The 58,173-nt window shown below is 42.9% G+C and overlaps 3 protein-coding genes across 3 annotated transcripts; 1 reads left to right on the top strand and 2 right to left on the bottom strand.

Annotated features, from left to right (window-relative positions):
- Positions 1–10,485: 10,485 nt before the first annotated feature.
- LOC121543056 (serine protease hepsin-like) lies at positions 10,486–27,915 on the bottom strand. Its single transcript, XM_041852750.2, has 13 exons — positions 27,572–27,915; positions 26,982–27,107; positions 22,049–22,171; positions 21,546–21,587; positions 21,308–21,446; positions 20,632–20,751; positions 18,243–18,283; positions 17,838–18,003; positions 17,540–17,736; positions 16,580–16,675; positions 12,487–12,629; positions 12,077–12,241; positions 10,486–11,960 (listed from the first exon to the last, which is right to left on the bottom strand). Exons 2-13 carry the CDS (start codon positions 26,998–27,000, stop codon positions 11,907–11,909), a joined length of 1,305 nt encoding a protein of 434 aa, XP_041708684.1. The 5' UTR covers positions 27,001–27,107; positions 27,572–27,915; the 3' UTR covers positions 10,486–11,906.
- A 2,760-nt stretch (positions 27,916–30,675) lies between these two features.
- Positions 30,676–35,611, top strand: LOC123483248 (B-cell receptor CD22-like). Its single transcript, XM_045212817.1, has 3 exons — positions 30,676–30,742; positions 34,847–35,110; positions 35,319–35,611. The coding sequence occupies exons 2-3, from the start codon at positions 35,005–35,007 to the stop codon at positions 35,609–35,611; spliced, it is 399 nt and encodes a 132-aa protein (XP_045068752.1). The 5' UTR covers positions 30,676–30,742; positions 34,847–35,004.
- A 20,091-nt stretch (positions 35,612–55,702) lies between these two features.
- Positions 55,703–57,427, bottom strand: LOC121543852 (piggyBac transposable element-derived protein 3-like). Its single transcript, XM_041853991.2, has 2 exons — positions 57,231–57,427; positions 55,703–56,699 (listed from the first exon to the last, which is right to left on the bottom strand). Exons 1-2 carry the CDS (start codon positions 57,362–57,364, stop codon positions 55,703–55,705), a joined length of 1,131 nt encoding a protein of 376 aa, XP_041709925.2. The 5' UTR covers positions 57,365–57,427.
- Between the last annotated feature and the right edge of the window lie 746 nt (positions 57,428–58,173).

Raw genomic sequence — 58,173 nt, 5'->3', positions numbered from 1 at the left:
AAGCAAAAACAGGTTTTTAGATTTTTTTCAAATGAATTAAAAATAAACTACTGAAATATTACATTTACATAAGTATTCAGACCCTTTCCTCAGTACTTGGTTGAAGCGCCTTTGGCAGCGATTACAGCCTTGAGTCTTCTTGGGTATGACACTACAAGCTTGGCACACCTGTATTTGGGGAGTTTCTCCCATTCTTCTCTACAGATCCTTTCAAGCTCTGTCAGGTTGGATGGGGAGCGTCGCTGCACAGCTATTTTCAGGTCTCTCCAGAGATGTTCGATCGGGTTCAAGTCCGGACTCTGGCTGGGCCACTCAGGGACATTCAGAGACTTGTCCCGAAGTCACTCCTGCGTTGTTTTGGCTGTGTGCTTAGGGTCGTTGTCCTGTTGGAAGGTGAACCTTCGCCCCAGTCTAAGGTCCTTAGCGCTCTGGAGAAGGTTATCATCAAAGATCTCTCTATACTTTGCTCCGTTCATCTTTCCCTCGATCCGGACTAGTCTCCCAGTCCCTTCCGCTGAAAAACATCCCCACAGCATGATGCTGCCACCACCATGCTTCACCATAGGGATGGTGCCAGGTTTCCTGCAGACGTGATGCTTGGCATTCAGGCCAAAGAGTTCAATCTTGGTTTCATCAGACCAGAGAATCTTCTTTCTCATGGTCTGGGAGTCCTTTAGGTGCCTTTTGGCAAACTCCAAGCAGGCTATCATGTGCCTTTTCCTGAGGAGTGGCTTCCGTCTGGCCACTCTACCATAAAGGCCTGATTGGTGGAGTGCTGCAGAGATGGTTGTCCTTCTGGAAGGTTCTCCCATTTCTACAGAGGAACTCTGGAGCTCTGTCAGAGTGACTATCGGGGTTCCCTTCTCCCCCGATTGCTCAGTTTGGCCGGGTGGCCTGCTCTAGGAAGAGTGATGGTGGTTCCAAACTTCTTCCATTTAAGAATGCTGGAGGCCACTGTGTTCTTGGGGACCTTCAATGCTGCAGAAATGTTTTGGTACCCTTCCCCAGATCTGTGCCTCGACACAAGCCTGTCTTGGAGCTCTACGGACAATTCCTTCGACCTCATGGCTTGGTTTTTGCTCTGACATGCACTGTCAACTGTGGGACCTTATATAGACAGGTGTGTGCCTTTCCAAATCATGTCCAATCAATTGAATTTACCACAGGTGGACTCCAATCAAGTTGTAGAAACATCTCAAGGATGATCAATGGAAACAGGATGCACCTGAGCTCAATTTCGAGTCTCATAGCAAAGGGTCTGAATACTTATGTAAATAAGGTATTTCTGTATTTCTAAAAACCTGTTTTCGCTTTGTCATTATGGGATATTGTGAAAAAAATTAATATATATATATATATATTGTGTGTAGATTGATGAGAAAAAACATGTATTTAATCAATTTTAGAATAAGGCTGTAACATAACACAATGTGGAAAATGTGAAGGGGTCTGAATACTTTCCGAATGCACTGTACACACACTGCTCCCAACATTTAAAACGTAAGGCACCAAACAGAATTGAAGGAGCACCAGATTTATTTTTATTTTTGATATAGTTTAGGCTTACATTAGGCCTATATGAATCCTACCTTTTGAAGCACATACTGTATCATGAGTAGCAGACCCTTTTCCTTTCTTCCTGTGCCAATATAATTTGGCTAAACCTATTGTCAAGTTACCAGGTTGTTAGCTAGCTAGGTAACATTACTGAACGACGTTGTTTGTTATCAAACCAATAATTAGTGACCGGGGATTAGTTTAAAAAGGCCCACGACATGGTTTGTGAAATTATATAAAATATGCGCGAATGCCGATAGAAAAATAAAAAACGTATCCGGTAATATGGGTCATATTTTCTTAACCGTTCAGGCTAGAGACAAGCCGTTTTCTTTGCGGTAAAGCTGCCTGTCGCGAAGCAGTGCTCCATTTTCCCTCTCTGACACTCAGAGGCTGCACGACAGTGAATTTGCAAAGAATACAGGTCTGTGCTCTAGGTTATAACAGGCGATGAAATTATACAATGTATCAAACATTGCTCGCTTTGTGCGCAGCTCCAATGTAACAAATGTACAAATCTAACAACAGAAACCTCATCAGGTTGTGGGTCTGCATCCCCGCTGCTGATTACAGCTGCCATGCGTGAAACGCGCATGAAAGTGAAGTGGATATTATTGGACCTGCAAATACAAGAGACTAGTGGCTGTTGCTTAAATTCAACTGAATTTATAAACAATACGGACTTTATAAACATTTTATAACAGGGGCCAGCCAGTAGGTTCTTTATATCGGTAGGCTCAAAAAGTCGATAGTGTCATATGAAACAGTACTACAGTATTCTAAAATGTTGGTTTAATAAGTATCATGACGTTTCGGTACCGTGATATTACCGTGGACCAGTATACCTTGCAACACTACTTTGCTGCTATAACAGCCTCCACTCTTCCGGGAAGGCTTTCTACTAGATGTTGGAACATTGCTGCAGGGACTTACTTCCATTCAGCCACAAGGGCATTAGTGAGGTCGGGCACTGATGTTGGACGATTAGGCCTGGCTCACAGTCCAATTCATCCCAAAGCTGTTCGATGGGGTTGAGGTCAGGGCTCTGTGCAGGCCAGTCAAGTTCTTCCACACCGATCTGGACAAATAATTTCTGTATGGACCTCACTTTGTGCACAGCGGCATTGTCATGCTGAAACAGGAAAGGGCCTTCCCTAAACTGTTGCCGCAAAATTGGAAGCACAGAATAATCTAGAATTGAATTGTATGCTGTAGCGTTAAGATTTCCCTTCACTGGAACTAAGGAGCCTGAACCTTGAAAAACAGCTCCAGACCACTATTCCTCCTCCACCAAACTTTTACAGTTGGCAATATGCATTGGGGCAGATTTGTCCGTCGGACTGCCAGATAGTGAAGCGTGATTCATCACTCCAGAGAACGTGTTTCCGCTGCTCCAGAGTCCAATGGCGGCGAGCTTTACACCATTCCAGCCGACGCTTGGCATTGCACATGGTGATGTTAGGCTTGTGTGCGGCTGCTCGGCCATGGAGACCCATTTCATGAAGCTCCTGACAAACAGTTATTGTGCTGAAGTTGCTTTCAGAGGCAGTTGCAACCGAGGACAGACGATTTTTACGCGGTACGCGCTTCAGCACTCGGTGATGCCGTTCTGTGAGCTTGTGTGACTTACCACTTCGCGGCTGAGCCGTTGTTGCTCCTAGACGTTTCCACTTCACAATAACAGCACTTACAGTTGACCAGGGCAGCTCTAGCAGTGCAGAAATTTGCCGAACCGACTTGTTGGAAAGGTGGCATCCTATGACGGTGCCATGTTGAAAGTCACTGAGCTCTTCAGTAAAACCATTCTACTGCCAATGTTTGTCGATGGAGATTTCATGGCTGTGTGCTCGATTTTATACACCTGTGGCTGAAATAGCAGAATACACTAATTTAAAGGGTTGTCCACATTCTTTTGTATATATAGTGTACCTTGTCCATATGGCTCTATTGTTATAAATAAATGAGAACTGGATACAAAATCACAAACAGAGAAAGTGGAGAAAAACAACTCTCCCTCCCAAGCCAGTTTTGGAGTAAAGAGAAGCATGACAACCGTCAGATTGAGATCATGCTCACCTCACAGAGAGGGAGGTGACTTGAATACAATATAATGCTTTAGAATATTCCATCTCTATTCCCAACTCACAATGACTGCTATCATAGCTTAGAGATCAGAACTCACTACTGGTGATGTCAATGGCACTCTGTCTGTCTGTCTGTCTGTCTGCGAAAACAAATACAATAAAATTGTATTTGTCACATGCTTTGTAAAAAACAGGTGTAGACTAAGTTTGTCTGCCTGCCTGCCTGCCTGCCTGCCTGCCTGTCTGTCTGTCTGTCTGTCTGTCTGTCTGTCTGTCTGTGTGACCATGTGCTTCTCATTTGGGGTGGTGTGGAACGTAAATGAATACACAAAGCCCTGAAAAAGGCTAACACAGTGAACTGAACCACAGAGTCAAGAACCTAAGGCTCACACCTCTATGGTGGCTCCTCAGAGGGGACACGACTGAACCTCGGCACAGTATCGGCATGGTGATGTGTTGCTATCTGGGACTATTTATATCCCCCCGGCAACGGCGGAGGAATATGTATCCAGTTCTTCACGAGTGATAATAAAATAATGTGAGTGGCTATATCCTAGTTAGAGGGACCATCAGTGACACATGAAGACCTGACATGAGACTGAGGTGGTTAGCACCATGAAGGACTGATAAAACTGTGAGGTAAAGTCCGTTCTGTGGCGTTCAAGTCTGTGTGTGTATTGGGGCCAACATGCGTGTGTACTTTACAAGCACAAAAGCATTCCCTGAAACCAGAATAGTTTAAGACATTTATTACTGATGATAAGTGAAAAACAAACACAACTTTAACACAACTTTTACAACTGACCATATAGTGCAAAGGAGGAAAAAGCTGTAGAACAAAAACACATCTATCACTTATTGATAGGAAGACTGCATACCTGCATACCCAGTGGTGTAAAATACTTTAAAGTACTACCTACATAGTTTTTTTGGGATATCTGTACTTTACTATTTATGTATATTTTTTACAACTTATACTTTTACTTCACTAGATTCCTAAAGAAAATCATGTACTTTTTACTTTTTACTACATACATTTTCCCTGACACCCAAAAGTACGCATTACATTTTGAATGCTTAACAGGACAGGAAAATGGCCCAAGTCACGCATTTATCAAGAGAGCATCCCTGGTCATCACTACTGCCTCTGATCTGGCGGACTCACTAAACACAAATGCTTTGTTTGTAAATTATGTCTGAGTGTTGGAGGGTGCTCTTGGCAAGCCATAAATTAAAACAAGAAAATGGTGCTGTCTGGTTTGAAATGATTTATACTTTTACTTTTGATACTTAAGTACATTTTAGCAATTACATTTACTTTTGATACTTAAGTATATTTATAACCAAATACTTTTAGACTTTTACTCAAGTAGTATTTTACTGGGTGACTCACCTTTACTTGAGTTATTTTCTATTAAGGTATCTTTACCTTAATCAGGTAACTGATGCAAGCAGTAGAATCAGATTTAAAGAAACAGGGAAAAATACACCTTATGGAACAACGGGGACTGTGAAGAGACACACACAAGGGTATAGACACATGCATACGCACACATTGTGATATTGTTGTATGATGGTATTAAACATTTTGTATTGTAGATAGGTAGTGGTATAATAATGTCATATGATGTACTGTTTTATATTTTGTTTTATATGTAATGTAAGTGCTTTAATATGTTTGGACCCCAGGAAGAGTAGCTGCTGCTTTGGCAGCAGCTAATGGGGATCCCTAATAAATACAAATACAAATACAAGTACAATTGGGTACTTTTACACCACTGTGCATACCTCAGCTACAAAGTCACAGTGAAAGGGTTGTCGTAGGCTCACACAAGAGACAGGCAGGGTGGGCTATCCAAAGGTTATATGGTAAAGCAAACACACAGGTACAACACAAACATAAGACATTCCCTCCACAAAACCCCTGCTCTCTTCTTTGCACAACAACCCTGAAACACATGTTCACAGTCCTTTAAAAACATATTGAGAAAGTGACACATTTTTTGTTGTTTTGGATCTGTACGCTAGCACTTTGGATTTGAAATTATAGAATGACTATAAGGTTGAAGTGCAGAGTGTCAGCTTTAATTTGAGGGTATTTTCATCCATATCTGATGAACAGTTTAGAAATTACAGCACTTTTTGTACATAGTTCCCCCATTTTAAGGGACCAAAAGTATTAGGACAAATTCACTTATATGTGTATTAAAGTAGTAAGAAGTAAAGTATTTGGTCCCATATTCATAGCACGCAATGACTACATCAAGCTTGTGACTCTTCAAATTTGTTGGATGCATTTGCTGTTTGTTTTGGTTGTGTTTCAGATAATTTTCTGCCCAAAACATATGAATGGTAAATAATGTATTGTGTCTGTAACTTGTGTGTCTGTAACTTTCTCACTCATCATTATTCACGATTCATTCAGCATCATCCGTAATCATGGTAGCATCCACATTAATGTAGAAGTGTTTAGAAACATATTATATTCTTATTTACAATAAAAGTGACTCCAAAATGACACAATACACTATTTACCATGAATTTCTATTGGGCACAAAATAATCTGAAACACAACCAAAACAAACAGCAAATGCCTCCAACAGATTTGTAGAGTCACAAGCTTGATGTAGTCATTGCGTGCTATGAATATGGGACCAAATACTTAACCTTCTACTACTTTAATACATATATAAGTGAATTTGTCCAAATGGGGGGACTATGTACAAAAAGTGCTGTCATTTCAAAAACGGTTCACCCAATATGGATGAAAATACCCTCAAATTAAAGCTGACAGTCTGCACTTTAACCTCATTGTCATTGTATCATTTCAAATCCAAAGTGCTGGAGTACAGAGCCAAAACAACAACAAAAATGTTCACTGTCCCAATACATTTGGAGCTCACTGTATTCATATAATATGTCTGCATCATCACTGACACAACTCTGATGCATAGCTTTGACTTAAATAAAAGCATGGTATGTAAGCATGCATGCACTGACACAAGCACGCTCGTGCAGGCACACTCAAAACGTACACTACTCTTACTTGTTAGGAGGCATATTTGTCACTAAACAAACCATCTAAGGGTCTGTGAGCATTTGACCATATCCACTAAAGCCACTAAAGATGGGGAGCATGCATAAAAATATATAAATACATCTCAATGGAATGTATGTAATTCTAAACAATATACCAATGCATATTGTGGGATCTGGAGTGACGCCAGTTGTGTCCATGTTAGAGTCATACCAGAGCATAGCAGGCCAGCTGAGTCAACATTGCACCACCTCTGCTGTTCCTCCACTGGAACACTTTCTTTAGACAGCTACTCAGATGTCCTGCTCTCTACTGTTTATGCAGTGAAAACAGGTGTTAGCTGGCTGCCAGTATAACGGTAAAACAATTAATGGAGCTATAAAACGCAGTATCAAAAAGGAACATAAACTTCAGTATTCTGGTGTAGAGGAAAAGTCATAGACACAAAATTACAGTACATTATCAAATGCTTTAGTATTATCCCAGCTTCATTGAACTTCAGTTCATGGCTGCTCCCTGCTGGACAAATATTAGAACTGCGGATGAACAAACCAAGGCAGAAAATATCAAAAAGCTTAGGAGAGAGAATATGATAGATGGTCTTTGGTTAGAAGTATTTGGTCTTTGGTAAGTTCTCAAAATGCAATATTTAGTTTAACTTCCTATGTATAGCTACATTCAATAAGACTAAAGACACAGAAAAATGATGCCAGTATCAGATACTGCATACTGCTAGATAAGCAAATAATAGAGCAGTAAAACAAAATAGAAATTACAAACAACATTCGGCATATGCTAAAACCCCCCACAAAGGGTCACCTTTAAGAAGTTGAATAAGTAAATCCAACAGTATTGAAAGCTGTGTGTTTAATCCTTTGTCACCATTGTGGTAACGTCATCCTCACGGTCTTTTCCCCCTGTTGACACAAACACAGAAAAGAGAAGAGAACCATTTGAACGTCGCCGGGCAGGGCATCATTCTCTGATCCATCCTCTGTTAGGGCTGAAGTAGAGAGGTACTTACTGAAATAGCGCTGGAACCTCTCAGATCTCCTGAGCACAGTGTATGACAGGCCAAATACGATGAGGATCCCAAAGAAACCACCAATGACACAGCCAATGAGGGTGGCAAAGTAACTGCTGTCCTCTGAAAATGTATCCAAAAGAGGACATACAGACAGACAAACAGGATAGACAGACAGACAAACAGACAGGATAGACAGATAGACAGAGGAGAGACAGGATAGATAGACAGACAGACAGAGACAGATAGACAGACAGACAAAGAGATCAGGGTTAGCTAATGATGACAATGTCCAATACCATATGCTCAGGGAAGGTATATTTAGAGAGGTGTATTTACCGTACACCCAGAGGTATCCATCCACTAGTGGTCGCCCTGAGCTCTCACATACCACACGTGTGTTGTTGTCAGAGTGGGACGTCCTGCTGATAAGCCACATTGCAAACAGCTCCTTACCTGTGTTATTACAATACCCTTTTATTGACTGAGAGGAGAGAAAGAGAGAGAGAGAGGGGGAGAGAAAGAAATATATAGAGAGGAGAGGGGTGGGGAGAGAGAGAGAGAGAGAGAGGGAGAGAGAGAGAGAGAGAGAGAGAGAGAGAGAGAGAGAGAGATGATATCTTATCTTATCTGGTGATGCATAAAGACTCCAATTAGCAAGTGATAGAGGCAATGAAAGTAATTGTTTTGCACTCCAACAGGCCTGTTGAATGGAGCTACTGTACTCAGTGATTTCAGCTGTACCAATGGTCATGCCAATTAGGTAAACTGCGTCATCCTGGCCTGTACAGAGAATACCTGTAACCTGGATGGTTGGTATAATATAAGCTAAGGCTGTGCCACTCACCTGGGCAGCCAGGTAGTCAGTGTGGTTTCCTGGGCAGATGAGGGTTCTGTTTCCATGGCTACCATAGAGGGTGAAGTTGAGTTGTCTAGGAGGAGGGGTCACACCACACTGGAAGGCAGCAGGCTTGCCAGCAGGCACTGTTAAGTTATTTGGGCGCGTAGTGTAGTTGTTCTGGGCTGGGGAATGGATGGATGAGGGGATATGAGGGAGAAATGGGTACAGTGAATGAGAGAAATGGGACGGGAGAAGGGATAGTAAGGAGAGAAATGCAACATAATCAGTCATAGCCTGTGACACAGCCTTGTCCTCCACATTTGCCTAGGAGGCAAACCTGTATTGTAATATCATAACACAATTATCTAGGTTTGGATGGCTGCTCTCGAGCCCAACCAATCTTGGCTAAAATAAAAACAATATGGTAGCTTTTTTTATTTTATTTTTTTATTTCACCTTTATTTAACCAGGTAAGCCAGTTGAGAACAAGTTCTCATTTACAACTGCGACCTGGCCAAGATAAAGCAAAGCAGTAGCTACCTTTACATGTATGATTGGCAAGACAGAACCAAAGGTCAACCAAGTCAGTCCTACCTGAGGATTGAAGAAGATGAAGCAGAGCCAACAGGAACACAGACAGACCAAGCCCTGGTCCCGTCATCCCACATACAGACATTATTCTTCTCTTCATAAACTAAACAACTTTCTACCAACCCCTCCATGTCCTGAGACTCTAGCTGCTGCCAATGATTCCAGCCTGAAAACGCAGAGAGAGAGAGAGAGAGAGGACATACGACTCTCCTTGAGCTACGACCTAAACAAATGAACAAACAACTTTCTCTATGGTGAAAAACAAATGAAGAAACTCCCTGGACTGATTTGCAAGAAAGATTCCTGGGAAGGAAAATAATGTGAACAGGTTGAGCAGGGCTGGGCCGCATTTAGCATAGAAAGCAATGAGGTTCTTTCACATCCTCCTCCAGGTGATCCTGCCAATTCCTTTCTCTCTCTCTTTCTCATTCTCTCTCTCTCTCTCTCTCTCTCTCTCTCTCTCTCTCTCTCTCTCTCTCTCTCTCTCTCTCTCGCTCTCTCTGTGTGTGTGTGTGTCTCTCTCATTCCTTCTGAGAGCACTCCTGTGATTTGAGTAAAGACATTTCACTTCCAAAGCAGACACCCAATATTGTCCTATTATTTTCCAAGGGAAGGTTGAAAAACAACGAGCATTGTCAGGTAGGTGTTACAAATTTGAGACTGTGGGTCTCGCTGTGTGTCTCACTATACCACACACTATAAAGGTCACATTCAAGTAATGCTAAAGCCTATAGGTTGAAAAGCTGTTATGTACTTTAGGTACCCTTTAGGTTTAGTATCAACAGATGTATTTGCATGGCCAGTGGACATAAGTCTATAGCACATTTGCGTCTGGGAAAATACACAGGCTAATGGGTTTGCCTGGCAGGGGTCATGCAGGGCAGTCATGCAGTTATCCAATGATTCAATGATACGTTAGATCACATTAACTGTAGAACTGATCATATAGTGAGACATCTATAGTATCACCTTTCAGGATGACTGAATAGTTCAGTTCCTGTAAACTAGGAATGTTTAGATTCCATAAAACCAGTTCCACAACTGTGTCCAGATACAAAGTGTTATGTGTTACGGAAATGACAGGCTTTGACTGAGGCTTTAGCCGCAAAATATAATACTGGTACAGATGTAGGATCTTAATTTGATCACCCAAGGAAATTAAAAACTTTAAAAAGTCTTCTGGAGTTTGTAATTTCCACTTTGAAATTTCAGATTTGATTTTCCCTAACGGAATAATAATAATCCACATAATAATTCACATTTCCTGTTGCTGCAGGATTATTTTCCTTTTGTAGCAAACTGGCTCAAATTATGATCCTATACCTGTAGATGACATTTGACATACATCATCCAGTTTGTTAAATTAAATCTTTATTTCAATGCAATATTCAATAGAACAATTTACATTTACAGAAGGAACAGAGTTTAAATCAGTAACAATAACATCCTTACAAAGATTTTATAATTTCTTCACAGAAAATATATATACATTTCATCTGCATAGAGACTAGACTTCAAACAATATAAAACGGGGAAATGAAAGCATAAAGACCATCAAATAAGCTTGATAAACTACATCACAATAAACTACAGAAAATTGAATCATGATGATCAACAGACAATACCGGCAATTGTGCAGAGTTTTTCTAGTGTTGCTGTGTAGCTAATTCTCTACCAATAAAGTAGTTGTGGTTCTCAGCAGGTAATAGGCCCTTAACTGACAACACACAACTGAGTTTGATCTCTGTAGTGTAATGCATCATCCTGTGATGAATATGTAATATGACTTGGTGTTGTTAACAGTAATTCCTTAGTAACTTGTGAAGCTGAAATGGTTAATAAGAACATGATTCTGGTTGTTATTGCATATTTGAGATTGAAATCCATGGATCACTTACAAATAAACATCCATTTTCAAAAAATCAGCTACTAATATTTACAATAAAGCCAAACAAATAAAACACTGATTTAACTATGAATATCTCCTACGTTCTATAGCTACATTTCTAATCTACATACATGTGATAGAAATATATTTTACATTTCACCTGTTTACTTGTCCCTAAATTCATGTCCCGACCAAAAACAAAACAAAGAAACATCATGTATCATTATAGAACTTTACAGTCACTCTGAACTGCAATCTGTGGTACAAACAAAGGATAGTGAGACAATTCCAAGAGCTGAATATCTGACACCAATGTTTTTTTTGTAGGTCTCAGGGAATTTCAGCTACATGCTGTCTATGTTAAAATCTCTTCAGTAACTTTGGCATTATTTGTTTATGGGAATAATATAAAGGAGAAACTTCATGGCAAAACTAGCCTGAATGTTTTTTAATGTCTGTTTGAGCATTACATTTTTATACACAGGCTTGTTGTGTATTATACGTTTGTTGCACCTGAAAAGAGTCAAACTGTAAGGAAACCCTGAATACAAAAATGTACCCTTTGATGACATACAAATAATCCCCATATGACAGTACAACCTGTACATTGGCTGGCAGAGTGGTGATTTTCTATGACTTTGTCATGCATGTCCCATAAGTCTTTTCATTTGACGCTTTTTACATTTCACAAGACCATACACCTATTGGTTATTCTTTGGTCAAGCTACCACTTCAAGGGTTTCCTCAGGTAATCTAGCTGAATTTACCTATACATCAGATATTTGCTCAATGTTCCCCAAATAGGATGGGGATTGTTAACAGGTGAAGTGCAGTAAATCTGAAGGGATAAGATTTTGGTAATTTCTGATCCCTTAAAGGTATGGTTAGTGCTCCCATGTACGCGCCATTTTGTGCACTCCTGGTGAATTGTGATACGTCTGTGAAGATAAGACAGGAAAAGAAGATTATACTTCCACCTGTGTGCATCTGTGTACGTATGTGTGTGTGTGTGCATGCGTACGTGCATGTGTGTATGTCTGCATACTGTCCTCACCCTCATGGCTGAGGAGATCCAGGGTAGGAAGCGGGACACTCTGGTGTAGACGCCAGGCTTCTTGGCCATGGCACAGCCTGTTCCCCAGCTCACCACCCCCAGCAGGCGGTAACGGCTGGCCTTGGACAGGCAGTCCTCAGCCACAAACGGGCCCCCGCTGTCCCCCTGAGATTACAATATCATTCTCACTTGGGTGAATGGATTATCTAAATATTAAAAATGTCTCATGTAAAAGCTAGAATCTGGATAGAGAGCAATGGTACAACCTTACTCATATCCGGCACATTTATATGTCAATAGATGACGTTTGTAAGTGGAAGACAGAATATGGATGGAAGGTGTAATTTCTTGTTCAAGTTTATTAATTGACTGTCAGGGCAGGGGAATTAGATGTCACTATAGCTGGTTACCTGGCAGGCATCGGTACCACCCTTCTCAAAGCCAGCACAGAACATGCTGGTGGTGATCTGGTTGTCATAGTAATCAGGGGCGTTACAGACAGCGTCGTTGATGATCGGCACGTTAGCCTCCTGAAGAACGTCAGCAAGAGTCCCTAAGAGAGAAAGAGAGAGAGAGATAGAGAGAGAACGAGAGAGAGGGATAGAAAGAAAGCGAGGGAGAGAGAAAGAGAGAGATAGAGAGAGCGAGAGAGAGAGAGAGAGAGAGAGAGAGAGAGAGAGAGAGAGAGAGAGAGAGAGAGAGAAGCTGTTAATCCCTCCATACACATTAATGATGGAGTGATCTGACCACCATATCTGACCAAAAGATTGTTGATTCCTGGTCAATAGTGCTTGGCACATCTACACACTATGACACTGTCCCTGTTTACATATTCAAAGGTCATACAGAGAGAGAGCGGAGGGAGAGAAAGAAAGAGATAGGGAGAGGCTGTCTTGTCCAATGACAACAAGGATACACCTACTCTGTCTCTCTGTGGTTCCAGATTATGTTTTAAACCCAGCTCCTACAGTATCTGTCTCTGGGACCAGATTATGTTTTAAGCCCAGCTCCTACAGTATCTGTCTATGGGACCCGATTATGTTTTAAGCCCAGCTCCTACAGTATCTGTCTCTGGGACCAGATTATGTTTTAAACCCAGCTCCTACAGTATCTGTCTCTGGGACCAGATTATGTTTCAAGCCCAGCTCCTACAGTATCTGTCTCTGGGACCAGATTATGTTTTAAACCCAGCTCTTACAGTATCTGTCTCTGGGACCAGATTATGTTTTAAACCCAGCTCCTACAGTATCTGGCTCTGGAACCAGGTGATGTTTTAAGCCCAGCTCCTACAGTATCTGTCTCTGGAACCAGGTGATGTTTTAAGCCCATCTCCTACAGTATCTGTCTCTGGAACCAGGTAATGTTTTAAACCCAGTTCCTACCTCTCCCGAGTGGCGCAGTGGTCTAAGGCACTGCATCGCATTGCTAGCTGTGCCACTAGAGATCCTGGTTCAAATCCAGGCTCTGTTGTAGCTGGCTGTGACCGGGAGACCCATGGGGCGGCGCACAATTGGTCCAGGGTAGGGGAGGGACTGGCCGGCAGGGATGTAGCTCAGTTGGTAGAGCATGGTGTTTGCAATGCCAGGGTTGTGGGTTCGATTCCCACTGGGGGAATAAAAAATAATGTATGCACTAACTGTAAGTTGCTCTGGATAAGAGCGTCTGCTAAATGACTAAAATGTAATGTACAGTCTCTGGAACCAGGTGTTGTTTTAAGCCCAGCTCCTACAGTATCAGTCTCTGGGACCAGGTGATGTTTTAAGCCCAGCTCCTACAGTATCTGTCTCTGGAACCAGGTGATGTTTTAAGCCCAGCTCCTACAGTATCTGTCTCTGGGACCAGATTATATTTTAAACCCAGCTCCTACAGTATCTGTCTCTGGGACCAGATTATGTTTTAAGGCCAGCTCCTACAGTATCTGTCTCTGGGACCAGATTGTGTTTTAAACCCATCTCCTACAGTATCTGTCTCTGGGACCAGATTATGTTTTAAACCCAGCTCCTAAAGTATCTGTTTCTGGGACCAGATTATGTTTTAAGGCCAGCTCCAACAGTATCTGTCTCTGGGACCAGATTATGTTTTAAACCCAGCTCCTACAGTATCTGTCTCTGGGACCAGATTATGTTTTAAACCCAGCTCCAACAGTATCAGTCTAAGGTTCCAGATTATGTTTTAAACCCAGCTCCTACAGTATCTGGCTCTGGGTCCCGATTATGTTTTAAACCCAGCTCCTACAGTATCTGTATCTGGGACCAGATTATGTTTTAAACCCAGCTCCTACAGTATCTGTCTCTGGGACCAGGTTATGTTTTAAGGCCAGCTCCTACAGTGTCTGTCTCTGGGACCAGATTATATTTTAAGCCCAGCTCCTACAGTATCTGTCTCTGGGACCAGATTATATTTTAAGCCCAGCTCCTACAGTATCTGTCTCTGGGACCAGATTATGTTTTAAACCCAGCTCCTACAGTATCTGTATCTGGGACCAGATTATGTTTTAAACCCAGCTCCTACAGTATCTGTCTCTGGGACCAGGTTATGTTTTAAGGCCAGCTCCTACAGTGTCTGTCTCTGGGACCAGATTATATTTTAAGCCCAGCTCCTACAGTATCTGTCTCTGGGACCAGATTATATTTTAAGCCCAGCTCCTACAGTATCTGTCTCTGGGACCAGATTATGTTTTAAACCCAGCTCCTACAGTATCTGTTTCTGGGACCAGATTATGTTTTAAACCCAGCTCCTACAGTATCTGTCTCTGGGACCAGGTTATGTTTTAAGGCCAGCTCCTACAGTGTCTGTCTCTGGGACCAGATTATATTTTAAGCCCAGCTCCTACAGTATCTGTCTAAGGTTCCAGATTATGTTTTAAACTCAGCTCCTACAGTATCTGTCTCTGGGACCAGATTATGTTTTAAACCCAGCTCCTACAGTATCTGTCTCTGGGACCAGATTGTGTTTTAAACCCAGCTCCTACAGTATCTGGCTCTGGGTCCCGATTATGTTTTAAACCCAGCTCCTACAGTATCTGTCTGAGGGACCAGATTATGTTTTAAACCCAGCTCCTACAGTATCTGTATCTGGGACCAGATTATGTTTTAAACCCAGCTCCTACAGTATCTGTATCTGGGACCAGATTATGTTTTAAACCCAGCTCCTACAGTATCTGTCTCTGGGACCAGGTTATGTTTTAAGGCCAGCTCCTACAGTGTCTGTCTCTGGGACCAGATTATATTTTAAGCCCAGCTCCTACAGTATCTGTCTCTGGGACCCTATTATGTTTTAAGGCCAGCTCCAACAGTATCTGTCTCTGGGACCAGATTATGTTTTAAACCCAGCTCCTACAGTATCTGTCTCTGGGACCCGATTATGTTTTAAGGCCAGCTCCAACAGTATCTGTCTCTGGGACCAGATTATGTTTTAAACCCAGCTCCTAAAGTATCTGTTTCTGGGACCCGATTATATTTTAAACCCAGCTCCTACAGTATCTGTCTCTGGGACCAGATTATGTTTTAAACCCAGCTCCTACAGTATCTGTATCTGGGACCAGATTATGTTTTAAACCCAGCTCCTACAGTATCTGTCTCTGGGACCAGGTTATGTTTTAAGGCCAGCTCCTACAGTGTCTGTCTGTGGGACCAGATTATATTTTAAGCCCAGCTCCTACAGTATCTGTCTCTGGGACCAGATTGTGTTTTAAACCCATCTCCTACAGTATCTGTCTCTGGGACCAGATTATGTTTTAAACCCAGCTCCTACAGTATCTGTCTCTGGGACCAGATTATGTTTTAAGCCCAGCTCCTACAGTATCTGTCTCTGGACCAGATTGTGTTTTAAACCCAGCTCCTACAGTATTTGGCTCTGGGTCCCGATTATGTTTTAAACCCAGCTCCTACAGTATCTGTCTCTAGGACCAGATTATGTTTTAAACCCAGCTCCTACAGTATCTGTCTGAGGGACCAGATTATGTTTTAAACCCAGCTCCTACAGTATCTGTATCTGGGACCAGATTATGTTTTAAACACAGCTCCTACAGTATCTGTCTCTGGGACCAGGTTATGTTTTAAGGCCAGCTCCTACAGTGTCTGTCTCTGGGACCAGATTATATTTTAAGCCCAGCTCCAACAGTATCTGTCTCTGGGACCAGATTGTGTTTTAAACCCATCTCCTACAGTATCTGTCTCTGGGACCAGATTATGTTTTAAACCCAGCTCCTAAAGTATCTGTTTCTGGGACCCGATTATGTTTTAAGGCCAGCTCCAACAGTATCTGTTTCTGGGACCAGATTATGTTTTAAGGCCAGCTCCAACAGTATCTGTCTCTGGGACCAGATTATGTTTTAAACCCAGCTCCTACAGTATCTGTTTTTGGGACCAGATTATGTTTTAAACCTAGCTCCTACAGTATCAGTCTCTGGGACCAGGTGATGTTTTAAGGCCAGCTCCTACAGTATCTGGCTTTGGGACCAGATGTAAGTTTAAGGATGTAGAAGGTTACACAGTCACTCACCATAGTAACCTACATTTCCCCAGCCTGTCACTGTCCCCATCTGGCCGTCAATCAGGCGCTGGCCATAGTGGGGTAAGCACACTGGCTGGATGTAGTCTACAGAAAACAGAGGGTGAAGAGGAGGGAGAGAGAGATGAGATGAGATTGTAATTAATTGTATACTTGCAGAGAAATTGAGATTACTTGATGGCTTGTGTGTTGTATTCACTACGGACAATGTTAATCTTGTCCGGCTAATGTTGCATGTTCTCAATTTCCACACCAGTGTGTTATTTTATCATGTGAATAGTTGCAACTCTGTCCAACCACTAGATGTCAGACAAGGCCCAATACATCTGGCCTTGATAAACAACAGGAAGTTCACTGTAGTGCCTGCATAACAACTACATCCTAGAGCAGGGTTTCCCAAACTCGGGGGTGCACATTTTGTTTTTTGCCCTAGCACTACACAGCTGATTCAAATAATCAACTAATCATCAAGCTTTGATAATTTGAATCAGCCGTGTAGTGTTAAGGCAAAATCCAAAACGCTGTCGTAGAGAGTTTTCTCTCTCACATTATAACAATGTAATGTTTTTCTATGAACGTCCAGAGATTCCAGGAAAGGAAAAATTACAGTGAAACAGAGGCCAAACTATTCTGTCCGGTTCTGATATCATTGTTTTTTGTCCAGGCGACTGCAGGCAGGCAGTAAAGAGGGCCTTTGTTTGGAAGTCTGACTGGAAACCTGAACCCTGAGGAAGGGAATTACCATAGTGACTCGTCCCTCATTCTCTATCTCGCTTTATCGCTTTATCACTTCTCTCTACCCCCCCCCCCCCCTCTCTCTCTCTGTCTCTCTCTCTTTCTCTCCCTCTTCTACCTATAAGCACACTGTGGCTTCATCTGATGTACCTTGAAAAAGACCAACAAATCATCACAGTATAATAAGCTATAACAATATGGGCCCCCAATGTTTACCTGTGAAGTGAAGAGGCTGGGCCAGAGCCAGAACAGCGATGTCTCTGCTGTTGTCGTCTATGTTGGGGTCTACGAAGGGCAGGTAGCTGCTGTGGTACACCACAGTCTTTACCTCAAGAACCCTAACATTCTTATGGGTGAGCTTGTTGTAGATGGAGCCCAGTAACACCCTCCATCGAGACACCTGACGGTTCCTCCTGAGAGAGGACAAACAGAATCAATGAGAAGAAGTGTGTGTGTGTGAGAGAGAGAGAGAGAGAGATGGAGAGAGAGATGGAGAGAAAGATTCAGGGCGTACTCTGGGAAGCAGTGGGCTGCGCTGACGATCCAGCGGTCTGAGATGATGGAGCCTCCACACTGGTGCACCCCGTCATATTGCAGACTGACCTGCCACGGCCAGCTACCCTGCCTAGCATCCACACCACCCACTATACGGTCCTCTGTCAGACTACGCCTGCCACAGTCTAGACAGAGAGAAAGAGAGGGGAGGGAGAGATAGGGAGGAGAGAGAGATATGGATGGGGAGGGAGGAGGAGGAGAGAGTGGAAGGAAGAGAGAGAGATCGGGAGGGATGAGTAAAGAGAGATGCAGGAGAGAGAGAGAGTTAAGCCATCCTGTACAACTCTCAGGTTGCTTTTCATCACTTTGTGTAAAAAGTGTGTCATGGTGTCAGGACCAAACCAAAGCTCTCAGCAGTACCTACCTTGACAAAGCAGACTTAGAACCTGGCCACTTTCACAGCCACTGAAAAACAACAACAGCAACAACAGTCAGACACATCAGGCTGGAACCCTGAATTCCTGCTCTTCTCTCCTTTTCAGCCAGCTCTAGTTTAATAAACAAGGCCTTAAGATAATCATCTAGGACAGGGGTGTCAAACTCATTTTAGCTCAGGGGCCACATGGAGGAAAATCTATTCCCAAGTGGGCCGGACCGGAAAAATCATGGTATATATAACTTAAAAACAACAACTTCAGATTGTTTTCTTTGTTTTAATACGATCAACATACAACATAAAGCTGGAGCCTGAGGACAGTGTGTCCAAAATAGTACAAGCACAACATCACTATCAATCATAAAACACGTCAAGTTTATTTGAAAATTCTAAAAAAAAAGAACACACAAACACACAATGCCTCAGTGATTAACAGAACTGTTTCACAGATCACAGAACTATATCAGGGTGTCATTTCTCAGGCAGAAATGTAGATAAAAATAATGAAATCCTGTTCCCCAAACAAGTGCAAGAACCACAGAGTCAAGAATAGGTTAAATATACAAATAAAATAAAATCAATTAAAAACAATAGCACATCAACATAAAAACATATAAACATAAATCTGAAAGCGTTGCTCAAACTCCCGTAACAGTCCCGTTATTTTATCTTTGAACCGCTTCATGTCTGCCACATGTTGGGTCACGCACACATTTTTCAGACAGGGGAAGTGAGCTGCATCACCACCGGCAAGTTGCGTCTCCCACAATGACAGCTTCAACTTGAAAGAACGTATGCTGTCATAATACTGCGTGACAACTTTGTTGCGCCCTTGCAGCTGTTTGTTCAAGTTATTCAGGTGCTCTGTAACATCCACCATAAATGCAAGGTCCGGCATCCATTCTGCGGAATGAAATTCTAACACTGGTTTGCCCTTTTCTTCCATGAACTGTTCAATTTCTTCTCGTAAATCAAAGAAACGCCTCAGCACAGCACCTCGGCTTAACCATCTTACCTCAGTGTGGTATGGCAGGCCATAGATGTGGTCTTTCTCTCTGAGAAGGCTGTCAAACTGACGGTGATTCAGGCTTCTGGATCGGATGAAATTAACAGTTTGGATGACCACCTTCATGACGTTATCCATCTTTAATGACTTGCAACACAAAGCCTCCTGGTGCAAAATATAGTGAAAAGTCAAAAATCACGTCCTCCATTTGCAGATTGCACTTTCTCTCTGAACTTTGTCACAACGCCTGCTTTTTTTCCCCGATCATTGAGGGCGCACCATCTGTAGCCAGGCTGACAGCGCGGGACCAGTCCACTCCGACCCTGTCCAGCGCGCCGACGAGTGCGGTAAAAATATCAGCTGCTGTCGTTGTATCTGTCATCGGCACCAACTCCACGAACTCCTCGGTGACGGTCAATGTGTCATCAACTCCGCGGATGAAAAAATGGCCAGTTGTGCAACATCTGTAATGTCCGTGCTTTCATCAATTGCAACCAAAACGCAATAAATTACTTTACTTTTTGCTTCAACTGGCTGTCCAAATCCACTGAAAGATCGGAAATCCTGTCTGCAACTGTGTTTCTTGTCAGGCTGATATTTGCAAAAGCCTGCCGCTTTTCAGGGCACACAATCTCCGCTGCCTTCATCATGCATGTTTTTACAAATTCACCCTCACTAAATGGTTTTGAAGCCACTGCGATTTCATTAGCAATGAGGTAGCTAGCTTTCACTGCAGCGTCACTGATGTCTCGGCTGTGAGTAAACACAGACTGCTGTTTCTTCAGACCCGCCAACAGTTCATTCACCTTCTCTCATCTCCGCTGTCCTTGAAAGTTGTCATATTTGTCGGCATGAAGACTCACATAGTGGCGACGAAGGTTATATTCTTTCAGCACTGCAACATGCTCTGAACACACCAAACATACAGCTTTCCCATTCAATTCCGTGAATAAATAGGATGACCATTTTTCTTGGAACACTCTGCACTCTGCGTCCACTTTTCTCTTTTTTGACAGAGACATATTGGGGCAATGAGGGTGCCAAAGCACATAATGTTAAAAGTAGAAGCCGTAATAAATATCGCGGGCAAAACAAAGTAGCTCATTGGCTGCACGTGCTTGACCTACTTGCTCTGCCCCGGTATAAACAGTTTGCTTGCTTAACACAATTGCTATTGCGCCATCCAGTGGACGCAATTGGAACAGCAGTTTATTTTATTGAAAAATACTTTATACTTTACAAATATACTTTTTCTTTTTAAATCATCTCGCGGGCCGGATTAAACCCGTTTGCGGGCCTGATCCGGCCCGCGGGCCGTACGTTTGACACCCCTGATCTAGGAGATATAAGAGTGTTATAAGAATGTCTTACCAGGGATATAGAGACTCTTTGATCTTCTTGCCGTAGGTCAGCTCCTTCTCTTTGACACAGAAGACCTCCTCACGGTCGTTACTGCCTTCAGGGATACTGAACACTGAGTAATTCACCACGCTGGTGGGGACACAAAGCATGCATCTCTTTATTAAGGAGACTTCTATCACTGACAGATCAGTTGAAAGATCCCTGGCCTAAACCCGATTAAGTTACTTAGAGGTGCAGTATGTATAACCTTTTGGGTGACCCAACCAAATTCACATAGCATTGTGAGGTATATATCTGTCATTCTCATTGAAAGGAAGTAGGAGAAGCGGTAGATCCATTCTATATGCACTATTTTTATGCTTCCTGTCCTTAAGTTTAGTTTTCGCCTCTTTTTTTTCCTGCTTTGTACACCAGCTTCAAACAGCTGAAAATACAATTTATATATATTTTTTAAAATGTATTTCACAGCTGTTTAGATTATCTAAACTATACATTGCTTGTTTTGTGGCCATAAACTGAAATTAGGCAAACCATTACAATTTTAGCAACCAGGCAAGGGTGGAGCAATTTCTGTGCAGCCTTCTTGCATGGCATAGGGGTATCCTTTTATGATGCTGTAGATAGTGACTCCCACTTTTGTATTTAATCTAAAGCCTTTCATATCACAATCCATCAATCTCCTCACCTGACAAAGCCCATCTCCTCACAGCTTATGTTGGCCAGGAGCTGGTTGGCCTCTGAGGAACAGACGTGTCTCCACCGTCGCTGGGCCGAGTCAAACACCCGGAGACGTAGATCCGAGCTTGGATTGGAGTTCACCTGGACTGGGGTGGAGCAATGAAATACTAGATCAAACAAGCCCTTCTATCGATTCAGATACTATATGAGGTTGGCTTTGGTGAAGTGGTTTCCCTCTCACTTACCATCATATAATCCTGTGTCTTCTTCTCGGATACAAAACGTTACTAGGATTTGAAAAACAAAGAAACAAACAAAAGTCAACAACATGTAATATAAAACTGTAAAGTGCATACACACTCTGTTGATGAAACAGCAAACCTCACAGAGCCTGCAAACAAATCCACTGACTGCAATCAAACAATGTTGGTAATTTTTGTACCAAAGATGGAGGATAAATTAAGATAGTTCATTCAGGTTGTTTACCATTGAAATAAATTGTCAGTTCCTGTCTACTTAAGGGGGTGGCTCTCCCATAGACACCAATGTGATAGCAGCTGGTTCTGGTGTACTTAGTTAATTGACTTCCATTGAAACAGAAAAAAAATGAGGGAGTGGGATGTCTCGCTTCCTCTTCCGTCTCTGTCTGTACTATGGAAAAACTAAAACTACATTACCCATAAAGCACTGCACATTGCCAAAAGGTACACATCACTACTATGTGAGAGCAGAAGCAGAGGTCTCTCACCTACAGCCCAGACAGCAGCTCCAATCCCCCCCAGTAGCACCACGGTCAGACACACGCCCGCCACGCGACATGGGGTCAGGAAGGTCACCCCCGCGCTTCCCGGGAGAGAAATCCCCGGACTTCCTGTAAAAGACAACACACACAACAAAAACATACCATTACGTTCAGCTTCACACTGAGGGTCGTCTGGCCCAGGGGTGTGAAGGTGAACGGCAAGGCACTGGAATGACGAACCACCCTTGCTGTCTCTGCCTGGCGGGCTTCCCTCTCTCCACTGGGATTCTCTGCCTCTGACCCAATTACGGGGGCTGAGTCACTGGCTTGCTTGCGCTCTCCCATTCCGTCCCTAGGAGGGGTGCATCACATCGTGCCAGGCTTTTTTCGCTATACTCGACCTGAGTGGGTTGAGTCACTGACGTGATCTTTCTGTCCGGTTTTGCGCCCCCTCGGGCTCGTGCGGTGAGTGAGATCTTCGTGGGCTACACTCGGCCTTGTCTCAGGGTAGTAAGTTAGTGGTCTGTTGATATCCCTTTGGTGGTATGGGGGCTGTGCTTTGGCAAAGTGGGTGGGGTAATATCCTGCCTGGTTGGAGTTGTCCGGGGGTAACTTTGGAAAGGGCCACAGTGAACGTTTGAACATCTTGAAGAAGAAAAGTGTTTTAATCAGATAGGTGAAAAGGAAAAGAGAGTGCCATAATAACACACTGGCACATTGAAAAAGTACAAATGAATAGGATCAATAGTCCAAAGTCTGCTCCATTTCCATAGAGCTAAAACAAACTGCAGGCTTGATTTCAGTGCCATCTCGAGCCCCAACAAATTGTCACTGTGTCCCTAGCTAGAACACAAGGTTGGGCAGAATGAGAGGTCAGTTCATTACATTAAATTACTGATGATGATGAAAGGTCCATGAACTGACCAGTCACTAACTTTTAAAGTTTGGTTGAACCAAAACAAAGCCACACTTGATTATTCAACCACCGTTTACAACTTACGTCACACGTGTGAGACACACTAATGCACCGCACACACACACACACACACACACACACACACACACACACACACACACACACACAATCCTACTTTCCCTAAACCCTAACCCTAAACCTAACCCTAACCTTAACCCTAACCTTAACACCAAAACACTAACCCTAAAACTAAACCTAACCCTAACTCCTAACCCCTAACCGTAATTCTAACCCTAACCCTAATTTTAACGCTAATCCTAAATCTAACCCCTAAGCCTACAAAAGCCTTTTTCCTTGTGGGGACCGGCGAAATGTCCCCACTTGTCCGGATTTTCCTTGTTTTACTATCCTTGTGAGGACTTCACGTCCCCACAAGGATAGTAAAACCAAACACACACACACACAGGTAACATGCGTACATCTGCTGTGTTTGCAGGCAGGTAGCTGAGGCGCAGAGAGTGGAGTTTTGGAGTGATCATTAACCGTGCAGGCCGGCCAGCCAGCTTCAGCCTGTGTGGAGACCTGCCACACACCAGACCAGCCCAGCAGAGCAGACCAGCAGAAACACTGAGTGACTGACTGACTGCAAGGCATGATAAGCTCCTGACTCAGCGCAAACAAACACACAGTCTGTGTGTGGATCCAACTCACGTCTAACACACGTGTAGGTAATACACAGGTCTATAAATCTGTTATTACTTTGTAGGTATACACAAGTCTTTATGTATGCTATAGGGCCAAGACGTTTTACTGATCTGGTCACGTGGCCCTAGCTATGTGGGCAATACACTAGTCTGACGGACACTTAGGAACAATCTCCTACATACAAACATCAATACATGCCCAATAGTGAAGACATTATTCAACCATTCGACACCAACAACACAAACAGTTGCACTATATTTAACATTTTAAATTTTAGTCATTTATCAGATGCTCTTATCCAGAGCGACTTAGGGTTAAATGCCTTGCTCAAGGGCACAGACAGATTTTTCACCTAGTCGGCTCGGGGATTTGAACTAGCGGCATTTTGGTTACCAATGCTCTTAACCGCTAGGCTACCTGCCGCCCACTACCTGGATCACCATAGCTAGCTGTAGAAGAAGAGCCTGCCGGATGAGCATGTTTCTTATCAATAACATAACACTTTTTCCCGTTATACCTTATGCAGGGAAACAAGCGTCAACCTGATACTCCTGATACCAATTAAAAGAGAGGAAAATCAACATTGCACACAAATGAGGGAGACTCAAATTCAGGGAGAAAACACTGGGGGTCCTGTAAGGCCATGGGGTCTGCCGTCTGTACGCACTACCTCAGGATATGGGCACAGTTTACAGGCAGCTGATGGCTCTTCATAGAGTGATGGGGTAATCCTCCACTTTTTTCCCTTACTCACCACTGTCTATCAGTGTGGAACATCCATCAACAATAAGATACATGGGTTTTTACTGAGATAGCGTTAAAATAATAACATCAAGTACTGTCACTATTTAACACAGTGAAAATGAAGATGTAAAAATGTATCCTGAATTTGTAGGCTTTTGTATACTGTACGGTTTTTAAAACACACAGTTGACCTGCATAACATACAGTGAAGCTCTGTTAGTGTGATGACTGTACATTATATACTAAAATTGACTATTTTCAAACAATAACAGCAGTTTTGGTGCAGTCACCTATGGCAACCCCAGAGAACCCTGACTCAGCACATGTTATAGGCTGCTGATTCAAGGACTTTTCCAGACATTAGTCTGGAGCCATAAGATACACTGGCTCATGGGTGTGCTGGATTTTGGTCCAGCCAGCACTAACACACATGAGGACCATGATTAGTTGATTGTTTGAAACAGGTATGGGCTAGAGCAAAACCCTGCACACCCAGTCACGTTGCAGAACCGGATTTGGAGAACCCTGCAATACAGATTTAAATTAGAACATTCCTTCTCCGTACAAAAGCGATTCTCAACCTTGTTGATTTTGAGGAGACATTCTACTTCTAACAAAAACTTTCCACGACCACAAAACCCATCCCAAACCCATCCACCTATGTCACGTGAGGCTGTATCAGTACATTAATGTGTTACTGTTCCTGCCCAGGACTCTCTGTAATGACAGGGGTGAGGAAGGGACCACATATCTTTTTGACATAAGCAGACCTTGTCTAAGCGCTGACTTTATCTCAGGCCAGTCTCCCTTCCAGTGTTCCAGCTGCTGGTTCCAGGAAAGCTCCACATTTCCTAAACCCACTCCAGTGGATCCTGGAGTCACAGGCCTGGAGCTGGAGAACAAGCCCTGCTATTGTTTTAGCCTCTACCTGAGTACACTCTGTGTGTAGGGAAATACATGTCTCCTTAACTGAAGGGAGATACTTCTATAAGGTGAAAGGCCTAGTTCATTCCCTTGTGTCTCTCTCAGGAAGAAGGTATTCTGCCTCATTTCACAATAGAAAGAACATTTCATAAAGCTACATCTGTTTCAGAACTGTGACTGTCCACTACATGAAGTAACTAAAATGTCTCACACATCAAGAGTCATGGAATGCCACAGACCAGCAGTTTCAGCAACTAAACCACAGATAGAAACCACAGTGTTTTACACATGAGCCCACAACTCAACCCAGACCAAAACGAAACCAGACCACACAACAATCACCAGTCATGCTGTAACTGTTTCTGCTAGAAGGAGACTGAGATGTTGTTCATTGGATGGTGACTCAGGTTTGACAATGGCTTTACATTGAAACATAGAAATGTCAGAGAGTCCTGGTGAGCATCTCTCTACAAGACACACGGAAGTGTCCATGCTTGAGAATTCAGGAGTACTTCTAATTCTCCAAATTAAAAGCCACACAATCAATGATGCTATGTCTGGTAAAACGCCAACAGCATAACTGTGGTCTAAAAAATATGTTAAACTCAAGATAACTGTACCCTTGTTATTACCACTGTTTTGATTATTTATCAGTACATACAGGTATAGCTTTCAAAATATTGAGTAAAGATCATGATTGGGACCACCTACTACTAGTGATAATTAGATAACAGAAATACTGATATGAGCAGTCAAAAAACATTTCACAAGGTTGATGAGGTTCCAAGCTAGGTACACTTGGGCCCTTATCACATCTGTCATTCCCTAAACATAATCACACAAGACATTACAGTGTCATAAAGATAGAGAGTTGTTAAATAAGGTTTATGGTCTGCCACTACAACTGAAGGAGAGACAGCTGAGAAGTCCAAAAGGAACAGTAAAATGAAGTGAATGCTAGAACCCACTGGATTTAGTAAACATTGTTAAATGAGTGATAATGGTGAAGGATAACGTTCTCCATTCTGAAAGAACTCTAGACCCCCCAATTAGATAATAAAAGAGGTTCCTTGTGTTATAGATAATAATAAATACTCAAAGTTTTTGCTAAACAGAATCAAAGACGCATTGATAAAGTATCACTGCACTCTTATTGGCTGTCCCCATAGGAGAACCCTTTTAGGTTCCAGGTAGAACCCTTTTTGCTTCCAGGTAGAACACTTTTGGGTTCCATGTAGAACCCTCTGGGGAAAGATTTCTACATAGAACCCAATAGGGTTCTACCTGGAACCAACAGGGTTCACCTGGAACCAAAAAGGGTTCTTCAACACGTTCCCCTATGGGGACAGCCGAATAACCCTTGTAGTTTCTAGATAGCACCTTTTTTTCTAAGAGTGTGTGTCCTTTAATGAAAGCTAAATGATTTGAAACATCTTTGGCAAAAACAGACTGTATGAAAAAAGCCATATTTAAAAGGTTCCTAATCTAGATCACAAACTCAACACCACAAAAGGTAGCTTACCCCATCAAACAGCAAGCAGTGGCCAGTTCTATTAATCTTTAACACTGAGTTCTTCTGATGTCTGATGTCAAATATAGAGGGAAAAAAATGTGGCAAGCACAATGTCTGGATGTGTGTGGAACACTCACCGTTCTTTTTCTCAGTCATTTTTCCTCGCTCAAAAGTACAAAATAAAAAGAGGTAGCTGAAGTTCAGAGTGGCCCTCCTTCACAGCTCCTGTGGTGGTCAACTTGCCACCCAGTCTTATTCCCAGCCTGTATAAAAAGATAGAGCAGAACATGAACGTTAATAAACTGTTAGACTGGAGAGAGGTGGGTTAAACAAGTTAAATAAACCAAAGGGCAAAGTGAGTTGTTTTGAGCAGATTTGACTAATAGTCCAGGCTGAAGGGGAAATTGTTATTTTCTATGGAATAAATGTGTAATAAACATGTCTCTACTAATGAGTGGTACCTATATTGTCATTTACCACAGAATTAGGATATGCTGTTTCTCCCCAGTGTGCATACTAGCTAGCTACCAATAGTCCTACCATTCAGCATAGAATAATTAGGCCTACATCCCTTTTATATCGATAAACTCACCCTGAGATGTGAACACTGGACAGAATGTAACTGTTACTTTTCCATAGGTATTTTCATGATAAAAAACAACTCACATGCTTTCAAATTACAGAGTATTAGGTTACTCAAAATCCACACCATTCTCAGAGCACTCACCTCTCTTTTGCAACAGGTGTTTGACTGCTTGTCAAAAATGAAGTTACAATCTCAGCGATTACTCTCGATGCTCACTGTTCCCTCCGGGGTAGCAGTATGAATAGGCTGTCATGGATATTCCCAATACTTCGACAAGTGGTTGTATGGCTACAAAGAGTACGAAAAAAACTTTCCCCCCTTCTGCGAAAGAAAACCGTTCTCCGTTCAAAACTAAAACTAAAATATAATTTCCGATAGATAAAACGTGTAGCTATCAATGTATTTACACAGTTGTTTTTTCTGTAAAAACAGGACCGCTCAGCAGTTCGACTAGTTCAACTCCCGGTTCTGCGCTCATAGCATTTTAGAAACAGCCAAGTAACATACATGTGACGTCATGAGATATCGGTCAAATGGCACCTGCAGAGCAGAGCACAGGTTTAAAGCCCTTTGTTTTTAAAGACCATGGTTAATCAAGTGTAACTGTTAACAACCCCTTCAATTGATTTATCGTTTCCTAGTTTCAAATGTATGTGTTAAGTTCAGGTAATGTTCCAGGTGCAATAGACCAAAGTGCATTGAAGTTGAGGCATGGGTTGGCCAGTTCTAGGCTTACACCATGCCACAGGTTGGTCCAGGTTGGTCCATGCAACATTAATGTCTAAACTATAGGGTGTACACAAGGGGTTGGGATAAGATTGGAGCTAGACAGGTCTGTAGGTAGAACGGTCAGAGGTAAACGCATAGATCTGCATATACTGGATGCTCATTGTAAACAAGGTCTAAATAGACAGAACCAAAAAACAAGCTCTGTCTTGTTTAGAGACAGTGACATTAAAAGCCAGCAACAGTGCCTTGGCTTTTTGTTGCAGGCTTATAATGTCACTGCTTTTCTCAATGTCCTTGACCAGTTCCTAGTTAAGTAAAAGAGAAGTGAGTGAGCGAACAGACAGACAGAAAGACAGACGCGGTCGAGGTCTTCGCTGCTAATGTAAAGGAGTACAGTGAGTAAGGGAGTGGAGGAGCGTCAGAGATGGCTTTGGGAGTCTTCCAGACTGGCTGGATGAGGCTTCTCTCACTTATCCTGCAAGGTAAAACTGACATCATATTCATCATTATCATACGGAACACACTTTTATCATGGTATGTGAATAGACATACAAAGTATTGTATTGTAAATCATATTCATTCATTTCTTGAATCCCAGGCTGCTGTGTGGGTGTCCTCTGTAGTGACTGGGCTGTGCGTGTCCCCTCCACTCCCCTGTGTGCCGTGGCCGGCTCGTCTGTGGTCCTCCCCTGCTTCTACGACTACCCTCAGCCCTACAGGGTGCTGTTTGAGATGTGGTGCCGGGACCAGAGCCGCTGCATCACCCCCAGGTATGTGTACCATAGCCAGGGTATCTTCCCTGAGCCAGCCTCCCAGGGCAGGGTGGAGTACCTGGGGAAGGAAGGAACCAGGAACTGCTCCCTGAGGATCTCTGATCTGAGGAAGTCTGATAGCGGGACATACAGTGGGGAAAAAAAGTATTTAGTCAGCCACCAATTGTGCAAGTTCTCCCACTTAAAAAGATGAGAGAGGCCTGTAATTTTCATCATAGGTACACGTCAACTATGACAGACAAAATGATTTTTTTTTCTCCAGAAAATCACATTGTAGGATTTTTTATGAATTTATTTGCAAATTATGGTGGAAAATAAGTTTTTGGTCAATAACAAAAGTTTCTCAATACTTTGTTATATACCCTTTGTTGACAATGACACAGGTCAAACGTTTTCTGTAAGTCTTCACAAGGTTTTCACACACTGTTGCTGGTATTTTGGCCCATTCCTCCATGCAGATCTCCTCTAGAGCAGTGATGTTTTGGGGCTGTCGCTGGGCAACACGGACTTTCAACTTCCTCCAAAGATTTTCTATGGGGTTGAGATCTGGAGACTGGCTAGGCCACTCCAGGACCTTGAAATGCTTCTTACGAAGCCACTCCTTCATTGCCCGGGCGGTGTGTTTGGGATCATTGTCATGCTGAAAGACCCAGCCACGTTTCATCTTCAATGCCCTTGCTGATGGAAGGAGGTTTTCACTCAAAATCTCACGATACATGGCCCCATTCATTCTTTCCTTTACACGGATCAGTCGTCCTGGTCCCTTTGCAGAAAAACAGCCCCAAAGCATGATGTTTCCACCCCCATGCTTCACAGTAGGTATGGTGTTCTTTGGATGCAACTCAGCATTCTTTGTCCTCCAAACACGACGAGTTGAGTTTTTACCAAAAAGTTCTATTTTGGTTTCATCTGACCATATGACATTCTCCCAATCCTCTTCTGGATCATCCAAATGCACTCTAGCAAACTTCAGACGGGCCTGGACATGTACTGGCTTAAGCAGGGGGACACATCTGGCACTGCAGGATTTGAGTCCCTGGCGGCGTAGTGTGTTACTGATGGTAGGCTTTGCTACTTTGGTCCCAGCTCTCTGCAGGTCATTCACTAGGTCCCCCCGTGTGGTTCTGGGATTTTTGCTCACCATTCTTGTGATCATTTTGACCCCATGGGGTGAGATCTTGCGTGGAGCCCCAGATCGAGGGGAGATTATCAGTGGTCTTGTATGTCTTCCATTTCCTAATAATTGCTCCCACAGTTGATTTCTTCAAACCAAGCTGCTTACCTATTGCAGATTCAGTCTTCCCAGCCTGGTGCAGGTCTACAATTTTGTTTCTGGTGTCCTTTGACAGCTCTTTGGTCTTGGCCATAGTGGAGTTTGGAGTGTGACTGTTTGAGGTTGTGGACAGGTGTCTTTTATACTGATAACAAGTTCAAACAGGTGCCATTAATACAGGTAACGAGTGGAGGACAGAGGAGTCTCTTAAAGAAGAAGTTACAGGTCTGTGAGAGCCAGAAATCTTGCTTGTTTGTAGGTGACCAAATACTTATTTTCCACCATAATTTACAAATAAATTCATTAAAAATCCTACAATGTGATTTTCAGGATTTTTTTCTTCTCAATTTGTCTGTCATAGTTGACGTGTACCTATGATGAAAATTACAGGCCTCTCTCATCTTTTTAAGTGGGAGAACTTGCACAATTGGTGGCTGACTAAATACTTTTTCCCCCCACTGTATGTATTCTACTTTATCACCAACCACCCAGTGGAGAAGCCTCCTGGACAGCCTGGAGTAACCCTGCTAGTGTCTGGTAAGACCACAGTGCTTATTATATGTTTTTTTGACATATATTTTGTGTAAATGTTCTTGTGTAAATATGTCTTGTGGTCAGTGATTATATGTAGATAGCAACTGAGCAGTGGCGATTTAATAAAGCCGCATTGAGTTAATAAAGCCGCATACATACAGTTGAAGTCGGAAGTTTACATACACTTAGGTTGGAGTCATTAAAACTCGTTTTTCAACCACTCCACAAATGTCTTGTTAACAAACTATAGTTTTGGCAAGTCGGTTAGGACATCTACTTTGTGCATGACACAAGTAATTTTTCCAACAACTGTTTACAGACAGATTATTTCACTTATAATTCACTGTATCACAATTCCAGTGGGTCAGAAGTTTACATACACTAAGTTGACTGTGCCTATAAAAAGCTTGGAAAATTCCAGAAAATGATATCATGGCTTTAGAAGCTTCTGATAGGCTAATTGACATCATTTGGGTCAATTGGAGGTGTTCCTGTGGATGTATTTCAAGGCCTACCTTCAAACTCAGTGCCTCTTTGCTTGACATGAGAAAATCTAAAGAAATCAGCCAAGACCTCAGAAAGAAAATTGTAGACCTCAACAAGTCTGGTTCATCCTTGGGAGCAATTTCCAAATGCCTGAAGGTACCACGTTCATCTGTACAAACAATAGTACGCAACTATAAACACCATGGGACCACGCAGACGTCATACCGCTCAGGATGGAGACGCATTCTGTGTCCGAGAAATGAACGTACTTTGGGGGGGGGGCCGAAGAACACCATCCCAACCGTGAAGCACGGGGGTGGCAGCATCATGCTGTGGGGGTGCTTTGCTGCAGGAGGGACTGGTGCACTTCACAAAATAGATGACATCATGAGGAAGGAAAATTATGTGGATATATTGAAGCAACATCTCAAGACATCAGTCAGGAAATTAAAGCTTGGTCGCAAATGGGTCTTCCAAATCGACAATGACCCCAAGCATAATTCCAAAGTTGTGGCAAAATGGCTTAAGGACAACAAAGTCAAGGTATTGGAGTGGCCATCACAAAGCCCTGACCTCAATCCTATACAACATTTGTGGGCAGAACTGAAAAAGTGTGTGCGAGCAAGGAGGCCTACAAACCTGACTCAGTTACACCAGCTCTGTCAGGAGGAATGGGCCAAAATTCACCCAACTTATTGTGGGAAGCTTGTGTAAGGCTACCCAAAATGTTTGACCCAAGATAAACAATTTAAAGGCAATGCTACCAAATACTAATTGAGTGTATGTAAACTTCTGACCCACTGGGAATGTGATGAAAGAAATAAAAGCTGAAATAAATAATTCTCTCTACTATTATTATGACATTTCACATTCTTAAAATAAAGTGGTGATCCTAACTGACCTAAGACAGGGAATTTTTACTAGGATTAAATGTCAGGAATTGTGAAAAACTGAGTTTAAATGTATTTGGCTAAGGTGTATGTAAACTTCCAACTTCAACTGTACATGGTCTCTTTTTTGCTTTCTTGAGTAATGCAGCTCCAAAATGCAGGTGTTTCAGCCTAGCTCAGTACTTTCTGTGGTGGTGGGGCAGACAGCGGAAAATACAGTGCGTAGGGGTTGGTAATGTTCTCTAGTTGCGCCGTGATTGCCTCAGTGTTTTGTCACCCATGGTGAAACTACATCACAGCAAATCTACAGGGGAGAGCTCGAAAATTCAAGCCCCTTAAATTTACATTAGAAGTGCCCATCCAAGAAGGCTCAAGTTCATTGGCTACAGATAAAATGATGTCAAATAAAAAAATTTCTATGGAAGCTTTGATTGGACTGATCATGTCAACATCATACTTTCAAAATCTTAGCTAGCAAGCTAGATAAGCAGTCATCGTCATGAATCAAGTCGACAATCTACTGGCAAGTCCTTTTCAAAATGAAGAGAAATTATATATAAAACGTACCGGTGCTCATCGGCCATTGGACATAAACATAACAAGTTGGAAATTGCAAATTCAACAATGAGTGGTTTGGAAGGAATTAGTGGCTAACTGTAAGCATTGCAAAGCAATCACTAGCCTGCTATTCAGTGGAGAGGGTGTATGGTTCAAGTCTGAGTTTAAAGGTCTCTTTTCCAAGCTTAAAAGGATAAACATTCACATGGAACACCATGGGCCAGAAAAGGTTGAATACATTGGCCATGCTGTCAATCCAGCATGACTTCTGCCGCGTTCAAAACAACTGGAAACTCGGAACTGGGAAATCTCAGACTTCAGTGAGTTCAAGACAACTGGGAACTCTGAAAAAAACGAGCTCCGACTGGGAAAATACGCTTTCAACGGTCATCCAACTCGGAAATCCAAGTCGGGAACTCGGGCCTCTTTCTAGAGCTCCAACCTGAAGATCACTGACGTCATGATTCGACACTTTTTTCAAAGTGTATGTTGTGTAGTAAGCTGTTAGTAGCCCATGTTCCTCACCCTAATAATTTGGTCCCTTTCCCCCACATAACTTAGCCTACTGTTCTGATTTGGTGGTGCACATGTAGCATATAGCATATTTTAGAGAAATGTCATCATCAAATATTGTAAGAGCTTTCATTGTCTGCTTATATGCCCCCTTTATTTATCCTACAGTTCTGACTTGGTGTACAGGGAGAATACTGTCAGAATGGCCCATGTTCTGAATTCTGTTACTGTACATTTCAAAAGTGCTGAACAAATAGTTATATTGACTACGTCCATCTTAGCTCGCTCATTAATGTCTTAATCGAAATTACGGATTGCCTCTTATCCACTCATCGTTCACTTATGCCATAGTTTGTAGATCTCAAATGTCAGTAGAAACCACATTTGTTTAAGCAAGTCAGCCATATCAGCTATGTTTTTTAAAAAGGCAGTAAATTAGGCTGAATGAGCTGTTTCGCTGCCAAACAACGGCTCCGCTGATAGCCAGGTGTAGCGGTGGTAAGGATTCACTCCATGGTGCTGAAAATAAATCTCTGCTGTTGGGACAGCTTTATGTAGGCCCTAACAGTTTGTGGGCACCGTTTGTCATCGTTATAGTGCAATTAATGTATTGTTTAGTGTTGTGTTGTGTAGTGCATAAAAAAAAGAGGTTGCCCTCTGTAGCTCAGTTGGTAGAGCATGGCGTTTGCAACGCCAGGGTTGTGGGTTCGATTCCCACGGGGGGCCAGTATGAAAATGTATGCACTCACTAACTGTAAGTCGCTCTGGATAAGAGCGTCTGCTAAATGACGTAAATGTAAAATGTTGAGTTTGCCCCACCAAGATTTACATGCTAAAATCACCACTGCAACTGACATACTATATGATAAAGGAGGGATGCTGTAACTGCATTGTTATATGTTCAAAACACAAACATTTAATATCAGCATTCGAGGTTGTTTCCTGTACATACATTTAGTGTGTAACTATTTGACTCATGAGAATAGGAGAGCTGTTAAAGATGTGGTCAGCTTCCAGCTTGTCTGCACAGAGATCAGGTCTGACCACAAGCCTCAGAGGTTGGACTGAAATTGATGTCACCGTAATTTCTGAGTCACTCTGAGGAGAGGAGCCATTGCTTCCTCTTTTCAGTATGATTACATGATTCAGAGAGTCTCATAGTGTTCTTACACTTCCTCTGGAAGTTTGTCAATGTCTCAATATTTACTCATTTTCTCATTTACTTACTGAAAGTCTCTCGGAGTAATAGTGACAGTGCTATTGATATCTGTATGTACAGTACCAGCTGTTGACAACAACAGTGAGAGTTCTTTTGTAACTAAGAGGTTATTACACTTTAAAACCTGATGGTATGGTGGCATGTCCTACGACCACAACGACTGTATGCAAAAATTGCGAAATTATAGCAGAAAGTCACATGGTCTTGACTGTCAGCTTGGAATTGTTTATTTGGGTGACCACCCGCCCCCAATACCCAGACAACCATCACTACAAACACAGCAACAACATATGGATATACGCTTCAGTGTATTTACATTTAAAACAGGATAAGAGAAATAGTCTGATGATAAAAAGGCTTGTGTCTCTCTGATCTGTGTGCCCTTCGCCTGTTATCTGTCTGGTATGTCTTATTGCTTACACATCTCTTGTCTACTTTCAGATCATTCCAGTGAAGTAGCAGTGTCCCTCAGTCCCTCTGGTGATGTTGTTGAGGGCAGCTCAGTGACGTTATTCTGCTGTAGTACTGCCCACCCTCCAGTGGAGAGCTACACCTGGTACAAGACTGGAGGCTACACGGCTGGTGATAAGAGACAGACGATGACCATCACCAACATCAGCGCAACAGACAGTGGAAACTACTACTGTGAGGCCCTGACCACCAATAGACCGCTCCACTCCTCAGCGTTGTCTATTCATGTCCAGTGTAAGTACTTTAAAATCCCAATCACAGAGACAATGAATGAATCAGTAACACTGTTTGTCATGAGTTTTTTGGGATCCACTTAGACAGGGAAGTATGTACCAGACATCTCTCATTGTTACCCAAATATAGGAAACCATACTGTAAAAGTAGCTTCTTTCTTCTTTTTTTTTCTTCTTTTTTTGTTTGTTTTACCTTTCTCTGCCTTCAGATGCTCCAAAGCACACATCAGTGTCAGTCAATCCTTTTGGGGAGGTAGTGATGGGCAGCTCTGTGACTCTGACCTGCAGCAGTGATGCCAACCCTGCAGTAGAGCGTTACACCTGGCTTCAGAGGACAAAATCCCAAGCTTCACTGAGAGGGTCAGGGCAGAGTTACAGCATCACTAACATCAGCTATGAGGACAGTGGGAAGTACTGCTGTGTAGCGGTGAACAAGCATAGATCACAGAGCTCTACTGTTACCATGACTGTGGGGAAAAGTAGGTGCAAGGGGATGCATTGAAAATATACAGTATGTTTCCTGTTCTAGTCTAGTCTGTAATATAACATCAAGATTATGCCACCTGTTATTGTAAATTTGCCATTGAAACAAATGACAGTATGTACACCAGTGTGAAGCTATCCCTGGCCTATAGAGCTCACAGTAGTTTCTTCTCTGCAGTAAATGGTCTGTCCCCCATACTGTGGGGGTTGGTGACAGTGGGGATCCCCATCACTCTGACACTGATCATCATTATAACAGTGGTTTGCATTAGGAGGTGAGTGAAAAAGTTACAATACGTTTAAGAGTAAATATTACAGTGATGTGATCTGTAATCTCTTTAGGTATTGGTTTGTGCTGTATATAATTATTCTACAACTCCTTTACCCTTGAGAGTTTACTTTTCATTTGATATTTACAGTATAACTTTATATTGTCTATTAACTGTTTTGTAGTCTTCCATCTGATAAGTTTAGTGGAGTAATAGCAGAAAACATTATATCAACCAAAACAGAGAATCTCCACTAGAAAACAAAGTCAATATACCAAGTTTATGAAACGATAAGGTCTGATCTATAACAACTTTCCCCTATAGGAAAACTCTCCCGGCATCAAGTCAACCAGGTTACAGTCTTACAGAGACCACCATCCAGCAGCCGTTACCATAATATTACATCAAGGATGACCATAACAAATGAGACACTTAAATTAGCAGGAACTGAAAAGGAACTGAATTAACTCTGCTGGGAGATGTTGTACCCAGTTTACTGCCACACAGTAGCACTGTTGTGTAGCTGTATCCAGCCCTAAATCCCATTTTCTTTAAAAAACATGTACAGTAATATCTGTAGCATGTACTGTACACCACATTTAATCTCTCTACTGTAGAAAATAAGACATTTTACTGTAATAGGCCTACTGTAATTTACTTCCTTTATGATGGAGAGTTGTTGAGTATTGGATGACCAAAAGTGAAACGACAACTAGAGATTAGTTTCCATATATGTAAATATATAAATTGAATTACAATTACATAAAAGTTTATCATAACAAATCCATGTAATAATCAAGATACTGTATGTATAACACAAAAATGGCATATGTCACTACGCCACCCCAGGTTGAGTTTTGCCCATCATATATTATACACAGGTTCTTCAAGTTTGGGTTGAGTGTCAAAATAAAGAAGTCAACAACAGGTTGCAAGGTCAATTTCTTTTTAAATCCTCCACTAGTGAATACAAACTGAATTACTGAGACTCTCTCAGCCTGGTCAAAAAGGAGGTCATAACAGTACATAATTAATAAAACAAACAAACTAAACAACCAAAAATACAGGTTCTGGTGCAGCCGAGGGAAGATCTAACAAAACATTAATTCAACTTCCATTCAAGATAAATCAACAATATTCTCTCAAATTTAGTCAGATAGTTACAAACTAAACCACCCACATGGCCACTTCCCTCTTACCAGCACTTTCCCCCGGGCAGGCACACCTCAAACCAAAAAAGAAACAGTCATCCAATGAAATTACAGGAGCAATCATTCAATTAGAAAGATAGAAACATGCACAAGCAACGGAAACTCATCGTCACACCTGAGACACATACATTACAAGTACAGTACAGTACAAGACATATACAGAGGGGAGAACAAGTATTTGATACACTGCCGATTTTGCAGGTTTTCCTAGTTACATAGCATGTAGAGGTCTGTAATTTTTATCATAGATACACTTCAACTGTGAGAGACGGAATCTAAATCCAGAAAATCACATTGTATGATTTTTAAGTAATTCATTTGCATTTTATTGCATGACATAAGTATTTGATACATCAGAAAAGCAGAACTTAATATTTGGTACAGAAACCTTTGTTTGCAATTACAGAGATCATACGTTTCCTGTAGGTCTTGACCAGGTTTGCACACACTGCAGAAGGGATTTTGGCCCACTCCTCCATACAGACCTTCTCCAGATCCTTCAGGTTTCGGGGCTGTTGCTGGGCAATACGGACTTTCAGCTCCCTCCAAAGATTTTCTATTGGGTTCAGGTCTGGAGACTGGCTAGGCCACTCCAGGACCTTGAGATGCTTCTTACGGAGCCACTCCTTAGTTGCCCTGGCTGTGTGTTTCGGGTCGTTGTCATGCTGGAAGACCCAGCCATGACCCATCTTCAATGCTCTTACTGAGGGAAGGAGGTTGTTGGCCAAGATCTCGCGATACATGGCCCCATCCATCCTCCCCTCAATACGGTGCAGTCGTCCTGTCCCCTTTGCAGAAAAGCATCCCCAAAGAATGATGTTTCCACCTCCATGCTTCTCGGTTGGGATGGTGTTCTTGGGGTTGTACTCATCCTTCTTCTTCCTCCAAACACGGCGAGTGGAGTTTAGACCAAAAAGCTCTATTTTTGTCTCATCAGACCACATGACCTTCTCCCATTCCTCCTCTGGATCATCCAGATGGTCATTGGCAAACTTCAGACGGCCTGGACATGCGCTGGCTTGAGCAGGGGGACCTTGCGTGCGCTGCAGAATTGTAATCCATGACGGCGTAGTGTGTTACTAATGGTTTTCTTTGAGACTGTGGTCTCAGCTCTCTTCAGGTCATTGACCAGGTCCTGCCGTGTAGTTCTGGGCTGATCCCTCACCTTCCTCATGATCATTGATGCCCCACGAGGAGAGATCTTGCATGGAGCCCCAGACCGAGGTTGATTGACCGTCATCTTGAACTTCTTCCATTTTCTAATAATTGCGCCAACAGTTGTTGCCTTCTCACCAAGCTGCTTGCCTATTGTCCTGTAGCCCATCCCAGCCTTGTGCAGGTCTACAATTTTATCCCTGATGTCCTTACACAGCTCTCTGGTCTTGGCCATTGTGGAGAGGTTGGAGTGTTTGATTGAGTGTGTGGACAGGTGTCTTTTATACAGGTAACGAGTTCAAACAGGTGCAGTTAATACAGGTAATGAGTGGAGAACAGGAGGGCTTCTTAAAGAAAAACTAACAGGTCTGTGAGAGCCGGAATTCTTACTGGTTGGTAGGTGATCAAATACTTATGTCATGCAATAAAATGCAAATTAATTACTTAAAAATCATACAATGTGATTTTCTGGATTTTTGTTTTAGATTCCGTCTCTCACAGTTGAAGTGTACCTATGATAAAAATTACAGAAAATTACAGGAAAACCTGCAAAATCGGCAGTGTATCAAATACTTGTTCTCCCCACTGTACATCTATTACCATAACTACTTATTAATTGCATACTTTACATATCTTAACTTGCATTCCAATGCAGCTTAGTTTATTCAATATTATGAAAGGATATGTTCATGCTTCAGGTTTGGCAACAGTGGAGTAGATAACAGAATGGTCCACCTCTAAACTTTCTTCTGGCCTGCAAAAAGCAAATAGAGTTGTTGCATGAGCATATTAAACATTTCATATAAGCTGACTTCCAGAAAGAGGTTATATGGAAAAGGACAGAACTGATAGTGAGTGCACTCCTACCTGGCAGTAGGACTGGGAAGGGGGAACTGGATGCTGGCGTACTGGAGGTTGTCTGTCACGTTGGCCTGTCTGGCTTTCACCGTGGAGTATATAACATCATCCTCTCCATGGGGTCTGGAGAATAGGGCTCTGTCGATGGAGCTGTGGAACTGCTGGAAGTCAAAGGTAGCGTAATGAGGGTCTGGAGGGTTCTGCGGAGGTGGTGGCTGGACCACAGAGTACAGAGAACTGTCTTGGTGGTGGGTGTGAGAGGGAGGCAGTTGAACATTGGCATAGAGGGCATGTTCCTGTTCCACCGTTCTAGTTTCCTGTGTTGCTGGCTCGTTACTGGTCCTTCTACTGGATAAGACTGTGTTTTGATCATCCTGAAATATGGAATCAGTCAAAAACAATACAAAATGTTTGCTATATTGACTACTCACCTTATTTTAATCTGTTAGTTAAACTAAATATCTTGTTACAGGGGAGGAATAGAAGCTTGCGCTTGAACGTTCAAATACCATGAACACTTACTGCGTTCAAACCTTCAGAGAACACTATTGCATTGACATGCTATAGGTATTGTGAATTAGAGTGCTGTGTTCTACTCACCAAAAGTATGATCACCATGAAAACTGTGGCCGCGGAACCAATGTAAACTAGCATTTGGACAGTATTTGTAGCTGAAAAAGTCACAGGGTACATGAACAAAATACATTCAAGCTAAACTAATTCCCATTTAGAACATATTGATTCAGGAGAACAGGACATTTCCCTCCACAATCACCATGATTGGCACCCTGTATGGTCAGAGGCACCACAGTAGAGTTGTGAGGCCCTTCTCTGTTCCTGGCCTCACAGATGTACTGTCCACTGTCAGATGAGATTAGAGAGGTCAATCTCAATACTTCTCCTGACCCTGTCTGTGAGGTGTCTGCTCCATCCTTCTTAAACCAGGTGTAGTTCTCCACTGCTGGGTTTGCATGGCTGCTGCAGGTCAGATTCACAGAGCTTCCCTCTAACAATGGACCAGAGGGACTGACTGACACCAAGGTGTTCCTTGTGGCATCTAAAGCAAGCAGAAAGGTGATAACTGCTCCATATTAAGTAATGATTAATAAACAGTCCTGGGCCCGGTTTCCTGATAGTGATGGAATTTAAGCTTAAGAGTGTTTTAATTATGCATCTTTCCTACAACGGCCAAAAATATATCATTAGTTTCCCAAAACACCATGCAGAGAGAACATTTGCTAAGTGAGTTGTTGAGGAATGTGTCGATACTGATAGGATTGAAAGAAAGGCAACACTGTCCTCGGATCAGCTTTCTCCATTAAAATCTTACCTTAACATTAGAATTATTCAACAATACTGACGAAGGATCAGCTACTAGAAAGACATTACCTACGGCTGCAAATATTGAGGCGGCTTATTCTAATGCTTACCCTATAATAATACACTAAATCAAGATTTGGCACATAATTGTGCACGTTACACATAATAAAATATATTGAGGCAAAAATGACAGACAGTAGCCTACAATTAGCAAGATAGAACTCAATTCAATGATCATGAAATTGATTTCTATATTCTTGAATTATATAGGCCTACAGTGCCTTCGGAAAGTATTCAGACCCCTTAACTTTTTAAAAAAAAATATTTTAAACAGAAATATCTTATTTACATACAGTACCAGTCAAAAGTTTGGACACACCTACTCATTCCAGGGTTTTCTTATTTTTTTAAACTATTTTTTACATTGTAGAATAATAGTGAAGACATCAATACTATGAAATAACACAAATGGAATCATGTAGTAAGCAAAAAACTGTTAAACAAATCAACATATATTTTATATTTCAGATTCTTCAAATAGCCACCCTTTGCCTTGATGACAGCTTTGCACACTCTTGGCATTCTCTCAACCAGCTTCATGAGGTAGTCACCTGGAATGCATTTCAATTAACTGGTGTGCCTTCTTAAAAGTTAATTTGTGGAATTTCTTTCCTTCTTAATACTTTTGAGCCAATCAGTTGTGCTGTGACAAGGTAGGGGGTATACAGAAGATAGCCCTATTTGGTAAAATACCAAGTCCATGTTATGGCAAGAACAGCTCAAATAAGCAAAGAAAAACGAAAGTCCATCATTACTTTAAGACATGAAGGTCAGTCAATCCGGAACATTTCAAGAACTTTGTGCAGTTGCAATAACCATCAAACACTATGATGAAACTGGCTCTCATGAGGACCGCCACAGGAATGGAAGACCCAGAGTTACCTCTGCTGCAGAGGATAAGTTCATTAGAGTTCTATATCGTGGAGCTCCGCCCCATAGGGGAGCTATGCACCTATTGGTTTACTCCGCTGCCTAGGCAGTGAACAGCCTGAGACAAAATTATGCACACACCTGCAGCCAATAGGAGTACAGGTGTCCCTATAAGAGGTGACGCTTCCCCTCAATCAGCCTCCCATTATCTTCAGCGACTGGACTAGACTGAAGAGCCTAGGAAGAGATGAAGACTCAGGACGAAGATAACGGCGTCGATTTCCAGCTCTCGACGTCGTCCTAGAATGAGCACACTGGGAAGTTTTCCACCCCCAAAAGCTTTTTTCAGAGCTCCTCCATGGCGGCTGCGGACCCAAGGACGGCATCAGCGATCCCCCTATTTGCGCCAGCTGCGCCCTCCTTCCATTGAAGGAGAAGAAGCAGCGCTGGGCCTTTTATAGGGAGGATATCCCTTTAGAGGACGTGACGTGCTATCGGTGTTAGCCTCAGCTTCTGAGGCGTCATCCGAAGGCACCGACTCTGGAGAAGACAGGGATGACGGGGATGAGATGGACATTCCTATGGAACAGCCCGTCCCTCTGACCCAAACCTTCAAGACCCCCTTTCCTTTGGAGAGTGAGAGGTCCAACAACATTGCCCTCCTCGCGGCCTCTCTGTTCCGTCTAACCATGGGTAGGACTGAGCTCACGAGAGAGGAGGTGGAAGAGGCGTCCAGGATTTCTGGCGCTATTCTCCACCTGACTCAAGCGTCGGCCGTCTGTGCGGGGAGGTCCATGGCCACTTCGGTGGTCACGGAGCGACACCTCTGGCTGTCCATGACGGCCATGAAAGAGGCAGACAGAGCGTCACTTCTTAACGCCCCCATCTCTGACGAAGGTCTCTTCGGAGTCACCATCAAAGAGGCGACGGAGCGGTTTATGAAGTTGGACGAGGAGAGGAAGCAGCTGGCCAGACACCTGCCACTGGCAGGGAAGTCTAGCCACGCGCCGCAGAAGCTGTCCACCTCCACTGCCTCCAGTAGGTCAGGATCTACAGCGAGGCGTCGTGCCCGGTGTCAGGCGTCGGTCTCAAGCAGCAGGCGAGAGGGCCCCGCCCCCCAGCAGCACCCGAGGCCTCGACGTTTCCGCCGGCCAGAGAGGTGGTCAGAACGCCGACCTGGCAGCCAGAAGAGACGGCGCCAATGACGGGACAAGGGGGAGAGAATGGGAGCTGGCACAGTGCATGGTTCGACTGAGCCCACTATTCCCCCCCACCCTTCTGTTGAAGGTACGGAGGAGACTGTATGTTTCGATGTGTATAATAAAGAGTTGGCTCCAATTGACTTTGTCACAAGAGAGCCCTTTTCCATAACACGTCTGAGAATGTTCAGAACCCTTCACACTCTATTGTTACAAAGAAACCACTACTAAAGGACACCAATAATAAGAAGAGACCTACTTGGGCCAAGAAACACGAGCAATAGACTTTAGACTGCTGGAAATGTGTCCTTTGGTCTGGAGTCCAAATTTGAGATTTTTGGTTCCAACCTCAGTGTCTTTGTGAGACGCAGTGTGGGTGAACGGATGATCTCCACATGTTTATTTCCCACCGTAAAGCATGGAGGAGGAGGTGTTATGGTGTGGGGGTGCTTTGCTGGTGGCACACTTAACCAGCATGGCTACCACAGCATTCTGCAGCGATACGCCATCCCATCTGGTTTAGGCTTAGTGGGATAATCATTTGTTTTTCAACAGGACAATGACCTAACACACCTCCAGGCTGTGTAAGGGCTATTTAACCAAGAACGAGAGTGATGGAGTGCTGCATCAGATGACATGGCCTCCACAATCCCCCGACCTCAACCCAATTGAGATGTTTTGGGATGTCGGACCACAGAGTGAAGGAAAAACAGTCAACAAGTGCTCTGCATATGTGGGAACTCCTTCAAGACTGTTGGAAAAGCATTCCAGGTGACGCTGGTTGAGAGAATGCCAAGAGTGTGCAAAGCTGTCATCAAGGCAAAGGGTGGCTATTTGAAGAATCTGAAATATAAAATATATGTTTTTTGGTTACTACATGATTCCATATGTGTTATTTCATAGTTTTGATATCTTCACTATTATTCTACAATGTAAAAAAATTGTAAAAATAAAGATAAACCCTTGAATGAGTAGGTGTGTCCAAACTTTTGACTGGTAATGTAAGTATTCAGACCCTTTGCTATGACACTCGAAATTGATCTCAGCTGCATCCTGTTTCCATTGATCATCCTTGAGATGTTTCTAGAACTTGATTGGAGTCCATCTGTGGTAAATTCAATTGATTGGACATGATTTGGAAAGGCACACACCTGTCTATATAAAATCCAACAGTTGACAGTGCATGTCAGAGCAAAAACCAAGCCATGAGGTTGAAGGAATTGTCCGCAGAGCTTCAAAACAGGATTGTGTCGAGGCACCAAAAAATGTCTGCAGCATTGAAGGTCCCCAAGAACACAGTGGCTTCCATCATTCTTAAATGCAAGAAGTTTGGAACCACCAAGACTCTTCCTAGAGCTGGCCGCCCGGCCAAACTGAGCAATCGGGGGAAAAGGGCCTTGGTCAGGGAGGTGACCAAGAACCCGATGGCCACTCTGACAGAGCTCTAGAGTTCCTCTGTGGAGATGGGAGAACCTTTCAGAAGGACAACCATCTATGCAGCACTCCACCAATCAGACCTTTATGGTATAGCGGCCAGACGGAAGCCTCTCCTCAGTAAAAGGTGCATTACAGCCCACTTGGAGTTTGCCAAAAGGCACCTAAAGACTCTCTAACCATGAGAAACAAGATTCTCTGGTCTGATGAAATCAAGATTGAACTCTTTGGCCTGAATACCAAGTGTCACGTCTGGAGGAAACCTGGTACCATCCCTATGGTGAAGCATGGTGGTGGCAACATCATGCTGTGGCGATGTTTTTCAGTGGCAGGGACTGGGAGACTAGTCAGGATAGAGGGAAAGATGAACAGAGAAAAGTACAGAGAGATCCTTGATGAAAACCTGCTCCAGAGCACTCAGGACCTCAGGCTGGGGTGAAGGTTCACCTTCCAACAGGACAACGACCCTAAGCACACAGCCAAGACAATGCAGGAGTGGCTTCGGGACAAGTCTCTGAATGTCCTTGAGTGGCCCAGCCAGAGCCCGGACTTGAATCCGATCGAATATCTCTGGAGAGACCTGAAAATAGCTGTGCAGCAATGCTCCCCATCCAACCTGACAGAGCTTGAGAGGATCTGCAAAGAGGAATGGGAGAAACTCCCCAAATACAGGTGTGCCAAGCTTGTAGCGTCATACCCAAGAAGACTCGAGGCTGTAATCGCTGCCAAAGGCGCTTCAACAAAGTACTGAGTAAAGGGTCTGAATACTTATTTTTATGATTAGCAAACATTTCTACAAAACTGTTTTTGCTTTTTCATTATGGGGTATTGAGTGTAGATTGATGAGGAAAAATAACAATTTAATACATTTTAGAATAAGGCTTTAAAGTAAGAAAATGTGGAAAAAGTCAAGGGGTCTGAATACTTTCCGAATGCACTGTATATGTCGCCTATACTCAGCGTTCGGTAGGTTACTTTCTAAATATAATCCGTTACAGTTACTAGTTACCAATGTTCCCTCTAAACTGTGACACGCAGCTCCCCAGGGACTGCCATGCAGACGAAATATCAGCCAGCGCAGGGAAGCACGAGACTCAACTTTCTAGAGCTTTCCACATTAGTTAACACTATCAACCTTTCCCTTTACTGTGGGAGTTGTGATAGAATCAACACAATATTAGCCACTTTCAATGCAACATATTGAAACAAAATGAACTATGCAAGACTTAGTATTCAAAACAAACTATGCAAGAGATTTTGTTGTAGGTGGAACGCATCGGAGTATGATTCTATTGCATTGACAGTAGGATGACCACATTTAAAATACCCAAATGTGGGTATTCTTTAAATATTCAAGTTGGATAATCTTTGGATGCCGACAGCAGTCGCATCATTGGAAGACATATCTTGCTTGGACTGTAGCCTACAAAAGCCTATTCCTGCTCTTTTCCCGTGATCCAGCAAAAGCATTTTGTGTGTCATCATAGTGGTCTCTGACTTGTGGTCAGACTCACTCAGGCAGAACAAATTTAAACTTAGACCTTTTTTCAATGCTGATTTGAATGTCATTGACAAAAAATAAATCGCAAACATTGTTTCTGAATGTAAAAGTAATCCTAGAAGTAATCATCCACTTTTTCAAAAGTATCTGTAATCTGATTACAATATTTTTGCTGGTAAAGTAACAGATTACAGTTACAGTTTTTTCATAATCCGTTATATGTAACATGTAATCTGTTACTCTCCAACCCTGCCTATACTGTAGGCTATATTTTAATGCAGTTATCTCTGTTTTCATTTGAAACATATTTTTATCCTTCGCTTGTTTGTAACAATTGCAAAGACATTGGCAACTTTACATTTTTTGTCAACTTCATTGTGAAGTTATTGGTGGTCACAGAGAGACAAATAAACATCTTTGATTCTATGTTTAGCGGAGGTCTGTGTATAATGTGACGCGGTAGGGAAAAAACGCATCTAACGATGCACTTAGCTGTTCTATGAGTGGTCTGAGGCAGGCGGTAATTAACAAGCATTTTCAAGTGAAACTTAGAAATGACGGTTTTACGAGATTTAACGATGCTCCTACAAAGGTTCTAATGATTAACATAGCCTTAAGATGATTTTGGGAAATCGGGCCCTGGCTTACAGGGAATTGAGATTGACTCCAACTGCTGACCCGTTATGTTTACACCGTTGTGGAAAACTGTTGCCGTGTGATTAAACTGTCTTGCTAAACAACATAACGTTTTAACAACCTGCTTCCCTATAAAGAAAGCACACACAATTTAGCACAAAAAACTGACATCCCAACATAGCAAGCACAGTTAACTTACACAGACCATCAAGAACCAGGACTGATGAGTTGAGGGCTCCATGTTTGTTCCATGCCTCACAGTAATACCTCCCTGAGTTAGCAGGAGAGACAGCCTCAAATAACAACTGAGTCCCTGACTGGACAGGGCTGCTCCCATTGACTCTGTACCAGGTGTAGCTCACTGCTGGGTTAGCATGGCTGCTGCAGGTCAGATTCACAGAGCTGCCCTCTACCACTGGACCAGAGGGACTGACTGTTACTGAGATGTTCTCAGGAGGGTCTGCAAGACAAAACAAATAGCTGCGAGTACATCAAATATACTTTTTTCTTTCACACAGCCAAAAGGTACTGGCATCACAAAGTGACTCATGTTGGCCTACAGTTAGTTAGCACCGAATTAAACTGCCAATACTCACACTGAACATTGAGGGTAGTTTGATTAGATCTGACTGTGTTGATACTGTTTCTGGCATCACAGTAGTACCTTCCACTGTTCCCTGGATGTGAGACAGCCACCATGCCACAACAGTAGAGCCCTGCCCACTCTCCCTATACATGATATAGCTCAACACAGGGGGGTTTGCACTGCAGCTGCAGGTGAGAGTGACTGAGATACCCTTAACAACATCTACAGATGGACTGACAGACAATATGACATTCTTTGGAGCATCTGTAGGAGAGGGAGTAAGGTTACAGGTGTTTATATAATGTTGAACATATCTCTTATAGAAAAACCCTACTACATACCTCTTACCACACATAATGTTGCCTGTATATTTCACAAAATCATAACACTGAACTTTCATCCCTATTAGTGGTCCGGTAAATGTAATGGTTTAGACTTTTTCCATTGGTGTTCTCAGAACAGTTCTGCATTCAGTTAGTAGCCTATAGTTCACTGTTATTTCCTCTCACCATACCCTGTCATTATGAACATCATCCTCAAACTGCTTAACTTCCCCTAAAAGTAACCACAATGTAAACACACAGCCAGGCTTAGCAAATAGAGACTGCAGCTTTTCAAGGCAAATTCACATTTCTTATCAAGCACATTCAAATTCAGCCGAAACTGACAAAGACTGTTATGCCAGAGCACTATTTCATCAACATCCTTCTTCCAAAATCACCCCTATTCATTAGAATCAGTAATGCAATGATGTCCCCTTTGAACTTCAGAAGCAGCACATCTTTGGTGCAGAGCTTTGAACGCAGATAGCTGCTCCATTAAGTAGATCATGTATTTACTCACATTGGACATAAAGAGACACTGGAGCAGAAAATAGATGATCTTGACCTTGAATAGCACATTGGTAGCTGCCAGAATCCTCAATGCTGGCCAGGAACTCTGTGTTGGGTGCTGAGTGTTCATCCCTGAACCAGACAATAGCGGGATGGTCACATTTTTGTGTCACCTTCTCTCCCTCTCTCACAGTGGAAGATTTTACTTTGGCTGTCAGCCGTTGTAGAGAGGAGAAAGAAACAGAGATATCATTGAAAATGTTATAGTGTTATGAAAGTGGGCTTTACTTCTGGTATCAAACTCACCTGTCAAAGTTAGTGAAACCCCTGTGTTACTGCTCCATCCATTTGTTTCTTTTTTTTCATTAACGGTCTCAAATCTGAAGTGGTATTGTGTTGTTGCAACACTACTAATTAGGTTATTAATTCTCAAAGTGCAGTTGTGCTCTTTGTTTCCAAGGTATATTGAACGCTCTGTGTATTCCTTGGACATCAAGAGATCGTTGTCCTTCCCTTGACTCCAGAAGTACAAGAAGGTATTTGTTATAGTCTGGTCTGAGGGGTAGTCATAAGTGCATCCAAACACCACTGATGACCCCTCTAAGGCACATGGTTGTAAATTGCTTAAAGTCACCTTCCAATTACTCTCACAAACACCTTTAAAAAACAACACTCTCCCACATGCCTTAAGGCGAACACTAAATGTGTTTGCTTATTGTTTTCTTTAAGCAATGGCTTTTTTCCTGGCCACTCTTCACTAAAGCCCAGCTCTGTGGAGTGTATGGCTTAAAGTGGTCCTATGGACAGATACTCCAATCTCCGCTGTGGAGCTTTGCAGCTCCTTCAGGGTTATCTTTGGTCTCTTTGTTGCCTCTCTGATGAATGGCCTCCTTGCCTGGTCCATGACTTTTGGTGGGCAGCCCTCTCTTGGCAGGTTTGTTGTGGTGCCATATTCTTTCAATTTTTTTATAATGGATTTAATGGTGCTCCGTGGGATGTTCAAAGTTTCGGATAATTTTTTTTATAACCCAACCCTGATCTGTACTTCTCCACAACTTTGTCCCTGACCTGTTTGGAGAGCTCCTTGGGCTTCATGGTGGTGGTGCCGCTTGCTTAGTGGTGTTGCAGACTCTGGGGCCTTTCAGAACAGGTGTATATATACTGAGATCATGTGACATTTAGATTGAACACAGGTGGACTTTATTTAACTAATTATGTGACTTCTGAAGGTAATTGGTTGCACCATATCTTATTTAGGGGCTTCATAGCAAAGGGGATGAATACATACAGTGAGGGAAAAAAGTATTTGATCCCCTGCTGATTTTGTACATTTGCCCTCTGACAAAGACATGATCAGTCTATAATTTTAATGGTAGGTTTATTTGAACAGTGAGAGACAGAATAAAAACAAAAAAATCCTGAAAAACGCATGTCAAAAATTTCATAAATTGATTTGCATTTTAATGAGGGAAATAAGTATTTGACCCCTCTGCAAAACATGACTTAGTACTTGGTGGCAAAACCCTTGTTGGCAATCACAGAGTTCAGACGTTTCTTGTAGTTGGCCACCAGGTTTGCACACATCTCAGGAGGGATTTTGTCCCACTCCTCTTTGCAGATCTTCTCCAAGTCATTGAGGTTTCGAGGCTAACGTTTGGCAACTCGAACTTTCAGCTCCCTCCACAGATTTTCTATGTGATTAAGGTCTGGAGACTGGCTAGGCCACTCCAGGACCTTAATGTGCTTCTTCTTGAGCCACTCCTTTGTTGCCTTGGCCGTGTGTTTTGGGTCATGGTCATGCTGGAATACCCATCCACGACCCATTTTCAATGCCCTGGCTGAGGGAAGGAGGTTCTCACCCAAGATTTGATGGTACATGGCGCCGTCCATCGTCCCTTTGATGCAGTGAAGTTGTCCTGTCCCCTTAGCAGAAAAACATCCCCAAAGCATAATGTTTCCACCTCCATCAAATCAAATCAAATCAAATTGTATTGGTCACATGCGCCGAATACAACAGGTGCAGATATTACAGTGAAATGCTTACTTACAGCCCTTAACCAACAGTGCATTTATTTTTAACAAAAAAAGTAAAAATAAAACAACAACAAAAAAAGTGTTGAGAAAAAAAAGAACAGAAGTAAAATAAAATAACAGTAGGGAGGCTATATACAGTGGGGAAAAAAGTATTTAATCAGCCACCAATTGTGCAAGTTCTCCCACTTAAAAAGATGAGAGAGGCCTGTAATTTTCATCATAGGTACACGTCAACTATGACAGACAAATTGAGGAAAAAAAATCCAGAAAATCACATTGTAGGATTTTTTATGAATTTATTTGCAAATTATGGTGGAAGATAAGTATTTGGTCACCTACAAACAAGCAAGATTTCTGGCTCTCACAGACCTGTAACTTCTTCTTTAAGAGGCTCCTCTGTCCTCCACTCGTTACCTGTATTAATGGCACCTGTTTGAACTTGTTATCAGTATAAAAGACACCTGTCCACAACCTCAAACAGTCACACTCCAAACTCCACTATGGCCAAGACTAAAGAGCTGTCAAAGGACACCAGAAACAAAATTGTAGACCTGCACCAGGCTGGGAAGACTGAATCTGCAATAGGTAAGCAGCTTGGTTTGAAGCAATCAACTGTGGGAGCAATTATTAGGAAATGGAAGACATACAAGACCACTGATAATCTCCCTCCATCTGGGGCTCCACGCAAGATCTCACCCCGTGGGGTCAAAATGATCACAAGAACCACACGGGGGGACCTAGTGAATGACCTGCAGAGAGCTGGGACCAAAGTAACAAAGCCTACCATCAGTAACACACTATGCCGCCAGGGACTCAAATCCTGCAGTGCCAGACGTGTCCCCCTGCTTAAGCCAGTACATGTCCAGGCCCGTCTGAAGTTTGCTAGAGTGCATTTGGATGATCCAGAAGAGGATTGGGAGAATGTCATATGGTCAGATGAAACCAAAATATAACTTTTTGGTAAAAACTCAACTCGTCGTGTTTGGAGAGAATGAATGGGGCCATGTATCGTGAGATTTTGAGTGAAAACCTCCTTCCATCAGCAAGGGCATTGAAGATGAAACGTGGCTGGGTCTTTCAGCATGACAATGATCCCAAACACACCGCCCGGGCAACGAAGGAGTGGCTTCGTAAGAAGCATTTCAAGGTCCTGGAGTGGCCTAGCCAGTCTCCAGATCTCAACCCCATAGAAAATCTTTGGAGGGAGTTGAAAGTCCGTGTTGCCCAGCGACAGCCCCAAAACATCACTGCTCTAGAGGAGATCTGCATGGGGGAATGGGCCAAAATACCAGCAACAGTGTGTGAAAACCTTGTGAAGACTTACAGAAAACGTTTGACCTGTGTCATTGCCAACAAAGGGTATATAACAAAGTATTGAGAAACTTTTGTTATTGACCAAATACTTATTTTCCACCATAATTTGCAAATAAATTCATTAAAAATCCTACAATGTGATTTTCTAGAAAAAAAAATCTAATTTTGTCTGTCATAGTTGACGTGTACCTATGATGAAAATTACAGGCCTCTCTCATCTTTTTAAGTGGGAGAACTTGCACAATTGGTGGCTGACTAAATACTTTTTTGCCCCACTGTATACAGGGGGGTACCGTAGCAGAGTCAATGTGCGGGGGCACCGGCTAGTTGAGGTAGTTGAGGTAATATGTACATGTGGGTAGAGTTAAAGTGACTATGCAAAAATAATTAACAGAGTAGCAGCAGCGTAAAAAGGATGGGGTGGGGGGCAGTGCAAATAGTCCGGGTAGCCATGATTAGCTGTTCAGGAGTCTTATGGCTTGGGGGTAGAAGCTGTTGAGAAGTCTTTTGGACCTAGACTTGGCACTCCGGTACCGCTTGCCGTGCGGTAGCAGAGAGAACAGTCTATGACTAGGGTGGCTGGAGTCTTTGACAATTTTGAGGGCCTTCCTCTGACACTGCCTGGTATAGAGGTCCTGGATGGCAGGAAGCTTGGCCCCAGTGATGTACTGGGCCGTACGCACTACCCTCTGTAGTGCCTTGCGGTCGGAGGCCAAGCAGTTGCCATACCAGGCGGTGATGCAACCAGTCAGGATGCTCTCGATGGTGCAGCTGTAGAATTTTTTGAGGATCTGAGGACCCATGCCAAATCTTTTCAGTCTCCTCAGGGGGAATAGGCTTTGTCGTGCCCTCTTCACGACTGTCTTGGTGTGTTTGGACCATGATAGTTCGTTGGTGATGTGGACACCAAGGAACTTGAAGCTCTCAACCTGTTCCACTACAGCCCCGTCGATGAGAATGGGGGCGTGCTCAGTCCTCTTTTTTTTCCTGTAGTCCACAATCATCTCCTTTGTCTTGGTCACGTTGAGGGAGAGGTTGTTGTCCTGGCACCACACGGCCAGGTCTCTGACCTCCTCCCTATAGGCTGTCTCATCGTTGTCGGTGATCAGGCCTACCACTGTTGTGTCGTCGGCAAACTTAATGATGGTGTTGGAGTCGTGCCTGGCCATGCAGTCATGGGTGAACATAGAGTACAGGAGGGGACTGAGCACGCACCCCTGAGGGGCCCCCGTGTTGAGGATCAGTGTGGCAGATATGTTGTTACCTACCCTTACCACCTGGGTGCGGCCCGTCAGGAAGTCCAGGATCCAGTTGCAGAGGGAGGTGTTTAGTCCCAGGAACCTTAGCTTAGTGATGAGCTTAGAGGGCACTATGGTGTTGAATGCTGAGCTGTAGTCAATTAATAGCATTCTCACGTAGGTGTTCCTCTTGTCCAGGTGGGAAAGGGCAGTGTGGAGTGCAATAGAGATTGCATCATCTGTGGATCTGTTGGGGCGGTATGCAAATTGAGTGGGTCTAGGGTTTCTGGGATGATGCTGTTGATGTGTGCCATGACCAGCCTTTCAAAGCACTTCATGGCTACAGACGTCAGTGCTACGGGTCGGTAGTCATTTAGGCAGGTTATCGTAGAGTCCTTGGGCACGGGGACTATGGTGGTCTGCTTGAAACATGTTGGTATTACAGACTCAGTCAGGGACATGTTGAAAATGTCAGTGAAGACACTTGCCAGTTGGTCAGCACATGCTCGGAGTACACGTCCTGGTAATCCGTCTGGCCCTGCGGCCTTGTGAATGTTGACCTGCTTAAAAGTCTTACTCACATCGGCTACGGAGAGCGTGATCACATAGTCATCCGGAACAGCTGGTGCTCTCATGCATGCTTCAGTGTTGCTTGCCTCGAAGCGAGCATAGAAGTGGTTTAGCTCGTCTGGTAGGCTTGTGTCACTGGGCAGCTCGTGGCTGTGCTTCCCTTTTGAGTCTGTAATAGTTTTCAAGCCCTGCTACATCCGACGAGCGTCAGAGCCAGTGTAGTACGATTCAATCTTAGTCCTGTATTGACTCTTTGCCTGTTTGATGGTTCGTCGGAGGGTATAGCGGGATTTCTTATAAGCGTCCGGGTTAGAGTCCCGCTCTACCCTTTAGCTCAGTGCGGATGTTTCCTGTAATCCATGGCTTCTGGTTGGGGTATGTACGTACGGTCACTGTGGGGACGACATCATCGATGCACTTATTGATGAAGCCAGTGACTGATGTGGTGTACTCCTCAATGCTGTCTGAAGAATCCCGGAACATGTTCCAGTCTGTGCTAGCAAAACAGTCCTGTAGCTTAGCATCTGCGTCATCTGACCACTTTTTTATTAACCGAGTCACTGGTGCTTCCTGCTTTAGTTTTTGCTTATAAGCAGGAATCAGGAGGATAGAGTTATGGTCAGATTTGCCAAATGGAGGGCGAGGGAGAGCTTTGTATGCGTCTTTGTGTGTGGAGTAAAGGTGGTCTAGAGTTTTTTTTCCTCTGGTTGCACATTTAACATGCTGGTAGAAATTAGGTAGAACGGATTTAAGTTTCCCTGCATTAAAGTCCCCGGCCACTAGGAGCGCTGCATCTGGATGAGCGTTTTCCTGTTGATTTATGGCCTTGTACAACTCATTCAGTGCAATCTTAATGCCAGCATTGGTTTGTGGTGGTAAATAGACAGCTATGAAAAATATAGATGAAAACTCTCTTGGTAAATAGTGTGGTCTACAGCTTATCATAAGATACTCTACCTCAGGCGAGCAAAACCTCGAGACTTCCTTAGTATTTGATTTTGTGCACCAGCTGTTGTTTACAAATATACACAGACCGCCACCCCTTGTCTTACCGGAGTCAACCGTTCTATCCTGCCGATGTAGCGTATAGCCCGCTAGCTGTATGTTATCAATGTCGTCGTTCAGCCACGACTCGGTGAAACATAAGATATTACAGTTTTTAATGTCCCGTTGGTAGGATAACCGTAATCTTAGGTCATCCAATTTATTTTCAAATGATTGAACGTTGGCTAATAGGATTGATGGAAGAGGCAGTTTACTCGCTCGCCGTCGGATCCTTACAAGGCACCCCGATCTACGTCCACGATATCTCCGTCTCTTCCTCACGCGAATGACGGGGATTTGGGCCTTGTCGGGTGTCTGTATGATATCCTTCGCGGCCGCCTCGTTGAAGAAAAATCTTCGGCCAATACGAGGTGAGTAATCGCTGTCCTGATATCCAGAAGCTCTTTTTGGTTATAAGAGACGATGGCAGAAACATTATGTACAAAATAAATGACAAATAACGCGGAAAAACACACATAATAGTACAATTGGTTAGAGGGCTGTAAAACGGCAGCCATCTTCTCCGGCGCTGTTTTCTCAATGGTTTGACTGGGGATGGTGTTCTTGGGGTCATAGGCAGCATTCCTCCTCCTCCAAACACGGCGAGTTGAGTTGATGCCAAAGAGCTCGATTTTGGTCTCATCTGTCCACAACACTTTCACCCAGTTCTCCTCTGAATCATTCAGATGTTCATTGGCAAACTTCAGACAGGCCTGTATATGTGCTTTCTTGAGCAGGGGGACCTTGCGGGCGCTGCAGGATTTCAGTCCTTCACGGCGTAGTGTGTTACCAATTGTTTTCTTGGTGACTATGGTTCCAGCTGCCTTGAGATCATTGACAAGGTCCTCCCGTGTAGTTCTGGGCTCATTCCTCACCGTTCTCATGATCATTGCAACTCCACGAGGTGAGATCTTGCATGGAGCCCCAGGCTGAGGGAGATTGACAGTTATTTTGTGGAGGAAAATATTGTTTTTCCTAATCATATTTTTTGTGATTCAATAACTGTTTAGGGTTAAAAAAAGCATCCTACAATTTCCACATTTTAATTTTAATTTTTTATTTTACAGCATGTCCACTGTAGTGGACAACAGGATCATTTGAGTACGAAAAGAGACACATTTGGTAGATACAAATTTTTACAGAGTTCTTACAGATTACAGAGTTTTTATGAACTAAGAATACATACATTTTGGGCTGTAGATTGATTATTATCCAAGAATACAGACATTTTGATTATACAATACACATTAATCATTCTTGAATCCTTTTCCTTACATTTCGCAAGGATAGCTTTACCATTAAAGCTTAACACTTTGTTATGTCCATATCCTTTGATTGGTCCCCTTGAATCCTTTCAGTGTTATTTGAACAATGAACATATAACTAATGTGTAACAGATTTATTTTGGATTTTTTCCTTCTGTCAAACTGAATCCAATCTAGCTTTTTCCTTCACTCTTCATTTTGTTCTTAGTATTTTCTTTGTTAGTGGTGAAAGTCCTGGAAGCAATTTCTCTTTTTGGTAATGCAGAGGAACATCTTGCATTTGGTACATCTCATGTACGTCTTGCTCTTGCAGCCCTTATTTCTGCATCTTTCTGCATGCTTGGTATCCATCATCTCAGGCATGTGCATGGCTCCTAGTCTGCGCACAGATGGCTCTGGTTGTGGGATCCTCATTTTAGATGGTGGCTCATACTCATCCTCACTCTCTTCACAGCTGTTTTCCAGTTCCGGACTCTCCAACAGCTCCTCAGCTAGGAGTAGTTTGAAGTCCAGGTACTGATGTGTGTTCTTGGATGGTCTGTGCAGAGCTTTGCTGTCAGACTGGTATTGTATCCAGGAGTTGGTGATGGCAACATCAAAGAAGTGACTGATCACGCGCGATGTCCACTTCTTGGTCCTGCTTGACATACGATAGAAGCTAAGCATGCGATCACAAAGATCTACGCCACCCATGTTATCATTATACTGCTTAATTACTGCTGGTCTTTTAACCTGGACCAGGTGCTTTTCTTTCTCGGACCATCTGGTACAGATGTCTTCTGGGTCTTTCCCATGTACAGTGGATGCCATGAGCACTGGTTTGTTGTCGAACCATTTTGTGATGGCCAGCTCAGGACTCTTTCTGGCCACTGACACTGATGTTCCTCTCCCTCTTTTTTCAACTGTTTGTCTACTGGCAGCTGGCACAGCTTTGGGACACGGTTCTTCATTATAGTTCCAGTTGCAGGAAGGCCCTTTGCCAGCAATGCATCCAATAGATCTATGGTTGTGAAGTACCTGTCAAAGAATATGTGGCTTCCTGTTGGAACAGATTCAACCATGCGTAGAACTGCTGCAGCTCCAACTCCTAACCTTTGGACTGTAAAGGTATTCTTCCCTTGGTAGACTTCAAAATCAAGCATCAGACCATTTGGGGATGCAAGGACAAAGACCTTTAGGCCAGTAGGGTTTGGCTTGCCGGGAACATATTGCCTGACTGGACAACGGCCTGTGAATGGGATGATTTGCTCATCAATGCAGACCCTTTCTGGCTTTGCAAGGCTGAGACAGCCTTGGCGCACACGATCGAGTATTGGCCTGACTTTCCAAAGAATATCTGCCTTCTTTGTTTCCTCTGTTACAGCCAGGTCATTGACAATCTTGAGGGAATTTCTTATCCTGAAGAATCTATCCCTAGTCATTTTGCTACTTATGACTGGCACTTTAGTTTTGTTGGCCCAAAACATTTTAATTCTGGGATAGCCAAGGCAGGCCATGTGGACTGAAATGCCCAAGAAGATTTTTATTTCTTGTGGCGTGGTGTTCATGCACACTCCTTTGATTTGCAGCTCTCTTTGATTTGTGTATGTTGCCAAATCTTCAAAGACCTTGTTGTCAATGTACTGTGAAAAGTATTCAATTGGACTCCAGTCTGCACGTGTTGTAGGGTCATCTTGACACACAGGAAGCCCAGGTAACACAGGTGCAAATCTGATATGAAGGAAAAAAGAATAATAAATGATAAGTAATAACAGTTTAAATACTCAATGCAGCTGAATTTAAAATTGTGGAACTGCATCAAACATACATACTCCTGGCCCACAGAGGGCGACGAGTTTCCTGTTCATCCCTGTCTGTATCTGTGTCTGTGTCTGCATCTGTCCCTTCAACTGAGCCTTCTACATTGTCTTCCTCTTCTTCATCACCGTTTTGTATCACTGGTTGAAACCTATCCTCATCTCTCTCATCATCTGACAACTCCAAATCTGAATCTCCCTCGACTATTCGGTAACGAATTCTTTCTGCTTCAGTTCTGTTTCCTACGACAATGTGGAGTCATTATTTACATGAAGATAGTCCTGATGTCCACTATAATTGACATTCATAAAATGGCAAATCTTTCAAAAGATACCTAATTTAGTTGCTATCAGAACTAAATATATGATTCCTAACACCTTCATGAACAAGAAAATATATGATTATCATAGTAACAAAACCATAGACAAACAATATTTGACTTACCTCTCATCTTTCCATAAAATGTGCTTGTTCCTATGCCGTCCATTTTGAAAGGAAAGATAGAGGCGGTTCCCGGCCTCCCAGCCAATCAAATGACATATCACTGAAAAGCCCAGGATGTCCTCTGTACAGTACATCAGGAATTAAGAGACTTGCACAAAAGATTCCAAGAAGAGGGATGAAACTCAAATGTCCACTACAGTGGATATAAGTCAATGGGCTGGGTCTCAGGAGGATAATAAATCAAGTGTATGATAACAGGAAGGAAAATAGCACCAAAAGGCTGCATACACAATTCATTCTCAGCCCAACTTCTGCATCGTAGTTGTGACATGGTTATTACCACATCTCTCCATGGTATTTATTTGCATGGTTATTTGCTGATCAGTCTCTCTGGACGCGCTCTACAAGATGGTGAGTAGTGCTGTTTCTCTCTATAGAGTTTCATGTGTTCTCTTTCCTTGAATTGGTTCAACAGTGGTGCGTAGTGATGTACAATCCATCTGTTTAGTGAGAATTTAAAGATAGGATGACTAGATGATTTAGAGCTGTGTCCAAGTTGTGAGAGAACTCTTCAGAGACAAAGACAAATGTTACACCTGCTTTAAGTGAAAACACTGTTGGAGCCTGTTTGATGATTGACTTTGGTATTAAGTTAAGTAATTCCGTTCTCAAAAGAAACCTGTGGTATTTTATATTGAGGTGTTGCAGTTTGATGTGATGTGGCTCTTGAAAACAACCAGTGTGATGCTGGTGATTACTCTCTCATTGCCAGGTGAGTAGAATATATGTATGCTTTGATGCTCTATCATCTTGTGGATGTCAGTACTGAGTTAATAATTAATTATTGATATAAACTGTATACTGTATGTGGCTCGTACGAGATGAACAAGGAACTGATCAGAGGGGATATTTATAATTGTGTTACCTTGATGGTGAAATGTAT

Source organism: Coregonus clupeaformis, unplaced genomic scaffold (assembly GCF_020615455.1).
Source record: "Coregonus clupeaformis isolate EN_2021a unplaced genomic scaffold, ASM2061545v1 scaf0053, whole genome shotgun sequence".
NCBI classification, from domain to species: domain Eukaryota; kingdom Metazoa; phylum Chordata; class Actinopteri; order Salmoniformes; family Salmonidae; genus Coregonus; species Coregonus clupeaformis.
This window is presented reverse-complemented; position numbering and strand designations above follow the sequence as displayed.

Excerpts from the sequence above, each read along its gene's own strand:
- LOC123483248 (XM_045212817.1), top strand. The coding sequence starts at position 35,005 with ATGACCATCACCAACATCAGCGCAACAGACAGTGGAAACTACTACTGT. Across the intron at positions 35,111-35,318 it reads GTTGTCTATTCATGTCCAGT|ATGCTCCAAAGCACACATCA; the intron begins GTAAGTACTTTA and ends CTCTGCCTTCAG.
- LOC121543056 (XM_041852750.2), bottom strand. Across the intron at positions 18,004-18,242 it reads TCTAAGTCTGCTTTGTCAAG|ACTGTGGCAGGCGTAGTCTG; the intron begins GTAGGTACTGCT and ends CTCTCTGTCTAG. Across the intron at positions 12,630-16,579 it reads GGGAAATGTAGGTTACTATG|GGACTCTTGCTGACGTTCTT; the intron begins GTGAGTGACTGT and ends TTTCTCTCTTAG.
- LOC121543852 (XM_041853991.2), bottom strand. The coding sequence starts at position 57,364 with ATGTACTGTACAGAGGACATCCTGGGCTTTTCAGTGATATGTCATTTG. Across the intron at positions 56,700-57,230 it reads ATTTTATGGAAAGATGAGAG|ATTTGCACCTGTGTTACCTG; the intron begins GTAAGTCAAATA and ends CCTTCATATCAG.